The 72,089-nt window shown below is 30.3% G+C and overlaps 1 protein-coding gene and 1 long non-coding RNA gene across 2 annotated transcripts; both read left to right on the top strand.

Annotated features, from left to right (window-relative positions):
• Positions 1-36,341: 36,341 nt before the first annotated feature.
• On the top strand, positions 36,342-37,987 carry LOC124909706 (protein EXPRESSION OF TERPENOIDS 1-like). The gene is made up of 2 exons (XM_047450360.1): positions 36,342-36,903; positions 37,584-37,987. The coding sequence occupies exons 1-2, from the start codon at positions 36,342-36,344 to the stop codon at positions 37,985-37,987; spliced, it is 966 nt and encodes a 321-aa protein (XP_047306316.1).
• Positions 37,988-47,328: 9,341 nt separating this feature from the next.
• Positions 47,329-49,391, top strand: LOC124912676. Its single transcript, XR_007096709.1, has 2 exons — positions 47,329-48,831; positions 49,002-49,391. It is a non-coding gene; the product is annotated as an uncharacterized LOC124912676 (long non-coding RNA).
• Positions 49,392-72,089: the final 22,698 nt, after the last annotated feature.

The following is a 72,089-nucleotide window of genomic DNA, read 5'->3' as shown; positions in this document are numbered from 1 at the left end:
TTCGTAAACATATCAGCACCATTCTCACTTGTATGAATCTTCTCCAAGTTCAGCTCTTTTTCCTCAAGCACATCACGTATCCAATGATATCTCACGTCGATGTGTTTGGATCTCGAATGAAAAGTTGAATTCTTTGAGAGATGAATGGCACTTTGACTGTCGCAAAACAAAGTAAACTTCTCTTGCTTTTGGCCCAACTCTTGTAGGAACTTCTTCATCCATAACACCTCTTTACATGCCTCAGTAGCTGCAATATACTCAGCTTCTGTAGTAGACAAAGCAACACACTTTTGTAACCTTGACTGCCACGAAACAGCACCGCCTGCAAAGGTAACCAAAAAACCTGATACAGATTTTCTTGAATCAACATCACCCGCCATATCAGAATCTGTAAAGCCTTCCAAAATAGGAGTATCACTTCCGAAGCATAAACGTGCTTTCGAAGAGCCTCGAAGATATCTGAGAATCCACTTAAAAGCCAATCAATGTTCTTCTCCAGGGTTGGAGAGATACCGACTAACAACACCAACTGCGTTTGCTATGTCCGGTCTTGTACATACCATGGCATACATAAGACTACCAACTGCAGAGGCATAAGGTACATTCTTCATTTCATCTTTCTCTTTCTCACTTGTAGGACATTGTTTAGAACTTAACTTGAAATGACCTGCAAGTGGAACTGAAACCGGTTTTGCATTTTTCATTGCAAACCTCTCAAGTACCTTCTCAATGTACTTCTCCTGTGATAGCCAACGTGTTCTGTTCTTTCTGTCTCTTGTGATTTCCATGCCTAAGATCTGCTTCACTGAACCCAAATCCTTCATCGCAAAAGACTTGTTCAACTCCCTTTTGAGCTTCTCAATTTTCGCAATATCTTGCCCAACAATCAGCATATCATCAACATAGAGCAGAAGAATAATATAATCATCAACACCGTATCTCTTGATGAAAACACAATGATCAGAAGTAGTCTTACTGTACCCATTTGCTTCCATGAAAGAGTCAAATTTCCTGTACCATTGTCTAGGCGCTTGCTTGAGCCCATACAAGCTTTTCCTCAACCTGCAGACAAGATCTTCTTTACCTTTAACTTTAAAACCCTCAGGTTGTTCCATATAGATCTCTTCCTCCAAGTCACCATGGAGAAATGCAGTCTTCACATCCAGTTGTTCAATTTCCAAATCTTGACTATCAGCCAATGCTAACACAACTCTGATGGATGACCTCTTCACAACCGGTGAGAAGATCTCTTCAAAATCAATTCCCTTTTTCTGTCCAAAGCCCTTCACAACCAGTCTTGCTTTGTATCGAGGTTGTGAGCTATTCTCTTGGTGCTTCAACTTGAATACCCACTTGTTCTTCAAAGTCTTCTTTCCTTTTGGAAGTTTCACCAAGTCATAAGTCTCGTTCTCTTGCAAGGAATTTATCTCTTCTTGCATTGCCACCGACCACTTGTTCTTGTTTTCATGAGACAATACTTCTTGATAGGTTTCTGGTTCTCCCCCGTCAGTCAACATCACATACTCATTAGGAGGATACCTACTAGAAGGTTGTCTCTGCCTACTAGATCTTCTAATATGCTGATCATTAGGTGGCTCTAGAGAACTATCATCATCTTGTTCAGCTTCCTCTGTTGGCTCAGCATCAACTAGAGGAGTCTCATCAACCTCAACTTGGGCATTTTCCACATCATTGGGCTGTGATTGTGGTGTACGAATCCTACCATTGTCAATCAATTCATTCTCTGTAGACTTCGGCTTTTCTTTTTTCTCAAAGTCTTCAATGGTTTGATCTTCAAAGAATACCACATCTCTGCTTCTAATGAGTTTCTTGTTAACCGGATCCCAACATCGGTACCCAAATTCTCCGTGACCATACCCAATAAAGATACACTGTCTCGTCTTGCTATCAAGCTTAGCTCTCTCATCTCGAGGAACATGAACAAACACTTTACAACCAAAAACTCTCAAGTGATCATAAGAGACGTCTTTACCTCTCCAAACTCTTTCTGGAACGTCGCCATCTAAAGGACTTGAGGGTGAAAGGTTTATCAGATCAACCGCTGTCTTCATTGCCTCTCCCCAAAAGGATTTTGGCAACTTAGCATGAGACAACATACACAAAATCCTCTCATTGATAGACCTGTTCATCCTCTCTGCAACTCCATTTTGTTGAGGTGTTTTTGGCAGTCTTCAAAAGCTTGATCCCATGACTTTTACAGTATTCCACAAATGGTCCTCTGTATTCGCCACCATTATCCGAACGAACACATTTCAACTTCTTCCCAGTTTCTCTCTCCACTTCAGCATGAAACAACTTGAAGTAATCCAATGCTTGATCCTTAGTCTTCAAGCAATATGCCCACACCTTCCTTGAGCAATCATCGATAAAAGTGATGTAATAATGAGCACCACCTAAAGTCAAGGAATCCATAAAACATATGTCTGTGTGAACCATATCTAGGATATTGGGCTTCCTAGATGGAGAGAAACTTTTGAAGGAAACCCTATGTTGCTTACCAACTAAGCAATCTGTGCATGTCTTCAAATCTGTGGACTTTAAGCCCTGGAGATCGATTGTCTTGGAGAGAACTTGCATGCCATTCTGACTTAAGTGATCAAGTCTCTTATGCCAAAGTTGTGCTGAACAATCATTAACTGCATTTTCTTCTCCCCCGTAAGACTTAGTTTCTGTCACATAAAGAGAACCGACCTTCTTTCCTTTAGCTATCACCAAAGACCCCTTAGTGAGTTTCCATTTTCCTTCACCAAAGTAACTATGATAGCCCTCATCATCAAGAATACCAGTAGAGATCAAATTCATCCGAATATCAGGAACATGTCGAACATTCTTCAAAAGTAGTTTGCATGAAGTGTTAGTATCCAAACAGACATCTCCTTTTCCAACAATCTTACACGTAACATGGTTTCCCAACGTCACTGAACCAAACTGTCCACTAGTGTAAGAAGCAAATATATCACAACGATTGGTGACATGATAAGAAGCACCTGAGTCTACCACCCATTGTGTATCTTGAGAAACAAGGTTAATACTATCATTGTCGTAAACAATATCGATGTCGTTACCACCCACATCTGCAACCTTACTACTTCCATCTTGCTTATTCTCCTTTTGTTCCCGCTTCAAAGATCTGCACTGATACTTCTTGTGTCCTGGCTTGCCACAATGATAACATGTAATCTCTTTTCTCGAGCTAGATGTTCCCCGTGACCTGTCTGAACTGCCACTACGATTCTTTGGAGTTTTACTTTTACTTCTACCCCTTTTCTCAGTCACGAACACCTGACTTGGAGTCGAGAAGCCCTGTTCTTTTCTTCTAGCCTCTTCATTCAGCACGCTTTCTTTCATCATTTTCAAAGTGAGCTTACCTTGTGGAACAGAATTGGTAATTGAAACCACAAGTGTTTCCCAACTATCAGGCAGAGAATTAATCAAACACATAGCATGAAGCTCATCATCAAATTTCATTCCTATCGCAGCCAACTCATTTAGAATCCCCTGAAAAGCATTTAGATGCTCAGACATAGAAGACCCATCTTGATATTTCAACGAGCAAAGCTTCCTAAATAGAAATGCTCTGTTTTGAGTGTTATTATTCTTCTCATACAGTTCACTCAAAATAGTCCACACCTTATAAGCATTAACTTCAGTAGCCACATGCTGATACACACTGTTGTCAACCCATTGCCTGATTTTACCAACTGCCTTTCTGTTCAGCTTCTTCCAATCTCCATCTGCCATAGCCTCTGGTTTTCCTTTATCACCCAAAATAGTGTCTTCATAATCATAATTACACAATAAGTCCTCCATCTGTGACTTCCAGATTGTGTAATTGGTAGCTGTGAGTTTGATCATCGTTCCATTACTGCTCAATGATTCTTCCATTTGAATTATACAAGAATCACCACCAAACGAACTCAGCTCTGATACCACTTGTTGGAGAAATCGAATAATAGCACTTGTTTAGCAATTCAGAAATAAACAAGCTACAACAAGGCCTAACAATTCTTTTTCCCTTTTGTGTAATCAAATAGGCAGCCAAAACAATTGAGCATCAAACAATCAAAAACAGAGAGCAGGACACCAAGATTTTACGTGGAAAACCCAAATTAGGTAAAAATCACGGGACACTTCGGCCACTTAAATCATCCACTATATCAAATGGGTATACAATGTAGTTCAATACAAGCCTAGAGGTAATCTAACAAAAGTTATCAATTGACCTCATCCTAACTTGTCATTCACATACATTACCATCATCATTAAAGATGGCTAACCAAATAGAGAAGATAAAGGAAATCAGAAGAAGAACCTGCTACTGCAATGGAGGAATTACTGCTTCAATGGAGGAAGAACTGCTGGAAGAGAGAGAGAGAAAAACCAATCTAAAACTGCTGTGTGTTTTTTTTTCTTAATTAAATATGCCCTAATGGGCTTTATTAATTTGTTAGGCCCATCTGCCAAATGAGCTGACCCAACAAGATTTGATGTGACGAATGAATTTGTCACTATATATTTGGCAGGGTTTATTATCCATTGATCTATTATATAATTATTCTAGCTACCAAGTTGGTTTACTCACTGGATTTGTATATTTTATGTTGAATAAATGCAAGGTTTATTAATATATTCAAGTTATTTTAATTCACATAAAAATAAATTAGCTTGTTTTTTACGTTGAATTCTTTTAGTTTAGATAAGGTTTTTTTTTTTTATCATTTTTCATGATCCACAACATTTTAAAGATCCCCTAAATCTATGACTTTTTTGAAAAGAAAATATTTTTACAACATAAGGATGAACATGAGACATACCGGACTCATAAATAAATCTTTTTTTTTAATTTATAAATTGTCATAATTATAATGATAACAAAGTAAAACTATAATTTATTTTATTTAAATTTAATGTATAATATGAATAAAATTAGATAAAATATTTTTTTGGTAAAAATAGATAAAATAAAAATTTTACATTATGTTAAAAAAATACTTTTAGATAAAAAAATTTACCTGATAAGTTTATTTTATGATTTTTGTAAAATGAAAATTTTGATGAACCGCATCCTGTCCATAATGGTCACGCTCTTCCTTTATTTAATTTATTTATTTCAGTTTTTTTTTTAATTTTTTTTTTAAGATTATACTATAATTTTTATCCGATCCATATTAAGTTTAAATTAAATTTATCTATTAATTCAAACTATTATATTAATTAATAGAGATTGAACTTTGATTGGATTGAGTATTGTTTAAATAATTCAATTTAATATATTTTTATTTCATTAATTAATATGTTTTTTTTTTAATTATTTTTTAATATATTCACTTCAGTCTTTTTTTTTTTTTTTAATTTCCTTTATAACATAAATCACTTAATTTAAACAAAAATATGTATGTTCAATTTAAATTTCTTAAATATTTTTTTTATAATTAATTTTTTTATCTATAATAATTATAACATGATTTAGTCAATAAGTTTATTCTTTTATTTGTCCAGCTGTAATTCTAAATTTATTTTATTTATTATTATTAAAAATAACTATTCTAATCTGTTAATACAATTAATTAGTATCTTTTTAATTCAAACAGAAGAGTGTCTCTTTAATTGACTAAGTTTGAAATAATGAATTAATGGTCAAAAAACTCTATTGGGCCTAGCTAAGAAAATAACAAACACAAATCTATATATTTTGATGAATTAGTAGAATTTTATTTTTAGAAAATATAATTTTATTTGGTTACTTGGACTAATTTAATTGAAATTATTCTTTTAAAAGTTCGACCCTAAACAAAGTTTACTAGCTCACTTCTTAATAAAAAAAATATTTTAGGTTGAATTGTGGACATAATTTCCATGTTATTTTCCAAAATAAATTAAAAAATATATAATTTTTATAATTAATTACAATAAAAATATAAGTAATTAAAAAAATTAATGATATAAATAGTCTTTAAAATTAAATTTTATTATTGAAAAACAAATATATACTTAATATTCTGACATATATTATTCTAATATATATATATAATAATGTTATTCTTTCAAACAAATATATAATAGTGTTATTAACCTTTTATATTATAAAAAATAATAAAATTAAATGAACATAAAATAAAGAGTCCAGAAGAGAGATTCTTATTGGGCCTAGTCCATGGACTTTTGATATAAAAATTAAGTTTAAATATAATCCAAAACCCAATTGCATTTCCAGTTCATTACATGTAAACACAATTATATAGTTTATATTCTTACTAATGTTTTATTTTGGAAAAATAATAATATAGTTTTTTTAATAGGAATGAATAATAATTTTTCTCTATAGTATATTTGTATTTATGAAATTTGAAATAAAATAAATATAAATATATCTTATATTCTTATTTGGATTAATTGAAGATGGCTAGCTAAAATATTGTTCTTCCACTTAAAATCACTTGGGTTTGTTTCATATTGGGTATTTTTGTTTTTTTTTTATTTTGTTCAAAAACTTTATTTGATAAAAAAAAATTATAAATTATTTGGGTTTTTAATTTGTTAAATTATTATGATGTACTTTTGTTTTTAAATTTTAAACTCTTTACTCTATAAAATTAGTGATTTAATGGTTAAAATGATAATAATGTGATAGAGAAATAATTTATAAAAATATCAAATAAAATCTAAAAAAAAATTACATCAGCTCCATGGGTATTTTTTATCACTTAATTGTTATTATTTTGATTTTAATGTTTTTATTTTAATTTTTGCGTAAGACATTTATAGATTATTTTTCTCACCAACTATTCATAGTTATGACATTACACAAAGAATATGGTCATTTAAAGTATAGACTAATAGTTTATATTTTGAATGATCTTCACAATAGGTACTTGTTTATGCTTTATTTTGTTTCGCTTTTGATATTATTGTTGTTACTTTTGTTTGTTCTTTGATAATTCGATCAAATTTATGACATACTTCAACTTAAGATGTTTAATTGATTATCGAGTCGTGATATTTAATCTCTTATTAATTACTCTTATCACTTAAACTATTTTTGTGGATTATTTTTTTTTTAAATTGTAAAATTTAAATAAATTGAATTTTTTTTGTAAAAATATTTCCTTAAAAAGGGGAATAATATAACATCGAGTCCTAGTCACTACCCTAAAATCCTTCTATGAATTATAGACTATAAGTTAGGGTTGGGTGGAAGAAATTAAAGAGAAAGTTGGTGATAGGCACGTGACAAATGTCTAGCCTTTCTTCTTTCCCATGTGCTATCAAAATTATTCTTAAAAGCACTCATCCAAACACGCCTCTAATTATTGGTTTCAAAAAGGCTAAATTAATCAACTTGTCTATCGGGTCATAATTAATTTCCCATTAGGAAATTATGTTATCTTAGATTATGCAGTAAATAATTATATAATGAATTATTTATGACTATCTAAAGTTCATCTATATAATTTTGTTTTTTAGTGTACTTAAATATATTTGTGTATAGATTTTTAAAGTAAATAGTTTATTATTTGATATACACCCATCCTAATTTGGTCCTAATTTGGTTTGAATTGGGTTTGAAATATATATATTTAAATTTATTTATAAATATTTTATTTGTAAGTATAAAAACATTTTAAGATATATTTTAGTTATATATATTAACAAATTTAATAACATACTACATTTTTTGAAAGGACAATAAAAGGATATTATAAATTGCATAGCCGTTTTATACGAAAAAATAACATTCCTTGTGTAGTGAAAATAATTACAAAAATATACGAAAAAATAACATTCCTTGTGTAGTGAAAATAATTACAAAAATATTAAAAATTAATAGATCACCGACCGAATCTATTGGTTTTCCATATCGGAACTCATGTATTATCAAAATGATAGAATTGTGAAAGATCTGCGACGTTCATTTAAGATTGTTGAAAGTTTTATAATTTTTTTCCAACCAAATGATCGACCAAAAAATAGTAGTCATATAGTCTGATTATTTCAGACCCGCAAATCTAGTCGTCTCAATCCACCTTTCTCAACGCACACCAATGGTTCCAGCCTAGGACAAAAAGTTACGGTGGATTTGAAAAAATTTATGGTGGAATTGAATTATTTTAAAAAAAAAATATGAATAAAATTGGTAGATTAATGTGTTTTTACCCATTTTGAGAATTAGAAAAATAAATAATGAATTAAATTTAAAAAATTATAAAATTATAAAATTATGGGATTATGTGATTAAATCTGTAGCGAAAAAGATAAATAAAAAATTTCGAGATGGACTAATCCTCCTTTAGTTTCAGCATAAGTGACTTAATCAGTTTCATTTTAACGGTTTATTGGTTAACCGGTTCTAGCGGTTCTAGTTAATCGGTTTTTTACCGGTTAAACGGTTCGGTTTTCGGTTTCCTTATTTTTCTAATGGTTTAACCGGTAAACCGGTAATATTTTAATTATATATTTTTATATTTTATAATTTGTATTAGTTATTTTATAAATAATTTTTATAGAATAATTTTTAAAAAGTATTATAATATATATAAAATTTTACAAAAATAAATTAAAAATAAATTGAAATAATTTCATTAAAATATGTAAAATTGTTTTTAGGAATTATAAATTAACAAAATCAAAATAGTTAAGAAAATTAAAATTTGATGTCTTCAAAGTTAAACCTTCACTTTATATTTTAACTTTCTCTCCAACACGTCCAATACGAAAACACCTAAAATCAAAGTTATAAATTATAATTTACCGATTTTACTTTCCGTTCTATCGGTTGAGAAGGGATTCTATCATATTCGCTTATACTTGGTTGGTCAAAGACTAATCGACGTAATGAATCTGAATTTTCTCAATGAACATATAAAACTTAATAAAACCTAACAGAATAGCTATAAAATATATTATATTGTTACAATAAAATTATATATTATAACATATTTCTAAATATATCAATAAAATATATTATTATAATATAATATATTTATATTATATTATAATAATAAAATAATATATTATAATAGAGACAAAAAAAAAAAAGATAGAGAATAGTATAATAGGAAAGTGCAAACAATAATTTAAAAAAATATATTTTATAAATTTATTACTTAATTTAAAACAATTGAATTATCGATTCCTGGTTAAACCTGGTTAACCGGCCAGAACTGACCAAAACCGGTAGAACGAGAACCGGTAAAACTGATACCATTAACGGCCGGTTAACCGATTTGTAAAATAAAAGCCAAAACCGGTATTAACCGGAACCGTTTAACTGGTTAACCGGTTAACCGACCGGTTAAACACCCCTAAGCATAACCCACTAAATATTATTGTTGTTTCAAAAATATTAATAACACCCTTACAAAATAAAAGAGAAGACAATAACATTTTTACATTATACTCTACTATAATTTAAATTTTATAGAAATCAAATATTTTGAATTATTGTTTTTTAATTTATCCCTGGATTATAGAGATATTAATATTTTCCCCACAAACACTAATATATTTATTTTTGAATTTTTCACCATTTTTATATATTATTTATTATGAAAGTTTTTTTAAAATAATAAATTTAACAACTATAAAGTTTTTTATTTGTTTTTTTTATAATAAAACTAATATTTAATTTATAAAACTATTTATTTATAATGTTTATATAAATAATTATGAAAGTTCCAATTTAAAATTTAGTCATAAAATTTATGTTAGAAACAAACAAGAAAACCTCCTATTTTTTAATATTTAATAGTATTATATTATTAATTTATTTTTTTATTTTTTTATTTTTTTTTATCTTTCTCATCTTATATATATAAAAAAAATTATCTTTTTTTTTAATTTTTTAATATTTTTTTTTTCGGATTATAATATGAGTAATGATAAAGAAGTAAATATGGACAATAAAGTGTAGAGAATGATGTGTTATATTATAAATGAATTAAAAATCTAAAAATTCTCTTTCCTATTAAATTTTTAATCAATTCACAAAAACATCATACCTTACCCATCATTTCTCTTATAATATATTAATAATTTATATCTCATTTTATATTATTATCCTTTAAAAAAAATATATTATTTACCTTGTCCCTAATTCTTACTTGTCCCTAATCTTTAGAGTCGGCACTACAAACCAGAGTAGTAATATTATATTTATAAATGTATATTTTATGCTTATACAATATAAATTATGATCGGGAATATGTTTCTTACTTTTCTCACTCTATGAGTAAATTTTATAAATATATATATTAAACTCATTTTAAAAATACATTATAATTGAAAAATGAATTGGGTCGTTGACTAATTATAATAGAATTTGGGCATGGAGTTAATATTGTTTTTTAATTCCGGAGGCGGGTCCCACCTACTAATATGTCTATTTCTCTTTATTTTTATTTGTTCACTTCCGTACTAAGAAATGGAGTCATAATAAAATTTAGATTATTAAAATGGAGTCAGCTTATTCATTTAATGCTAATCAAATAATTGTTTTAATATTTTATATTGTTAAGTTTATTTTATTTTAGATTATTTTTTTATTAAAATACATACCGTAGATTAATTATTAGTAAAAACTAATCTAATTAGTTTATTACGCAATTATTCGTGTTTATAAGGCAAGTAAAACTAACCCTATATTGAAAACAAATTAAGTTGAAAAAAGAAATATTGCAAAATTGTTTTAAAAGGTTTTAAAAATCAGTTTTAAATTTATATGCATATAAAATGCAAAAGTAAAAAAGAAAGTTGGCAATAAGATGTGAATGTAGCATGTAAGACTACATTATTACTACATTTATTGACAAAAAAATGGTTTTTAGAAATTGAATCTTATTTATTTAATTTTTAAATAAATTTTTAATCACTTAAACTATTATTGAAATAAAAATTTAGAAGAATTCAAACTCTAAATTTTATAATTTTTAATCAATTAAACTATTGTTGAAATAAAGATATCAAGGACTCTTGGGTAAATATCAAATAATTTGTATCTAGCATGATCTACACTCATAAATATTATTTGCCCAATTGTTAATTGAGTTTTAACTTGGATTGGTTTTATCATATTAGGCTCGAAATTTAAATTGTATCATATGAAATCCAATTATAACAATTTTAATCATTTAAATTTTTTTCACAAACTAATAAATGCTAATCTTCTTACTTTAATGTATATTTTTTTTTTTGTGAATTAATTTATCACATTTGTATGGAAAAATAACAATTCTTTAATTTTTTTTCAAATATTATATATCTAACGTGACAAATTATTAATTGAAAAAACGAAAATAAAATGTTATAATAAAATAACGAATGTTTTGTCAATTTGAAAAAAAATCTCAAATGACTAAAAGTTTGATAACTCGAACCTGTATGATACAATTCAAAATTCAAGTCTCGTTTGAAACTTGTTTGATGTTGTTATTTTTTGGATAAAAAAACAATTTGATATGATTTAAAAAAATGATTTTTTAAGTATATATATATATATATTACCTAAATATCCTAATTTTGTTTAATAATAAAAATATTAAATAAGGGATAATTTAATATTTTGTTGAATGAATATAATAATTTAATTATGAAAAAATGATAAATATAACATAAAATTTCAAAATAACTTATAATAATCAATATAGAACAAGCTCATGCCGAAAAGGACAAAAGTTCGAGTCCCATCTTCTAATACTGAAATAGGAATTGAGCCAAATATTTTTTTGGATTTATAATTTTTTAATGTTAATCTTTATTTATCATTCCCTCTATTTTCACTAATAATTATGTTAAAATATACTATATTTTATAAATAATATTAATTAAGTTAATTGGAAACAAAATTCTATCCAAATTAATTATAAGATTAAATTCATAAACTGTATTTAATTTATAAAATTAAAATAGTCCTTCCAACTCGCACTTAATTATTCATTTTTTTAAATCATCCTACTATTTGGTTATTATGATCTTTGTCCATATACAAATATTTTTTTTTTACAATTTGAGATTCAATTCTATATTTTTTTTAGATCAAATGTTGACAATACTATATAGATTGAGACATAACACAATTAAAAAAAATATAAACTCTTGACGCGTGGCTCAAGACAGGAACAAAGTCAATCAAATTTTAGACTTTTTGTTTGCACAAAAATAATAATTATTATTATTATATACATTTGAAAAAAAAGACAGAAAAACTCATTTTGTCCAGATTTTGTTAAAGTGCTCAATTTATCTACTACCTCTTCTATTTTTTAATAATTATTTTAAAAATATTTATTTTTAATAAAAAAAATAAATGATGAATCCAAATTAATGACACTCACTACCACTTAAGTCGTTTTAAGTTTACAATCTTTCATCTTTTAAGAATCGCAAAGTATGTTTTAGAAATAAATAAATTAAGATATAAGAATGAAAGAGTTGTTTGTCAACAATCTTGTTAAAATGTTTAAATTTATTGACAAACAAGCGAAAATCTCAACAAAATTTAAGAAATAATCATGATAAATAAAATGTAAAATGTAAAATGCTATGTATCGTATATAGTTTTCATTGATGGTCGTGATTTTTAAATGAGGGGATAAAAATTATGTGTCACACATACATACAAGTAAAATGAAATTTGCATAAATTTGTTTATTTTGAGTTTTAATTAATAATGTACTTTTTTTACTCCCTTTTAAATTACGAGAACTCTTGTCCTAATTTGTATTAAAATAGTTTTGTCTAATTAGTTTTATGATAATTTGATGACCTTCACAACAAAACATTTGTAACACCCCCTCCTATGTCATGAAATTGTTATTTTAGTATGAAATATGATCTAACTTATTTTAATTTGTTTAAAAATTAACAACAAAAACAAGGTAACTATTTTTATGTTAGGTTATTGAACATTTTTTTTATTAAAAATATTCTAATTACATTTATTTCCATTCAATCACTTAATTCATCAAATAATTAAAATATTTTTACTTTATTTTTATAAAATTTAAATACAATCCCACGTTAAAATAATTCAATAAATTAAAACCTTAATTAATCTTATTTTAGATCACTTAAAAAACAGAATGAAAATCTCAAATATCACTATAAAAAGCTCGAAACAGTGAAAAATCCTAGAAGGTTGATATATATATATATATATATATATATATATATATATATATACGAATTCAAGTCCCAAGGTAATAAAATGATATTTAATCTGAATGAATTCTGAATTTTTGGACACAAGAAAGAGAAAATCATGAAATATTTGTAATTGGAAGTGCAGAAGGAGGAAAGATAAAAAGTTTCATCTCGGGCCCCCAAAAAAAGAAGTTTTTTTCTTCATCTTTAATTCACATTATTATTATTATTATTATTATTATTATTATTATTATTATTATTATTATTTATTTTTGGTTGAGTTACTACAATTTTATTTTGGGTTTTTGATTTAAATTTTTTTGGTTTGTTAAAATTTTTAATTAATTAAATTATAATATAATGATAATATGTATAATGTTTTCGGTACATTTACAAAAAAAAGTTTAAATATTTTTATATACATTTGTCTTCTTGTTATTGTTATTAATCACTTAGTATTGTTATTAAACAACTTAAGATTAATTTGAACGAATAAATGTTATTAAATTTATTAATATATTTATATTTAAAATATATTTCATCTAAATCCACCCTAATAAGATAATTTTTTTTTCATCCAAATCCAGCTCTAGCTCTGAGTTGGGCGATTCCAAACCAGGTAAACTTTTTAAATTAATGTACATTTATTTTTGTTTAAATTTCTTTTTTAAACATCTAAAATGTTATAATATCATTAATTTTTTTGGTTGAAAATATTCAAAAACTCATTATATACATGATATATCCATTTGTTTTATTTTCTAATTGTGGACAAAACTCTCACATTCGTCATCACATTATTTTTTGAGCTTCATTCTTATACGACGACATAGTTGTTCCAATATATTTATAGACAACGATGTTGCAGATTAAGACGAAGTTGAGATTGTTGTTAATTCGTCACCTCAATATTATATGATTACTTAGAAATGATTTTGAGAACGCAACACAAACAAACAAGTATCTAAATATAATTGAGATTAATGAACAACAATGTCGTCGTCATTGGGCTAGATATGAAAGATTTATCCGCAGTGAATTTTAAAAAAATATAAAAATGCCACGTACATGATAAATCTATGCATATTTTAATCCCTCCTAGTTTAGCGACAACAAGAGGGGAATATTCTCACGCTAAGGTTTTGAGTTCGAACCCGTTAGACGACAAATTATGCGCCTAGTTAAGTGTGTTTGCGGGTTACATGTTTAATCTGTTATCCTATTTTTTATGCATATTTTAAACTAACTAATATTAACGGTGTTATAATTAATATTTTAGATATTTTTGGTGAATTCAAACAAAAACAAATATATATAAGGAGTAATTTAAAACAAAATTATATATCAAAAACTCAGTCAAATGTACCTGAAGTATTATATTTATTATTATATATATTATATTTAAATATTATAAAAATAATTAATAATATAATTAATTAGATAATTAATAAAACAAGATATTATAATATATAGGTTTTTATTTATAAAAACCCTCATTAAGTCATGTTTGACTGTATTACATATATGGTTTTTTCAAATACATTATTGTTTATAATATACTCACTTGAATGAAATGAAGTAAATTTATTCGACAAAGTAAAATCTAACTAACTACTCCTCCAAAATATTTCTTCACAAATAAAGAGGATTAGAGTTGTCATCGAACTATTATTACTATGAGAAATCAAATTATATATATATTTTAATGTATATGCAGTTTCGAATTCACAAAATTGTGTTCAATATTATTTACTCAGCTAATGTATTAAGCATATGTAATTGTTATCTCAATTAGACATTGTTTTCTCATAAATTTTTTAGAAAAATTGGACTTTTTATGAGATTTAGTAATGTTTACTTGTGCTATGGTGCTCATAGGATTTGTATGTTAACAACTATAAGCTTTGGGGGTATAAATATGAATGTAATATTATTGATACAAGATTTAAAAAACAAATCAAAAACCATATAAAAATAATATTAAAGAGGAATGAACAATATTCTAATGAAAGACCCTAGGAGATAAACTCATTGTCAAGGAGTTAATAACCATAGAGTTGGTTTTCAGTGAGAATTCAGGTAGCAAATTCTCTCATCACGAATAACACGATCGGCACGAACGACACGATCAGCACAATCGGCACGAACGACACAATCGGCACGAACGGCACAATCAACACTGTTAGTGTATATAGGAGAGAAGGAGGGATGTTAGAATATAAGATAATATATATGTAAGATATTATCACAATATTATAAATTGTGATAATATCTTACATATATATTATCTTATATTCTAACAAACATGATTTGCAAGGTATCAAGGTCGCGGTTCGTTAATTGTGATTACGTTGTTAGTGTTGGAAAAAACCCTGAAAGAAACACAAAAGAAGAAAACAAACTGAAAGAACACTAACAGAATTTGATAACGGAGTTCGACCAAAATGTTGCATATGTGTCCGAGCACTAAGGCTATCAATTAATAAGGAAGAAGAGATACAAATTTGGGTGCAATAAACCAAAGAGGGGAGAGTTTCTTTTATACACCAAGAAACTTCCCCAACTCCCATCAGCTTCCGATGTGGGATTTATTCTAATTGTGAATATAGTTTTTTTATATACTAAGAAACTTCTTTCACTCCCATCATCTTCCGATGTGGGATTCTAATTGTGCCAAAAACAACAAATCTCCACCTTGGCACAATATCCAAATACTAATCTTCAATATTAAAAATAAACCTTCAGTGCTTCCAATTGGCGCTCTTTAGCGCCGACTCAAACGCAGAAGATGTTTACCAAATCTAAACAATTAAATTTGGTTTTCCCCATGTCTTTCATCTCGAACTCTTTACCCAATTGAGCCTTCAATTTATCAACTTCATATTGGCTCTTTAATGCTATCAACATATCATCAACGTACAAGAGTAGATAGATGTAAGACTCATCTTGCAATTTGCGCAAATACACACATGAACTGAATCTGCTTCTTGTGTACTTGTGCTCCATCATAAACTTGTCAAGTCGTTTGTACCATTGTCTCGACGATTGCTTCAACCTGTACAATGATCTGTTCAACTTGTAAACCCAATTTTCTTTATCAGTAACCTTGAATCCATCTTGTTGATAAATATAGATTTCCTCGTTCAAATGACCGTGTATGTCTGCGGTCTTCACATCTAGTTGAGCTAGCTCCAAATTCATCTGCGCTACCAAGGCCAACAAAATTCCAATGGAAGAGTGTTTAACAATAGGAGAAAGTACCTCATTATAATCACCTCCTTCCTTCTGAGCGTAGTCTTTAGCTACCAATTTTGCCTTGTAGCGAACATCAAACTTTTCAGGAAATCCTTCTTTCTTAGCAAGGATCCATTTACAACCAATAGCTTTCTTCCCTTTTCGTAGATGCGTCAACTTGCATGTCTCATTCTTCTGAAGAGATTGCATCTCATCTTCCATAACACCTCTCCTTTTTCCATTTTCAGTACTTCGACTGACATCTGAAAAGGTGGATGGAACATCATCTACGTTCATACGTTCCGATACTCCATTCTGCTGTGGTGTTTTTCTAACTGTGAAGTGTCGAACTATGCCACACTTTTGGCATAACTTCTGGAATGGATCATTCTTGTATTTTCCACCGTTATCAGTCCGAAGAATTTTGATCTTTCTTCCTGTCTCTTCTTCAACTTGAGTTTTCCATTTAAGAAAAATCCCAAACACTTCACCTTTATTCTTCATAGTAAACACCCATACTCTTATGAAAAAATCATCAATAAAAGTAACAAAATAATGTCTACCTCCAAGAGAAGGAGTCTTGGCAGGTCCCCAGACATTTGAGTGCACATAGTCCAAAATACCCTTGGTATTATGGATAACAGTGCCAAATTTTACTCGCCTTTGTTTTCCCAGAATACAATGTTCACAAAAATCTAACTTACAAACTTTTGTACCTTTCAATAATCCTTGCTTTACAAAAGTTTGCATAGATTTCTCACCAGCATGCCCCAATCGCATATGCCATAGCTTTGTTGCATTTAATTTCTTACTACTCCCGGAAGTTGATACACATGATGTCCCATTAACTGTACTACCTTGATAGTAATACAAATTATTACTCTTCTTGATAGCTTTCAACATCACTAGCGCTCCAAATATTACCCTAAGAACTCCATTTTCCAATTTCACTTGTAGGCCTTTCGACTCCAAGGCCCCCAAAGAAATGAGATTCTTTTTCATATTCGGTATGTACCGAACATCTCTAATAATTCTGGTGGATCCGTCATCATTCCTCAGCTTGATTGAACCTATCCCCTTTATTTTACATGTATTAACATCTCCCATGTAAACAACTCCACCATCTAGCTCCTTAAAGTCAAAAAACCACTTTCGAACTGGTGTCATATGATAAGTGCAGGCTGAGTCCAATATCCACACATCAGGATGTGATGTTGTGTGTGACATCGATAAAGAGTATTTTGAATCTGCATCACCTTTGTTTTCTACAACATTCGCATCTTCAGAATCTTTCTCTTTCTTCTTCAACTTTGGGCAGTTAATCTTCTAATGTCCTTTCTCACGACAGAAAGCACATTCATCTTTGACAACTCTACTTTCAGATCTTCTTCCTTTCCCTTTTGATTTGCTCTACTGACGGCCCCTGACCATCAATGTTTCATCTGATGTACCTACTTTATTTTTCCTTTTATACTGCTTTCTCAATTCATGACTATATAAACCATTACTTACATAATCAAGAGAAACATTTCCCTTCCCATGAAGTAACGTTGTTTCTAAGTGTTCAAATTCATCAGGAAGGGACGATAGCAACATCAACGTAAGATTTTCATCCTCAAACTTAACGTCAAGGTTTAACAGATCTACTACTAATTCATTAAACTTAGTAATATGCTCATTCATAATAGTACCTGATTGGTAATCAAACCGGAACAGTCGCTTCTTCATAAGGAGCTTATTTTGACCACTATTCTTCAGAAATTTGTCCTCCAATGTTTGCCACATTTTCAGTGCAGAAGTTTCATTTTTCATAGTATACTTTTGCTCTCTAGACAGGCACGATCGAATTGTTCCGCACGCCAACCGATTCATGATAATCCACTCTTTTCTTCTATACCATCTGACTTTTTGACCCTAATAGCAACATCTAGACCCTGCTGAAAAAGACAATCTAGAACCTCACATTGCCACATGCCGAAATGCCTAGTTCCATCAAAGATCTCCACCGCAAACTTCAAATTTGACATCGGTGTCCTCGTCCAGGATGACGAAGGAGTTGACGCCCCTTTTGAAGATTCCACCATGCCAAGGACGAACCTTCGGCTCTGATACCACTTGTTGGGAAAAACCCTGACAGAAATACAAAAGAAGAAAACAAACTGAAAGAACACTAACAGAATTTGATAACGGAGTTCGGCCAAAATGTTGCATACGTCTCCGAGCACTAAGGCTATCAATTAATAAGGAAGAAGAGATACAAATTTGGGTGAAATAAACCAAAGAGGGGAGAGTTTCTTTTATACACTAAGAAACTTCCCCAACTCCCATCGTCTTCTGATGTGGGATTTATTCTAATTGTGAATATAGTTTCTTTTATATACTAAGAAACTTCTTTCACTTCATCATCTTCCGATGTGGGATTCTAATTGTGCCAAAAGTAATAGTTAGTTGCTTAGTGTCGCTTGTCAAATGTGCGCACGATCGGCACAATCAGCACAATCAACACGAACGAAACAGTATCGACTCTAATTGCTAGGTATGTCATTCATCTACAAGCTTGGTTGGAAGGTTAGGTTTCTGGTTTACCCTGTTTTGTATAGCTAGGGTTTCTAGTGTACCCTATTCTGTAATTGTTCTTCTTTGTTTCTTTGTTACTTTGTTCTGTTTTTCATTAAAATGGGAAAAAAAAGCAATAAGTATAAGGAAGTCAAAGAATTTGTGATGGAAGGTTTAAGGGAGGTAGCTGAAAAGAAAATTGATATAATTGCTGAAGAAATAATTCAGGAAAAACGGGAATGCAGCAAAGGTAAGGAACCAATTGCTATTACAAATTCTGAAGAAATGCTGCAGGAAAACAGGGAAAGAAAGAAGTATTTCGGAATGTTGGTTATAATGAAAGAGCCAACTTGTTTGGTCTTAAAAACCAGATTACCAAACTCCTAATGCATGCTAAAAAGGGTGAAATAATAATCAGTAAAGAGAAAGCTCAGTAAATAACAGTCCAACTCAATATTCATTATCTCCAGAATTGGAATTTACTGAAAAAAATAGAATATGAGGAAATAGTTAAATAGTTAGTTGATGCAACGAAGAAGCTGATGAAAGCTCCCAAAACCAAGACCTACACTATTAGGAGTAATTCAACATGGAAAGTCTACGAGGTATGGATGAATAAAGCAGGAAAGAAATCTGAAGATCATGCCTACAAAGGAAAAATCTACTTGGGGGATATCCAATCAAAGGTAGAGGTACTCAACTCTCCTTTTGAATTCAAACTGCATTCTAAAGTAGAGGAGAAATGTATTGAAGACTGAGAGTTTGTAGTGGTTGGAAACTTTATTGGGAAAAACATAGTATCATTCCCAATTACCAAAGAGACTCTAATTAAACAGTGGGGAGAAAAGGGTCTTGAAAAAGTTTCTGTAAATATACATGATCTATATTTCCTGCAGTTCAAAAAGGGCTCAAATCTGAAAGAAATTTTGGAGAAATGGCATACTTACATAAGATCAAATTGCATGAAGCTGGAAAAGTGGTCAGAAGAGATGAATCTACAAAGCAAACCAAAAGAAACAGACCAAATTTGGTTCAAGCTTTGGAACATTCCAGACCACAACAATGCTTAAGCAATTAGTCATTTTACAGGTACAATTGAGAAACCATTATATATGGACCCAAAACTGAAGGAGGAGAGCACTTGTCCTTTGCTAGAATTAGCATTGAAGTGCATCCTAAGAGTGTCCTTCCAATGAAAATGACAGTTGTTGACAGAAAAGGAAAGCACAATTTCATGGAGATCTCTTATGAATGGAAACCAAAAAGGTGTGCTTTTTGTAACACTTTTCTGCACAATAAATGTGATAAAGCTAAAGAAGAAGAGCATAAAAACCATGAAATAGAAAAGAAAAAGAAGGAACCAGAGGAGGCTAAACTCAAAGGTCAAACATTTGTAGAAGAAAGAAAGAAGGATTATGATAAAATGGAAAGCAACGAAAGAGAGAAAGTAAAGGGAATCAAGGTGAAGAGGAAAAGAAAATTTTCTGTAATGCAAAGGATTAAGCCTAAAATGGAAGATGAACCTCAAGTTGTTGTTGAGTAAATTCAAGATGAAAATACTCAAAATTTCAAAGTTGAAACAGAGAATTCTAAAGTCGATAAAGAAGATTCCAAAACCGACGTGGAGTCTGAAGCTGAAGATAAGGAAAACAAGAATACAGAAATTCAAGTTAAAGATAACAAAGGTAAAAGTCCTGAAAATCTTAGAAACAATTCTCTCTATCAAATCAGAATGGGCTCATACAAAGAGAGAATTCAAAATGAGAAACAACAATACTCATCATCCTTTTCAATACAATCTTCTTTTATCGTTAGAGGAAGAGGAAGAGGTAGAAGAAGAGGAAGGAGAAGAAGGCCTCTCAATGAAGATAGATGGCATGCGAAAATCCCAGGCTGAGATGATTAGGTTTGAACGTAGTCTTTTCTATTTGTAATCTCTGTTTTTTAGAATGTATGAATGCTACTAATCAGTTTTTTAGGGTCTTTTGATTGTCAACCTTAATCATAGCTAGGGTTTGTCTAGCTTTGATTTCTGACCCTCCCACTTTTTAGATTTTAATGAAATGGTTTTAACTATTTCCCCAAAAAAATAATATTAAAGAGGAATAACTTGTTAGGTAATAACACGAAATTTCAATTATCGTAGTCGTCTGATGCGTATAATTCGTAAAGCTATTATTATGACAGTTTTGAATATTTATTTTAGAAAGTCCGTAGAGTCATTCGAAAAATTATTCGTTCTTTTTGAAGATATAAGAACTCGATAACTTATTCAGTAATGTGTTTGTATTCTTTTCTTATTTTATTTTTTTAATTATTTTATTTTTATGTTATGTTTTATCGTTGTGTGTTTAAACAAATTTTAATATATTAATTAATTAAAAAAAACACGATAATTTAATCATATAATCGCAAACAATGACATTTTTTTCCAAAATTTCTAAACCTTATTAAATGTCTGTAAACATCTATCTATCTTGAAGTTCAAAAAAAATGTTCAAACAAACTATTAAAAACACCACCAAAATATTAAACAAATTACATCAATCATATAGTGATGAGAAAATTACATTCATGACTGAAATTTATTTTAAAGCTATATTAATTAGTAACTTATGTTTGACAATCTATGTGCTTTATAGCTCTAATGTTAAAATTGTTTTGTAGTTTGTTATTTATTTCATATGGTAACATGATTGTGGTCTTTTCATTCAATTTCATAACCTTGATAAATAATATGATTAGGGTCAAACAAACAAAGGAAGATGATTCACATGTGTTCTTTCATATTTTACTTCAAGTATCTAAATTTTCTTTTCAATTAGGTGTTCATCACATCATATCTCACACACACATATATATATATATTGTTAGAGGCGTCCTAAATTTATTTTTAAGGTAGAAATGTGACATAACCCACTAATTTTTTAATTTTTTTCAATTTAATTAATTATTTGTTTTTTTTAAGTTATTAAAATATGGGAAAAACCTACATTTATTCACTCATTTTATCCACAATTTTTCTGTTATTTTTTTAAAAGAAATTATATGTAGTGGGAATTTGGAAAAGAGAATTTATTATTAAAATATGATAAATTGTGATAATATTAATATTATATTATTATATTATATTAGTTTTCTTACAAGTCTAATCTAATATCTATATATTAGACATAACCTATGTAGCTCTAAATATAACTATTTAATACAATTCTTTTCTCTTTATTCTATCATGGTATCAAAGTCAAAGTTTTATTCTTGAGCTACAAAATCTAGTCTTTCGTTGCTTCTATCAATGGTTAATTTAGTCATTAATGAAGGGCTCTAATAAAGTTTTATTAATTATTATTATATTTTTTTAATAACATTATTTCCTTACAAATAATTCCGTTGATGTTCTTATTTTCTCCGACAATCATATTCTCTGAGTTTTGTTTTCAGTTATTGTTTTATCTCAATAGTCAATGCCCAAATTTATATTGGTCTTAATCCAATCATATATGTTTTTTACTAGTTATTTAGTAAAAATAGTGTCATCCTTTTGTTAGAATGCGTTTCTTTTCAGGTGTTATTTCACCCATCATTCTATGCTCATGAGATTCTACCTTCTTCGTTGGTTTCTTATACAACACATTGTCATATCATCGTTGGATGGATCTCGATACTCACGAGTAATTTCAGAGTTCATTCGGTTGTTGTTTTACCCCAGCATTCAATGCCCATGAGATTTTATATTTTCGTTAATTTATTAATCAACACACAGTCATCATGTAAATAAGTGGAACTCACGAGTTTCTAAAGTTTGAAAAATACATCATCAACATTTTTAACATCTCGTCTTCAGCCTCAAATTGTTCAAATCCTTTTCATCTTGAGTTTGAGGAGGGATGTTATTGTTGAGTTATGGAGATTAAACTTATAATAAACTCTACAATAGTTAATTAAAATTTATTGGGTTTGTATTTGGTTTGGGCTTTGGCCTGACCAAGAGTTATTTAAGTTTTATTACCTGAATGTTTGCCCTATAAATATGTTATTATTAAAAGTTTACATTGATAAGACATAACTCTAGAGAGATAAAGCGTGAGACAAAAATTATGTATTCATTCTTCTTCTTCATAGTGAAATTTGGTGGCGGCTGAAGTGGACGTAGCTCACTTGAGTGAACTACTATAAATATGTGTCTTCTTCTGTCATTCTTTATTTCATTTTTACAGATCGTTTCTAGTAGGTCAGATTTGGGGGATCAAAATCCTAACAATTGGTATCAGAGTTGCTAAGCTAGATCGTAGCATTAGAAACGATGGCAAGTGAGAACAGTACATGACACAGGATTGGAAGATTTGATAGAACATATTATGCCTTCTAGAAGATGCAGATTGATGATTACCTCTATGAAAAGAAGCTTCATGTTTCTTTGAGTGAAAAAATAGAGAAAATGGATGAAGCTGAATGAAAACTCCTTAATAGACATGTTTTAGGAGTTGTTCGTTTGGTGCTAGTCAAGACGGTTGCTCAACATATAGCAAATGAGAAGACCACCATGAATCTGATGAAAGCTCTATCGGATATGTATGAGAAACTATCTGCTAAAAACAATGTACATTTAATGAAGATATTTTTTACTTAAGAATTATTGATGGTACTTCTGTCACTACTCATTTGAACGAATTCAATACAATTGTAAATCAATTTTTATCTCTTGAGATTGATTTTGGGGACAAAGTTAGTGCCCTAATTTTGTTAGCATCTCTACCAAATAGCTAGGAACCTATGAGGGCAATAATTATTAACTCTGTTGGAACTTTTAAATTGAATTTTATTGAAGTTAGAGATCGAATTCTTACTGAAGAGATTCGTAAAATTGATTCTAGTGAAATGTTTAATAATTCTACTCAGAATGTTGAAAATATGGGCAATGATAATGATATAAATTTCAACCGAGGTAAGAACAAATTTATTTTGGGGAATATGAGAAGTTAGTTCAAGTCTAGGCGAATATTTGATTGTTGGAATTGTGGTAAGCATGGTCACTTGAAGAGTAACTGCAAAACACCGAAGAGAAACTATGATGCTAAAAATGATGTAGTCAACATAGTTACATAAATAATTATGTATTACTTCTATCTATTGATAGCCTGATAGATTCATGGGTTTTGGATTCAGGAGCGTGTTTTCACACCACTGCCCACAAAGAATTAATATAGAATTATGTTGCAAACTGTGAGAAATTTTATCTCGAAGATGGTGAGCCAGTGAATATTGCTGGTATGGGGATATCAAATTGAAGATGACAAACAGTTCTGTTTGAATATTAATAAGGTGAGACACATTCTAGGTTTAATGTGCAATATGATTTCTGTTACACAACTTGATAAAGAATGTCACAGTTTCAGTTGTGGAAATGGTGTGTGGAAGGAGACTAAATGAGCAATAGTTGTTGCTCAAGGTCACAAAACTGGAACGTTATACACGACTTCAACTTCTATAGAAACAATTGCTGATGTAGTTGATGACTCGAAGAACAGTAAACTATGACATTGCAGATTGGGCCATATGAGTTAAAATGGATGAAAATTCTTTTGAAGATTAGTCAGATTTCAGAACTGAAGTCTATTGAACATTAATTATGCAAAAACTGCATTCTTGGAAAATTGAAACGGGTGATTTTCTTAAAGATTGGGAAGGAACTCAAGAAAGAAATGTTAGAGTTGGTAAACACTGATGTGTGAGGACCTACACATATTTCTTCTATTGGTGGATCATACTACTACATGACTTTTATAGATGATTCGACAAGAAAAGTATGAGTTTACTTTATGAACAGAAGTCTGAAGTATTTGTTATTTTCAAAAGTGGAAGATTTTGGTTAAAAATGAAACAAACCAGAAGGTTAAGTGTTTGAGATTCGACAACAAAGGTGAATACATCAATTTAGATTTCAGAGAATATTGTGTTGTAAATGGGGTCAGTATGATGAAGACTATTCCACAAACGTTTCAAGAGAATAGAGAGCTGAATGGATGAATTCAACATTGAACGAACGTGCTAGAAGCATGATATTGTATGTTGAGCTGCCTAAAACCTTTTGGGAAAAAACTATCAACACCACTGCATATTTAATAAACAGATGACTCTCCGTTCCTCTTTAATTCAGAATTTCTGAAGAAGCCTGAAACAATAAAAAAGTAAATCTTTCTTATTTAAAAAGTGTTTAGTTATTTATCATATGTTCATATTAATGAATGTGATAGTACTAAGTTTAATCCAAAGTCTAATAAATATTTTATATTTGTTATGGTGATATCGAATTTAGTTATCGTTTCTAGGATAATTAAAATCAGAAATTATTCATAGAAAAAATGTTATCTTCAAAGAATAGGTTCTCTACAAAAATTGTGTTGGGAAGACATTTGATGGTGATTCCAAGTTAGAAAAGATTGGTACGGTCAATTTAAGAGATTTTTCAGCGGAATATATGCCGACTTAGAAGAAGACCAATGTGTTGTTGAAGATAAAATCATTGAAAACGTGGCCCTAGAGGCAAATCAGCAAACACCGGTTATACAGTTGAGAAGATCATTAAGAAATCAAAAACCAATCGAGAGGAGGTCCCCGTCTCTGAACTATATCTTGTTTACAAATAGAGGCGAACCTGAATGATACGAGGAAACAATACAATCTGATGATTCAGTTAAGTGAGAGTCTGTAATGAAAGATGAGATGGACTCTTTGACGTCGAATCAGACTTAGGAGCTCACTAAGCTACCAAAGAGAAAGAAATAAATTCACAACAAATGAATCTTCAAGATTAAAGAAGAAAATGATAAAACCATGAGGTACAAGGCAATATTGTATGTGAAAGGATTACAATAGAAAGAAGATATTGACTATAATGAGATCTTCTCTCCCGTAGTCAATTAAATTGATGACAATCATAACTATTTTTAGTTTGGTTGTGAAGAAGACCTTCATCTTCAATAAACGGATGTCAAAACTATTTTTCTTCATGGTGATTTGGATAAAGAGATTTGTATGCGACAACCAAAATGTTTTGAAATCAAAGGAAAATATAAGCTTGTGTGTAAGCTTCAGAAGAATCTGTATGATTTGATATAAGCTCTAAGGCAATGGTACATGAAGTTCAATAGCTTCATGAAAAGTAACAAATTTTGAGGCGTGAAGCTGATCATGCTGCTATATGAAGAGGTTTGATAAATCGTATATTATTCTGCTCCTTTGCGTTAATGACATGTTGATTACTGGAGAAAGCTTGTTTGAGATTAATAAACTAAAGAAATAGTTGTATAAAAATTTGCAATGAAGGATTTGGGTGCTTCAAAACAAATCATTGGGATGAAAATTTTTAGGGATAAAGAAGTTCTCAAACTTTCACAAGAAGAATATGTGAAGAAATTTCTTAGAAAATTCAACTGTATGATGTAAAACCAGTTACTACCCCTTAGCTAGTCACTTCAAACTATCTAAAGATTAATCGCCATCAGTAGAGAATGAGAAAAATAACATGGACACTAATCTGAATGTCTCTACCATTGGTTGTATTATGTATGAGATGTTTGCACACGACGAGACATAGCACATGTAGTGGGAGTTGTTAACAGATTCATGAGTAACCCGGGTAGACATCCTTTGGAAGTAGTAAAGTGGATACTACGATACTTAAGAGTAAGTATGAATCTCGCTTTGTGTTTTCGAAATTCTAATATGAGTTTGGAAGAATATGTTTTTGCTGACAATGGTGGTAATATTGATAGTAGAAAGAGGGCAACATGGTACATCTATAATTTGAGAGGTACTGCAATTAGTTGGGTTTCAAAACTACAAAAGATTATTGTTCTTTCTAGTTGTGAAGTAGAGTATATTGTTGTGACAGAGACGGCTAAAGAGATGTTGTGATTGCAACCATTTTGCGAGAATTTGGTCAAGACTACGAGGGAAATGTGTTGTGATGCAATAGTCACAATGTCATTAATTTGGAAAAGAATCTTGTTTATCATGGCCAACGAAGCATATACAAGTTTGTTGTCATTTCATCTAATTAGCTTTAGAAGATGGAGTGTTAGCTCTTGAGAAGATTCCCGAGAGTGAGAATCAACTAATATGCTGAAGAAAGTTGTGACAAACGAGAAACTGAAGTTGTGTACAAATTCATTTAGTCTTCTTCGGTAAGACATCATATGAAGAGTCACTACCGACTGAGAGATGATGAAGTTAGTCTCCAAGTGAGAGTTTGTTGAGTTATGGAGCCTACACTTATAATAAACTCTACAATAGTTAATTAAAGTTTATTGAGTTTGTTTTTGGGTTTGGGCTTGGGCCTGACTAAGATCTATTTATATTTTATTACCTGAATGTTTAATATATAAATATGTTATTATTAAGTGTTTACATTGAGTAAATAAAATTATAAAGATAAAGTGTGAGACAAAACTCTGTATTCCTTCTTCTTCTTTACAGTGAAATATGGTAGCAGCTAAAGTGGACGTAGCTCATTTGAGTAAACTACTATAAATCTGTGTCTTCTTGTGTTCTTCTTTCTTACATTTTTATAGATCATTCAAGTAGGTCAGATTTAGAAGATTCAAATCCTAACACCTCCTATAATTGCGGATCCAAATTTACCTCGATATCCTACACGCACTCGTCGATCCAAGTAGGTATCTGATTTTGATTATTCTTGATATACACCATATTTTGCTTGTTTTCTAGTTTCTATCAATTCTCTTTTTGAGTCCACCTCTTACTCTAAGGCTTCTCGTGATCCTCTTTTGCAAGAGACTATGAATGAGGAGTTCCCTGCTTTGGACAGAACTGGTACTTGAGATATTGTTTCTCTATCAGTTGGTAAGAAAATTATTGGTTCTCGATGGGTATATAAGATTAAATCCAAGTCCGATGGCTCTATTGAGCGATATAAATCTCGTTTGGTTGCAAAAGTCTATACTCAAGAGTATGGTATGGATTATGAGGAGACTTTTACACCTGTTGCAAAATTGACATTTTTCCGGGTTCTTATTGAAGTAGCTTATGTCCGTCATTGGTGTATTTCACAAATGGACGTTAAAAATTCCTTTTGAATGGGGATCTTTAGGAGTAAATCTAGATGGTTCCTCCAATGGTGTTTCTCATCGGCCAGGACAAGTGTGTAGGCTTAAGAAGGCCTTGTATGGTCTTAAACATGCCTTGAGAGGTTGTTTCGACAAGTTCTCCTTTGTAGTATCTTCACTTGGTTTTACTTCTAGCTCTCATGATTTAACATTATTTTTTAAATCGTCTCATACAAGTCATATTATGCTCTTGTTGTATGTTGATGATATGATTATTACAGAAGATGATGTTAACGGTATCTCAGACCTAAAAGCTATTTTATCTCATCGTTTTGAGATGGAAGATTTAGGTAATCTACGTTACTTTCTAGGTATTAAGGTAGATTATTCTGAAAGGGGATATATTCTCTCTAAATCTAAGTACACTTAATATATTCTTGAGCGATCTCGTCTCACTCGTCTCACAGATACTCATATTGTTGACTCTCCTTTAAGGTCAATGTTCGTTACAACCCTATTGATGGGGATCATCTTACTGATCCAAACTTTATATCGATCAATCATGGGTAGTCTAGTGCACCTCACTATTACTCGGCCTGATATTGCATATGTCGTTCACATTGTCAGTCAGTTCGTTTGCTCACCTACATATGTTCAATGGGCTGCAATTATACATATTTTGTGTTATCTTCGGGGAATGCTATATCAGAGTCTCTTGTTTTTATTGACCTCACATTTGGAGCTTCAGGTTTTTCTAATGTCGATTGGGCAACTAACCCAACTGATTGAATCGACTACTGGTTATTGTGTATTTTTAGTTGATTCACGTATTTCATAAAAAAAGTAAGAAACGAGATGTTGTTTCTTGCTCTTCAACTGAGGTAGATTATCGTGTTATGGAATCTACTACATGTGAGATTATATGGTTATACTGGTTATTGATTGATATGGACGTCTCTCTTATTGGTCTGACGCCGATGTACTATGATAATAAGAGTGTCATTCAAACTGTGCATAACACAATCTTTCATGAATGTACCAAGCATATTGAGATCGATTGTCACCTTACTCAGCACCATTTTGAGCGAGGCACCATATCCTTACCTTTTATCTCATCTTCGATGCAACTTGCGAATTTCCTCACAAAGCACATACCGTCAAGCGTCACTTGTTATTTCTTGACAAACTCTCAATGTTTCTCACTACTCCATCTTGAGTTTCACAAGGAATTTTAACATATATTTATATTGCATTTGCATTTTGTCCCGTAAAATTATTCTTAGCCCTCCATAAAGGGAAGTAATAGCTAATTTTTTTCAAACCCATTATATATATATATATATATATATATATATATATATATATATATATATATATATATATATAATATACTTCTTACTTTTTGATATTATTTATAAAAATTCATTATTTGTAAGAATTCTAACAAACATAACAAACAGTAAAGCTCTTTACTCTTGTGTTGAGTCTAGTATACACATTTACTTTAATTATTGTTTAAATTATAACTTGTAAAATAATAATTGAACAATTTATCTGCATAGTCTATAAAACACACAAGTTAATATAAAATTAAAGTATAATTATAAATAAATACTTGTCTTAATAGCGAGTCTCCGATTCTACCTTCTTATTACACATATAACAACGACTTATCATAATGCAATTTTTATATAATACCACGAGAAACTCACTAGAAGCTTCTATAGAATTAAAATTCTCGACAATTACATAAATTCTTTACAATTCACTAATTAATCTTTCGAATTTTAGTCTCATTAAAACAATATTAGAAAATGAAACATTAAAAATATATTTTTTTACAATATTTTTTAGTTTAAGAAAATTAGCACAATTTCAACTTTCTCTTTAAAATGTTATTTATTTATTTATTGAGAATCGTATTCATAATCTATTGTGTCTTATACAAATTTATTTACAATTGAAATTGTGAGGGATTAATTTATGTCAGATATACATATATATAAATATTATTCATTGTACTTTATATAATAAACACTACAAACAATACCAAATGCAAATGATATAATTTTATGATATTGCTCACTATCATCTGGTCACTAGTTGACATGACCAAAATAGATAAGGGATACTTTAATAATTGTAACAAATTTTTTGGTGTTTTTTTATATATATATTCAAATTGAAATGACCTGCAGATTAACAAGAATGTGGTCTCTTCTGGTCTTGGGGACAACGATCGCCTCTTATGTAGCTATCAAAAGGGTGTTGACTTTCAAATATATAATTTCTCATCAATTAATGCTCCTTGCAGTAGTCAAAATCAACAATAATTATCTAGATGAATGAAATGAAGAAAAATAACACTAGATAGAGTATATAATTCAATTTTCTTCACCTCATATTTATTTAAGACATAAGTCACTATCATCATCTTCTTATTAATAAATTATTTCAATGAGAATTGAGATGATACTACAAAACTTATGAAATAAACATGTCCTTAATATTTATTGTAACGTCTAAATATCGAAATTTAAAAAAATGAAGGTGGTGTTTAACAAAACTTAGGATACCTCATACTCTTTTAGTTGGAAATTTATACAAAATATACATGTCTTTTATTGTTATTATATATGATTGATTTTCCTTAATCTTTTTTTCCACTTTGTAAGAATCCTAATCTATTGTCGTTGCCCAAGAAGCAACCTAGATGAAAGGTGGTTATAATTAACTCATCATTGACTTACCTCATACCATACAATATACTACCAAATACTTGAATATGTTCATTGTCACACATTAAACCTACCCCGTTTTCGTCAATTTGCATTCGTGCAATTTCATGTCATTTTAGATCTTAATCTACTTATCGACCCAAGCTTTGAACTTTATTTATGATCCAAGTTTTGAATTTTATTTCTCTCGTATAGCTTCTTCATATATATCTCCGTCTCTATGTATTATAGGACGAGTACTAGATCCCAAATTCAATAATCCCATAGTAGCTATTATTAATAACATATTTTCAGTATATATATATATGAATTGAATTAGCTCGTTTGGATTATGAAAAATACTTAATTATCCTTGAAAAGGAGATTTATCAATAATTCATCCTCAACTTAATCATCCAATTTTTACTCTTATTGTTTCATCCTTGCGAAAGATAATAAAACAACACAATTGATAGATTTGAATAGATGAAAACGACTAATTAATATACGCTATATATAGATACTATAATTTATGGAGAATTTTTTCTAATTATTGCCACAAAATATATAAAAACAAATAATTAGGTAGACGATTTTTTTTCATAAGTATAAATTAAGTTAATTTAGGATTTAAACTTAAGAGTAAAGCATCATATTGGATTTGGATGGGATATAGGTTGTAATGTGTGGGAGACTATTTTTGTTATTTTGCTATTTTGGGATTTGTGATTGTGAATATAAACATTTAATAATATGTAACTAGGCCAACAAATTAAGGCAATACCCTAGCAAACCACTAGTTCATCACAAACCAAGTTTCTTAAAAAAAACATTAGGCCAAGCTCAAAAATACTAGCTAATTAACATATCCATACTATAAGTCAATCTCTCGGCCTAATCACACGATGTCCACGTCACATTTTCATTTACAGTCATAATTTTATCCGAATAAGTCTTTTAAAATGATTCACATTTCACTTAACGTCCCAAATTCGAGTTTTGTTGCTCATAAAAAAATATATTATAAATATCTGCCACAATATTTCAAATTCAAAATGTATAAATGAATGTATCTATAATTTATTTGTCTTACTCGAATTCGTATTTATTGTGATTTTTCGATAAAAATATGACAACTTATTTATCCAACCTCACAATACCAGCCAAATTGTCAGAATTTTGGTTTGTGAGATTAAATATATGTATAATCAAACTTTTGGAACAAGGATGGATATGAAAAGGCTGTTATATGCCACATAGAAACCTACATTACCCTTAGATCGGAAACCAAATCGACCCATATGGTTAAAAGACTCTAAGCGGTTTTATTTCAAAAATATGCATATTTGTTTTTGTTTTTTTTTTAAATTGAGATATATAGAGTTAAAATTTATTAAAATATAATAATGTGCAATTGGTTAACTGATTTGTCAAAGAGCCTTATAACCTATGTTTAAACTATGTAAGTATTTATATTTTTAAAACAATTCTGAAAGGGTGAGATTGTTTAAAGGTGTAAGCGTTCGGTTTCGTCAAAAAAACAAATAATCGAAAACTTCATTTCAATCGTTAGCATTCTTTTAAAATTTGTATTCGGATAATGTTTGATGGTCAATTCGATGACCTAGAGCAATCACAACCCAAAACTTGTTCTCAAACAACTCTATCGACTGTATTTATGATTTCCCGACCCAATATTTGTGACACAAGTGAACAATTTCTAAACAAACGTACCATACGTGCCAATTATGTCGATCGTGCTGAATGTGTCGATGATCGTGACTCCGACCACGTTTCTCGTAACCTACGCCCAAATCAAACAACCGAATTTTGCGCGACCGTTCTAATTGTGCCGAACGTGCCAAACGTGTCGACCGTGCTGATCGTGCCGAACGTGCTAGATTTAATAAAAAAACTTCATTTTAACTATTAGTATCAATTTTTTAAAATCTGTATTCGGATAATGTTTGTTGGTGAATTCGATTTGGTTGGTTATAACCTGTAAATTATAAGATTGATTAAATATATTTAAATATTAAAAAAGAAATACATGCATGTACAAGAGTCAATTAAAACATGAAATCTAATGAAGAATCTTTTAAATAAAATTCTAATAAATTGTTTCACTTTATTTATAAATTATTAAAAGAGTAATGGTAAATATCGAATTTGTGTAAGTAAGTCCCTATATTTTTTTTACGTATAAAGTTAGTATTATCCCACCTACGTTACTTTCACTTTCATTGAAGACATTTTAAATGAAAATTGAATCCGCAATTTTTGATATCTTAAAAACTACTATTATTATTTGAGTTAAAAAATAAGTTAAATTCTTAATAAATCGAAATAATGTTTTTTTATTCAAAAGGTATAATCCTTAAAAAATAATAATATATACTGATAAATAAATAAATATTCAAAATAAGACAAAATGTAATTTTTTTTTATTAAATTAGCTAGCTCAAATAATTAAAATCTAATATTTGAAGAAAGTGAGAAAAGATACACTTCTTCCTTTACCGAAGATTCGTGATGAGCCGAATGTAAAATAATGATTGGATTGAATTGAAAAAAAAAAGGTTTTAGGTAGCTCAATTATATATTGTTTGTAAAATCTCAATTGTTTGTTTGTAATAGTGTCTAATATTTATCTTATTAGTCTATTTATTGTTTGATAAAGACCGATTTTGATTGTCATTTAATTATTGTTGTGTTTTTAAAACTTGTCTAATATTGATATATAATTTTTGTATCAATACTTATCTTTGTTAATTTTATATATATAAACTATACATATTCACATTATCACTTATAAATTAGTTATTTAGTAAATTAATAATTTGTAATATGTTTTTTTTGGGATTTGAGATTGATACAGAATATAATTTTGAATGGCAAATATATATATATATATATATATCACTTGCTAGAGGTGTTTGATTTTGATTTCTTATTTTAAATTGAAGTTTGAAATTAATAAATCATAAATTTTGATTAAAACATTGAAAAAGGTTATCATAGCTTAATTAAATTATTATTTATGCTTAGGAGATAATGTTAAAATATAATTATATTGATAATTAAATAAAAATGCAACAATTTAATTACCAATAAAGAAGCATATAATCAAAACATGTAATTAGGCAAAGTAGGTGGGTTGTGAGAATAACAAATTTGGATTCGAAAGTAACGAAAATGATATTGGCTACATCCAAGAATGTTAAGTATTATGATTGGTATGTTGTAGTTGTATGTAATAACTGTTTTTTTTATTGTTTATAATCGAATACTCTAGGGTCGTTTGATTATTTTAATCAAATTTAGAGTTTGCCTAGCTATGATAATCGACCCTTTCTCCCACTTTTGTGTTCTTAAAAAAATGACAATAAACTATTTTTCAAAAACATGTATAATTATATTATATTTACGAGATAGTGTTAGTTTTTAATATTCGACCACTATAATATTAATCAACTAAGCATAATACGGGATTTCGTATACGTTTTAATCGATTTTTTATTTTTATTTAAAGTAAGTTTTCATTATATTTAAATATTTTTAAGATCTCTCCAACTTATTAAAAAAAAAAAAAAAGTTAGAGTTGAGATCTTATTAATGAATTTTTTTTATCTTTTATTTTACCAGGAATAAGAGATCAACCATACTTCATAATCACCAATAAAATCACTTCTTTTTAAATTATCAGTATAAATATAAAAATAATTTTATTTGTATTTAATATAAAATATGTATTTAAATTAAATGATTTTTGTAATGAAAAATGAAAAAAAATGTAATTTTTAAATAAAATTTAAAATTATGATATAATATTTGTTTGATAAACTATTTTGGCCTATTTCATTTTTAATTACTTATCACATTGAAAGTGTACCAAAAAAATGTAATTATTTATTGCAATTAATACTATTATTTAAGGCGGTAAATGAGTTAAGTTGCTCGTGAGGCATTCGTGAACCGTTTGATCAAAATTCGACTTGAGTTTGACTTTGACCAAGTTTGAGTCGAGTTCGAGCCGACTTTTTTAATATTCAAGTCGAAGTCGAGCTCATATAATATTTGTTTGATGATTTGTCGAGTTTTTTCGAGCTTGATAATAAATAATATATTTTATTTATTTATTTATTTTAATATTAAAATCTAAAATTAAAGTAAATAATTTTTCTTCACAAATATTTAGAAATTTAATTTTAGTTCAAGTTTTTCGAGTAGGCCGAACTTGTAGGTAAATAATCGAGTCGAGATCGAGCTCAATTTTATAAACTCGTTTGAGCTCGAGTTCGAGTCAAGCTAATAAATACTTAATCGAGTCGAGCTTAAATTGTATATGAGCTCGACTTAATTCGTTTACAGCCAACTATTACCCTTGAATATGAATTCTTACCAGAAATTTCAACTCAATCATATAATAATTGTTAAGCAAAAAAAAAAGTTTTTATAATGGACTATATATAGTCCTCACCATTTAATAAATTGAACCTAAAAACTTACAAATCAAAGGTACAATACTAGAAGTTATAATAGCTCCAAATCCAAATTCTCAAAAAACTAAAATCTTAATAAAGTGCCACGTCTCCATCTCCGGACTTTCCTCCTTTCAATTTGTTACTCTAGTATACAATTTTTATTTTTTTAAAGAAAATAACACCCCAAAATTATCTTTTAAATAAATCATTTTCACATGACCAACAGAATTACACTAAAGGATTTTCTTTTTTTGTGAAGAAAATAACTGTAGAAAATAAATAAATAGTTTATTTTGAAAAGAAGCTAATTTTTGGAATGAACAGTTTGATTTATTATTTAATTATTTTTAATTAAAAAAAAGGTAATTAAGAATATAATCTTTATTTCAATCTAAGACATTTTTAAATTAAATCAAACTCCAAACTATAATTTATGATGTTTTTAGAGAGAATTGAACCGTTATAATGACCTTGTTCATTTTAATTTTTTAAATAATTTCAGTATAATCAAACATGATTTTTTTTTAATAATTACATAATTTAATTTATTAACCAAAATATTAAAATACTTTCTATTTAACTTTAAATCATTTTCCTAAAAAAAACAAATAAATTTCATAATAATGAAACCAATCAAACATATTATTAAAAAAACTCACTGCCAAACCCTAGTATCATAGTTCTCTTGGCATAACTCTTATTATTTGAATTGTCTTTCATGAGTTAAATAATGTTTAGATTAAGAACATTATAAATATCAACCTTTAACCTCTTAACAATAAAATAAAAAAAAAGTTTAAACATTTTAAATTGTCTTTATCCATAACAAACAAATGGTCTATGCATTAATAAAACAAACTCATAGTCTCCATGAATAGAATAGAATTATAGATAGGGAGAGATAGAAAGAGAGTTTGTATGTGTACGAACAAAACCCAGCTAGCAACAACAGTTAACACATGGGAGACTTTCCCTTCCTTTTTTTTCAATACAATCCCAACACAAACCCCAAAAAAACCATCTAGATCTCTCTTTAATTCTCCACCTTTCTCTCTCTCCTCATCTTGGTTTATCCAAATTGTTATGGATTTGATGATCACTACCCTATCATCATCATCATCACCATGTCTGGTTTCTTCTCACTAACCAACACAAAATCCTCAAACCAACAAATAACAGAACTTGAACAACAACCACCATCCAACACCACCAATACCACAACCGGCGCCGCCAGCAGCTTCCTCCTCTTTCGAAACGAAGAGATCTATTCAAACCGAGGTTTTGAACTATGGCATCAACAACAATACTTTCACAGAAACAACACCAACCCTTCATCATCATCCGCCGGAGTTGATCATCCACCGCCGCCGTACAGATCGACGGCGGTTACCATGAGGAGTAGCACCGGTGGTGCGGTGAATTGTCAGGATTGCGGTAATCAAGCTAAGAAAGATTGCCCTCATCTTCGTTGCAGGACTTGTTGTAAGAGTAGAGGTCTTCATTGTCAAACACACGTGAAGAGCACTTGGGTACCGGCGGCGAAGCGACGGGAACGTTTACAACAACTCACGGCATTACAGAATCAAAATCAGCAACAGCAACAACAACAACAATTGACTTTTATGAGGAGTAATGCTGAAGATCATTATCAGGTTCATCCGAAAAGACCAAGAGATCATAATACTGGTGATGATCATTAAATCTCCCTATTCTTTCTTCATTTTTTGTTTTGTTTAAAAGGGTACAAAAAAAAAACCTAATTAATCAACAAATCATAACAGAAATTAAAAAGATGAGGGTCTTGAGATATGCAAAATGCAATCATTTTGTGATTTGATGCTTTTTGTTATTTATTAATTAGTTAAATTTTCTTGGGAACCTAGAATAGAAATTAGTTTGATAGAGAGAGAGAGTGTGTTTTGATCATGAATTCCATATCGTTTGCGTGCATTATGGAAGAAGCCATTTGATCGGCCATGCCTATTGCCAACAACTCTCACTAGTCACTTCTTCTCTCTTTGGATTCAAAGTACAATTAACAAAAAGATTTTGATTTTGGTAATTATTTAATTAGTTGACTTATGTTCTTCATTATCAAATGTTTAAAACACCAAGACAACTCAAAGAATAACAATTCGGGTTGGATCTGGGAAGTTTACAGATTAGGGCAGGATCATTACCCTTTTGAAATATCTTCGCACATATTATTTTCATTATATTTGTTTGATTTTCTATCCATAATTGTTATGTTTTTGTTCGTTAACATCATTACATTGCATGTATTATTTTCAAAATTTGGTTAATTATATTTATTAGGGTTTCTTGACTATTTTTAAGCAATGTTTTCTCTTGGATTTATAAATTAGGTTTAGAATTGGGACACTTTCCGGCTGAGGTGAGTTCATCTGCGGTTTTCCGATGTGTTAGAGTTAGCAGTGTGGATTCAACTGAAGAACAAATTGCATATCAAACGGCTGTAAACATCGGAGGTCACATGTTCAAAGGAATTGTCTACGATCAAGGTCTCGAGAATCGATATGGGGGTGAGAGTTCATCTGGCGGAGGCAGCGGAGGAAGAGCTACAGAAGGTGTTAATCATCATCAACAACAACAACCACTAAACCTCATAACCGCTAGCGGCGCCACCAGCAGTTCCGGCGGAGGAGGAGGAGGAGGAGGTGGCATAACAATGATTGATCATTCTATTTATCCAACTCCACTTAATGCTTTTATGACCGGCACTCAATTCTTCCCTCCACCAAGACCCTAGTTAATCAGAATTTGATATTTTAATTTTCACTAAAAAATATATATTTCATATTAGGTCTAATTAATTATTGGTCATATGGGTTTCATTATGGCCTATCTATACTCACTGATCAATTGATCGATCTTAAAACTTTTATATGTACTACTAGCTTAGATTTTTGGATCGAAAGTTTATTGTTATCAGTGTTTGATTAATTAAGGTTTGTACTAGGGTAGCTTTTTCCTATGAATGAGTTCAAATTTGTTTTCTTAAAAAGTATTGCTAATACTTTCTTTCTTTCTTTCTGGATTTGGTTTTGGATTTTAAAGCTGCTTTTTTCCAGTTTACCCGTTTGGTTGCCGGATGAATTATAATGGGGAGTACAGAAACCTAGGTTTATGGTTTGCTTGGGGCTACGTTTTAAAATCATTCTTTCCTAGGTTTTGTAAAGAAACTTTTTCTTTTTCTACACAAAACTGAGACAATTTGACTGTTTTCTAGAAAGTAGACCACAAAAAGGAGAGAGAGATATACAGGCGCCGTTTAAGCATTCGGCGGCCCTCCTCTAGGTTTTCCCTTACCCTTGTCATTCCAGTACAAACTCAGCCTACTCAATCTCTCTCTTTCTCTTTTTCCCTTAATTTATTGGAAAAAACTAGTTAGAAAAGAAGATAAATCTTTTCACTAAAAGGACTCTTGATATCGATTTTAGTTTATGACATGGTTTGATTTGTTTATGTATTTTATTTAATGGTGAAAACTAGTGTTTCATGTGTTTGTAGAATTATTTTGCTAAACTTGTGATAAGTGATTGTGTCACAAGTTAATTGATATTAATCTATGGTATTGTGATCTTCAAGCAAAAAAAAATATTAATAAATAGTTTTCTAAATCTTTTGTTAATTTTTAGGTGGCAAAGATGAACAACTAAGTAAATTTCTTTGAAGTTTGTGGAGATCATTTGAGGAAGGAGAATTAGATTAAGTGAAAGATGGAAAAGGTTGATGAGAATCATTAAAGATGATATGGATTGCTTATAAACTAGATAAGGATGAACATCAAAGGATGTTAAGGGAAGGACATGTTGTAGAAAAAGGATTTCGAGTTGGGTCACCATATGTTGAGTGATTAGGATTCAGGACTACATCGAACTTTTATGAATGAAATACTTTAATTAAGGTTAATGTAGCATTGAAGTTGGAGTTAGTTGACAAAAGTGGTTGTGCCACAATCAATATCATGAGTTTTTGTGTTTTTAACCACGGTTGTAATTCTTGCTACTGTTAAGTCTTTTTTTTCTCTCGATTTCTTTTAAATATATGATGACTTTACTTGACCTGATTGAGTTATAATTTTGACGATTTTTTATTCCCGCAAAAAATTTCAAAACAGAACTAAACAGTAATAGTAGTAAAAAAAATCTCAAATATTACGAACACAAAGGATAAGTCTACTCCCTTCCCTCATCAACCCATTATCATCCCTACTCATCTACTCATGATGAAACTATTTCTGAAGTTGTTTTCTCTTTTTCCTTTTAGAAAAGATATGATATGAACTTTGATTTGAGCAAGGAAAAAAAAACATTATGCCCAGACAATATAAGATATGAATGTAATCCAATAAAAAATAGGTCATCTGTTTTAAGATTGTGTAGAATTTCATTTTACAATTTGATTACATATTCACTAACCAAAATTGAGTAAAGATATAGAGTTTAACTTACAAGTTTGAATATAATATTTTTTCTATTTTAAAAAAAAAAAAGTAGGGTTTATATTTTCTTAAGAAAGTTAAGCCAACAATCAATTCCCAACAAAGTATTTTAAGTTAACCTAGATATATAGTTACTATAATCTCATTTATACACCAAAATATACTTTATTTAATATTTTTTTCTTTCTCATCTATTAATTAGAGGGTAGAATGGTCACTTCAAGACAATGTTACAAGAAGAACATTATGAATATTTCTTATTGGCAATGCTAGCTATGTCCTATTGGTTAAGAATTCTTTGTTAATATTTGTAACTCTAATTAGATTTTTTTTCTTTCAAATCTTAATCTTTGGAGGAAAAAACAAATCATAGCTTTAGTAAATGTTGTTTCCCTTGTGTGATATATAAGCCTTAATTTAGTCTTTTATTATTTTTATTTGGAAAGATAACACGGTATATAATTAACTCTTTCTCGGGGACAAATCGGGATTCAGAGATGGGTGGGCTTGAAAAAAATTATGATGGACTTAAATAAATAACGATAAAATTTTGGATAAAAGAGAGTGAATAAATGTAAGTTTTACTATTTTTTAATAACTAGTTAATAAAACAATGAATTGTATTGATTTTTTAAAGAAAAAATAAGTGGTATTGTCACATTTTTACCTTAATTTTTTTCTTTTTAGGGTGGGTTTCAGCCCACTCAGCCCCGGTATAAATCCGTCTATGCTCTTACTTGAATTTAAAAATATTTTTAGTGGAATAATCACTTGAACAAAAACTCTTTATAATTTAGTCATTCTTCCTATGTTAATTAAAAAGTGATTGTTCTTAACTAGTTAATGATATCTTTGTCAATTTAAGAATTTAAAGAAAATTTAAATGATTGTCTGTGCGGTGCCATTACAAAGATATAGTATTTTATTACAAGTATTATTATAATTATTTAAGTGAAACATTTTTTCACTTATACGGATATCTGTAATAGTTATAGATCTAATGGGTCAAAATATCATCATTATTGTAAGTTTAATGTAAGAAAATTACAAGAAAAATAGTTCCAACATGAGAAATAATACAGTTTATTTCTAAGATCTGTATCCATTTTTTTTTTGTGAATATCATACATTACATTGTTGTTAAGTTTATTTTTCTTGTTTAGATCGATTTATTAATCTTCAACTTCACTTTTCGTCGTTTTTCTCATATTGGTCGATATTTCTTTAATTTTGTTGAACATTGTATCATTTTAGTAGTTATCGAGTTGATTTAGAATTCTCTAAACGATGTATAAATATACAGTTCTTTTAATAATAATAATAAAGACGTTATAATATTGATTTCCTTTTTTGTTTCCAAAGACAAATAATATAAGATCTCCTGTTTTCTCAATGCTCAGACAACACTAATTTTATTGTGTTCTTGTTCTTGTTTTTTCTTGTAATCTGTTTTACTTTTTTGTTGGTTTTATAATAAATGACATTCTCTATAAAAAAATTTATCTAACTATAATTAAAAAATTATTTAACCCAATAAGTAGCTCATATGACAAGATATCAGATTAGTTTTCAAAAAAAAAATTGTTTGATTTTGATAGATTCTAACAAACTCAAAATTGTAATTGTTATATTCTAATTATTAACACATGAGTCCGAACAATTTCAAAATTTTAATTCTGAATATTAAATTCAAATTTTAATTAAAATGATTAATCTTTTAAAAAAAAGTATGAAATTTACTGATACTATATTACTGTTCAAAAGGTGCTTAGTTGAGAAAACTAGGTTATATTTGATTTAGGCGGCCTTAGAATTAGAATAGAAGGAATTCCAAATCTTTTAATTGTTTAGTGAATTAAAATAAATAATTTTAACTACAATTATTCGTTCAAAATAATTTAAAAAAAAAAATTTTTATTTGAAAGTGAGATTTAATTTCGATTCTCACTTTTTATTAAAAATGGGGTTAGGATGAAATTTTGATTTTCTATTAGCCTAATCTAAAAAAATAAATGATCAGTTCTAAAAGAGAAATTAAGAATGAAATAATTTAATTTTTATAATTCCATTGAAATGAATATATATGATTTTATATTTCAACCATAATGTCCGATTAAGAAACTGTATTTTAAAAAAAAAAAAAACAATTCTCTGAAAATCAAAAGAAATTTCATTCAAGACTCTTACAATTCTCAATTATTGAAAATCCTATTAATTGTTTAACGGTCATATATTTTATTTATTCCATTGTTACTAAATTATTATTATTTTATTAATATATTTTTTGAATGACAATTTATTTTTCATTTTTCTTTTGAATTTAAGAATTTCCTTGATCATGATTCTAAATGCAATTTAAAGTGTTAATAAAAATCGAACTAACTCTTTTAAGACAACTCTTGACATTTGAAGTACTCTACTATTTAATATTAGTATTATTATTATTTTTTTTTAAATATGAAATTTTTCATTAACTAATTGGCAAAGGGTTCTCAATTTTTACGTTAATATTCTCTTTTATCTTTTTCGTGTCAAGTCTACATCTTTGTTGGGCGGACAATCAATGCGGGTAATCAATCATTTTTCTTGTTGGCGGGAATACAAATAAATTTAGTAAAATAATATGAAAATTTGGGCAATGGTATAAGAAATCAAAAGAAGAATTAAGACTATGAATGAGGTAACAAATAATACAAGACACCAAGAAAGACACCTTATTTAGCTTCATAGAGGATACCAGATTTGGTCAACTGAAAGAAACTTGCAAGATTGTGAAAGTTTTCCATATTCACTCATCTGTCCCTTTCTCTAAAATATTGAGTAAATTGAGGTATTTTAATATTTATTTGTTTATGTAAGATTAAAATTACTTTAAAATAATTAAAAATAAAGTAAGAATATTTGTATAGATGAGATACATTTATAAGAGAAAGAAAATGATTACGTTATTAACCTAATAAGATAGTTAATTACTTGGGACGGAGGTTTCTAATACACCAAATATCACATATTCGATTTTCACTTAAAACATAATGAAAATCATGATGGTGGAGGGTGCAAAGGCGGATCTATGTAGGGCTTGGGTGAACTTCAGTCCACCCGTAAAAAAAATAATGGTAAAAATGTGACATTACTTCATAATTTCTTAAAAAATTTCAATATACACTAATTTTGTTTATTTAGTTATTAAAAAAATAGTAAAACATACATTTATCCACTCTTTTATCCAAAAAAAAATCTTTATTATTTTAAATCAATCCTAAATCTTTTTTACGCTGAACTTTGAATTCAGAATCTATCCCAGGTGGGGATGTCATTCTAGTTTTTTAATGTAAAAAGTAAAATAATTAATTAATTACATTATTTGTTCTAATTAAAATCTGAGACCAAATAAAAAAAAGTTATAACTTTAATTAAGTCTATATTATGTTAAAGTTGTGAATTACATTTTTTCTAATAACAGAGGAATCTATAGGGTTAGAAGCTAGCATAGAGTTGGGCGATTAGGAAATAATTAATATTGGGAATTCATAATTTGGTGAAAAATAATAACGCCGCAAATGTCAATTTTCACTGCAAAACAGCCGCAAATCATTATTTTTTTTCGTCCTTGAAGATTCACGTGTGATTCATTCATTATCTTTAAATGATTTTCTATTAAATAAAACATTTTATAAATAAAATAATACTTATTTAAAACTATTAATGATTTTGTAATTCCATGACATGGTGATTTAAGGAGTATATAAAGCCATCTCATTCCATGTAAAGTTAATATCATAAAAGTTGACAATATTTTCTCTTTAATGTACTTTGCATAAAATACCCAATTTTTTTTTTTCAAGTTTTTTTAGTTATTTGAATATATTATAGTAGTTAAAAAAGACACAGTTTTATTTAACAGAATAGTTTAAGTGAATAATTTTATCTCACATTTAATTTTCACTAAAAATGTAAATTTTAAGTTAAAATAGAGATAATAATTGTAAAAATTTGTTAACTTTCAAAATTAAAACAAATTACTTGGTTATTTTACGTCATTTTTAATTATTTTTCGTCTTGTGAAATCATATTTAAGGATAAATGATTTAGGTTTCGATCTTAGTTTTTTAGAAGTCAAGACAATATAATTAGAAAATTAATATAACTTTAAGAGGCCACCCATTTAGGGAAATTTGAAAAAAAAATCATTAAATTTAATTGCGCAAATGACAACTTCAAAATATTCTGACGAAATTATCCCGTCGCGTAACGCGAAAGGCAGGATCGTCTCGCGAAGAAAAAATCTAGAATGATCGTGCCCTTCGCGTTACGCGACGGGGTAATTTTACAGGATTTCCCTTCGCGTGACGATCTTGCCCTTCGCATTACGCGACGGGGGTAATTTTCTCAGAATATTTTGAAATGGTCATTTGCACAACTAAATTTATGCATTGGTCGCCAGCGCATTTAAGATGCTTTTTAGGATCATTTCGTCAAATTTCCCCCATTTATGTCAAAATTACAATTTTAGTCCTTGATAAACTTATATGTAGAACTAAGCCCTTCAGATTTTAATACATCTAACTAATTTATATTCTTACGTCTCCTCCTCAATACAAAAATCTTTTAGATGTATCTTATCTCGAAGGTTATAAAAAAGTCCACAATCCAAAAGTTTTTGTAAAAATGTCAATCCGTTGTGATTAATAAACGTGTTGTGTATTGTAGAATAAATCTTTGTTTAAAGTTATCGCAAATAAGGTGATAGTCAATATCCAAATGCTTTGTTCTTTCGTGAAAGACATGATTTTTGACAATATGTATTGCAACTTTATTGTCATATCATAAAGTAATGGGTAACTGAACATAAATATGAAAGTCTTTAAGTAAATATGTTAGTCATTTGAATTCACAAACTGTAGTAGTTATGCTTCGATATTTAGCTTCGACAGAAGATCTAGACACATTATTTTGTTTATTTGTTTTCTAGGAAATCAAAGCATCTCCATATGTAACACAATATCATGTAACAAAACGTCAACTATCGAAGCAGGTTGCCCAATCGTCATCTAAAACACTCAAGTAAACAATTAGAAACACAAGAGTAAAATAACTTTAATGAATAATACCCTTCAAGTAACGAACAACAAGTGTAACCATCCCCTCTTCTAGTCTAGCGGCAACAAGAGGTGGATATCCCCAGGCCTCATGCTCCATGAGGTATTGGGTTCAAGCCCGTCAGACGGCAAATTCTACGTCTGGTTAAATAATTAAGTATGTTTGCGAGTTTTGTACTTAACCCGCGGGGATTAGTCGCACTCTATATGAGCAGTGGAACCCAGCGTTCTCAAAATATAAAAAAACAAGTGTAACCTCCCAATGTACCAAAAGGGGTTTCTGCATGCATTGACTTAGATGTTGTATTCTAAAATCAATTTTGAGGAGAAAATTTTTAATATATTAGTCGTCACACCAATCTTTTGAATTTTTCTAGTTTGACATATCATTATGGCCGGACCTATTTAGAGGCTAGAGAGGTCATTGCCTCAAGACCCCACCTATAATCTGCCGGTTGACGCCCCAATCTTCATCCTCAAAGGTATCAAACAATTTCAATCCTTCTCAATTTGATCATATGCTTCAAATTTTGTTTGATTCTTCAATTTATTGATCTTACAGGCTGAATAAAGAAGTATATTCTATTATAGACTTGTGTGGTTTTGATGAAATATCTGAAATATGTAGAAATTTAGCGCTTTACTTGCATTAATATATGTTTTATTTTTTATGTTATCAATGAATTTTTGGAATTTGTAAGCAAAAACTTAAAATCAAAACCATAGCAATTAATTATAACAGATGTTCTAATATATTGAAACGATAAAATCCTAGTTCTATACTTCTATTGCTCCATGGTATGAATGAATGTGTTGTTAAGTTAGGTTGTGCTGATTAAATTAACTTTGTTTGAAAAGAGCTAGATGAATTCAATCTTTATTTGATGAGCTCTTGCTTGGAATGGTAATATGGTATAACTTGTTACACGCAATAAATGTTGTGAGTAAGTTTATCCAATTTGAAGATATGAATATTGATATTGCAATCAACCTCTTACAAGGACTTGATAAATTTCTTGAGGAGTTTAGAAAATAGAAATTTGATAGTGCCGTGAATGAAGCTATACAAATGGCAAGTGAAATGGGGATTGAACCTAAATTTCGAGAAAAATGTATCATTCGAAGAAAAAAACAATTTGATGAAAGTGGCAATGATGATGTGATACAATCTTGTGAAGAGTCTTTTATAGTTGAATATTTTTTTGTTTATAATTGATCAAGCTCGATCTTCGCTTCAAGTTCGGTTTGAACAATTTTTTTTTTGAACAATTTAAACAATATCAAGAAATATTTGGATTTTTATTGAATTTGGAGAAGTTAAAACGTGAACCTAACTAGTTTGATGAAGTCGAGCTTCAACAACTTTTGAGTCATGATGGACGTTCAGACATTAATGGTGATGAATTGTATTCAGAGTTATTGGTCGTGAGATGCTATTTAACAAATAAAAAAAGAACAATTGATATGCTACAATGTCTGACAAAACTGAATGATTTATTCCCAAATACTTACCTTACCTATAAGTCCTTTTGACATAAGAACATATGCGATTTACAACCATTTAAATTTGTATCAGTCAAAACATTGAGAACATATTTGCGTTAATTTACATATAAACTATCGCAAGTATGTTTTAATTCAAAACCTAAGAAATATTTGGTAGTTCTTAAATCTTCAATTGAAAACTTTTAATCAAGAAAAAATTAACATTTTTAATATTTTATATTATCTATTACAATTAATATGCTATCTACATCAACTAATAATGTAGTAAAACTGTTTTATGTTTTTAGTATGAAAATACAATTATCGTTAACCGACTGTATAAAGCCATATTAAAAAATGATTAGAAATGTGAAGATTTCATTGTATTGAAGCTTGTTTTAAATCATAAAAAATTTTGGTGAGACGACATACCTGATCAGTTGTTCTTGCGGTGTATCCCTCAAAATGATGCATATATACATCCTCCTCAAGATTACAATGTAGAAATGAGTTGTTTACGCTGAACGACTATAAAAACCAATTTTCATGAAAATCAATTCCATTCTTTTGATTGTAACCCATGAGCCCCTCTCTCTATTTTGCCATTGTTCTATTCAGATTCAACTTTGTTTTATATACTCTTCTTTTATTTTATTTTAATTTTAGACGTTTTTATATGATCATGTTAGTATAAATATTTCCTATAAATTCTAGATATTCATAGTTTGCATAATTTGATACACATACAAACGTTTTTGTTTTATGTCTTAAATAATATGTCACTACAATTGTTTATGACATTATTTGTGTTCAAGATGTAATCGTTCAACCAGGTATGAGTCCTAATTTCTTTCATTTGTTCAGTTTGTGAATTAAATTTTGATTATAGTTAAATAAAAACATATGATAAGTAATATTTCATAAATAGTTAGAATAAAGTGTTTTAAACATTTAAAATAAATAAAATTTTAGTTATAAAGCAATGTAATATGTCTTAAAAATAAAAATGTTGCTTAATAAATAAAACTCTTGGAAGTTCTCTACTGGACCGGACCGGAGGGAGGGGTCAAAGGCTCAAAGCAGGCTTCTTTTCCTTTCCTAGTTCCGAACCTTAAAACAACTGAAATCAATTTCAGTCTTATTCACACAAACAGTCCTTTAAAGGCGCCGGATCGGGTGCTATGGAGGAGGTCATCGTCTCCATCGATCCCATTTCTCGCCAGGTACGGCAAATTTGGTGTTTGTTGGTTGAATTAATAAATGGGTTCTAGTTGAAATACAGTAATGGACTTTCATTCTTGCATAAGTTTGATATATGATTTGGGTTTTCTTAGGGTAATTTAGTTGGTAATTTTGCTCTGTGTGGGCTAAATAAGTTGGAATAGACTAAATCAAGAAAGGGTTGAAGAAATTTGTATAAATTGATGCTCGAATTATTGTCTAGATAATTGTTGGTCTTATTTGATTTCTTCCTAGTAGCCTTTAGCATAATCATTATGTGTTATCTCCTTTATTTTACATTCAAATGTATTGCTTTGAAGGTGGTTATGTGATAATTGGATTGGAATGTAATAAAAATAATGTGGCATTGGATGATGATCAAGAGACATAAATAGAATGTGAATGTAATGTTCTAACAATATTCTTATCCCTTCAAAGCAACCAATCTAATTATCTTTCTACTAATGGGATTATTGAGTTGACACATCTTTGATTATTCATTAACTTCCAACAAAACACAAGTTATAATCTTTTGATCTAATTTAGCTCAAGCATTATCTCCCACATGCTCATGAGTTATGGAGGCTGTTATGTTTTTCCTTAATTCTAGTTGATTAGTTGTTGAAGATCAACAAGAAGTTCATATTCTCAATGCCTATGTTCGATGGACAATTTTTTTGCTTTCAAACATGATTGTGAATGGAGTTCCAAAGCAATGTCAGAAAGATGAGAAGCATCTGACTGGCCAAAATCAAAGAGTTATCTTATCTAATCCCTAGACTGATCCAATCTTGATACGATTTTCAAGGACACGTCCTAGGATCAACACAGGTTAAGCAATCACACATACACGGGTTTAGGAATGAGGGGGTTATGAATTATGACACCAAACAAATATTAGAGCCTGAAGACTAAATAGAAGATAATTGTGTTTAGGGGAAGAATCTCAAATTCCCATTGAACATGGCCAAAAGGTTAATAAATAGTCTTTGAACTTGCAATGGGTTCAAGGAGCCTTTATTTGCATTCTGTCAAATTAAAACTAACACTGTTCAAAAGGTTCTAATGGTGTTTTCCTTTTGGTTTCTGATGCTTGTATTGTGGTGTAAACCCGCAGCATTTGCGACCTTACTTCAGTTTTAATAAAAGTAGGAAGTTTAGAAAAGTAAAAAACAAACAAAAGTTCTAATGATGTTAAATTTTGACATTTTGTGTGACGGATGTGTTGAGGAATGTTGGCTCCTGCGGTGGTATGCTTAATCTGGACCAAACGTCATGCAGTCCGATAGAGTATATGTTAAGAGGCAATACAATTTAGCTGCACCATACTATTATGTTTTGGAGGTACAATGTTTATATATTAGTTTATTCTACTGAGTTTGGATTCAACTAGTGGTTCAAGATACACAAGTGAAAAGTGAGAAGAAACAAGACAGGGATAGAAGCACAAATTTTTAGTGAAAAATATATCATCACATTTAACCCTGTTAATATTGTGTTTTGAATGGTGTTAGCTTGAAATCGACGGGATGAGTGATATGGGTTTACAATTCAAGTTCGATGGGCACAAAGAGCTCATGGAAAGTTCAGTGGCATTTTTTAGTCTTTCGTCTTAGTTCAATGGCTTTTTTGAACTATTTCCCTTATGTTTATTTTGAGTAGATAGTTATATTCAAGAAATATTTTTCAGCTGATACTTACTGTTTTTCTTTGCCAACTGTAAGTAGTGGAGAAACAATAATTTTTTTGTAAATGGTGAAACTCGCTAAATAGGAATCAAATCTTGGATCTCCTCTTAAGACATTCTATTGCTAGCTTTTGACCCTTTCAATTATGTTGTAGATGAATAAATATGATTAACTAAATTTTTTGTTTTGTTAGTGAACCGAGATTTAATTAGAGTATTGTTATCTTTTTTGTTGTTGTTGTAACTAGAGTTTATTCCTTGGAAGGGGTTAACAGGAAACTCCTTCATTACCATCCGACTCCGCCATGATTCTCACTTGAATCACAACATTTTTAGTAAAAACCGAACCTCATACCTTTGGTATTTTAGGTAAAACTCAGAGTATTCTTATCTTATACAATGATCAAAAGCTTTTGTAAACTTAAGAGTTTTATCATGGCATGCTATGTGCAGGAATGTTTATTTTCTAGAAAAAATGTAATTCTTTATTATTAAAATTAGTAGAATCAACTGCTTCTAAAACACTTGAAAATGAAACTATTAGTTCTAGTTACATCCATAATGACTTTGTATTTAACATTTTTTTCTTCATTATTTTCTTTTGAATCATCATCATTCTTTAAGGATCAATATCCTAAGCATAATAACTCTATTTGAAATGAGTTTGCTACTTTGCTCCAGATTGCACTCTGAAGAGTAGCACATTTTTAGACCTCTTTCCATATTTTTACAAGTTTCCTGCACACATTTCTATATTTGAAAACCATGGACCAATCAATGTTTTTACGATCATTGGATGTACCTATATTACCTCTTTTTATAAAATTGGAATCAATCTATCTGATTTAAAGGGAATCCTGTTTCTTTGTGATTACCGACATATACTTGATAAGCATAATTTTATTCCATTTCATGCGGCTTCTGATACACATTGCTCTTTTTTCCTTTGGTTTGCAAATATTTTCCTATTTCACTTTGTTTTCTTACCATTCTAATCCCAAATGAAGTTTCTGATCAATTGACCTTGTAGCTTCATCACTTTCTTTAGTAGCTGGAACTATTAATACCAATAATTCTGAATGTATTTCAATAGTGTGCTAACTGTCTATTGAAATCTTCCTGTATATGAGAAAAAACTTTGTAGTCCCACCCTCAAATTTTGTTCTTGACTTTCTCAACCATTGGACTACAGTGTGAGAAATACACCTGTCCTAAGATGAGTGGGACTCCAAAGAATCACTAGTCTTAGTTAATCTTACCAACACAAGTTACTAACATGAAAAACTAGACTTGAAAAACTCTACAAACTCTCCAAATTCAAGGCTATTTTCTAGCTAAAATAATCGGGAGTTCTAAGGCATTAGCGGTAGAATTACTCAAAAAGGTTTGTTTTGAAGAGCTCTCTACGAACTGTCCAAATTTCTAGGTAATCAGACGATTGCACCTCCGACAGGAGACATTCAAGTGTGGCGTGTTTTTCGCATGTATATTCCAGTCAGCCACACCATTATATCAAATGTATTTGGATTTGTCTCCCAAATTTCATCTCATCCTAATCTAGATACAACCTGTTTTCAAATGAAGCGAATATTGGTCTCCACTATTTCATCATTGAATTCAATTATGCAACTCAGATGAGTATTTTTATTCATGTATTATACTTTTTTTCTTGATTTGTGTTTTACAAGTCTCCAAGTAGGAATTTACAGGCATTAGTCTTAACAAGTTTTCATAGTAAACCTTGGATGTGACTTGTGAGTAGTCGATCAGTCACTCAGTTGAGCTGCTTTATAAGGTAAGGCATATTCTAATTGAGTCATCAAATTGACTAACTGAGTGGAAGGCATGACTAGAAAGTATGAAAAGCACCCATTAATCTCCCCCACTAACCTCTCTTTTAACTATGAAAAATTGTCATACCTTGATTGAACTTAATTTTACCTTGGAAGGCTGCAAACTGGGGTCCATGTTTCCAATTGTTTGATGGTAAAGGGAACAATGATGTAAACTTTATCACTCCCATGAGCAATAATGGTGGAAGTTAAAAGTGGAGAAAGGGGGGACCGGTAAGATCAATTAAAGGAGATGGACTCTGTTCACATTTATGTTGTTGATGTTTTATTATGATCCCTTAATGTTATTGATTTGTTCACAAACCACTTGATTTCCTCCTAACCATGTTCCCTTAAACATGTTTAATTGCTTTTTCCTTTGTTCCCCCACTTTATGTGAAAGAGTACACCCACTTCCTTTTCGACCCAAAAACCATTATTTGAAGACATTATAGTTGTTATGTATTGCTTATTGTGAAAGTAATTAGGGGATTTGTTTTGTAAAGCATGGCTAGATATCTATATGTGTAGGCTAGCTTGGCTGCAAGTTTATAATGAAGAGGAGGAGAATATCTTTTGTGTAGTATGAAGTTAGAAAGGTGACTACAAATGAACAAGTCTGTTTTTTCATGTGACCTTCTTGTGCCTTACAGACATGGGATTTCTATATCGAACATGATTGAGGAATCGACGGGACATTATTGGGATGATCCTAGTGATTGGTTTAGCCATTTGATGTTGTTGGTTGAATTGAATAATCAAACTAGTGTCTTCCATGTTTTGCATGACACCCCACTGTCATGATTTCCGTTTCAACTCAAAACGTTTCTAGTTGAATCGCCTTCTATGTTGGTTGAATTGAACAAATGAGAGATATTTAGATGAGCTTTGAAATCAAATTTTGGAGCATGTATATGAAATTAAAATGGGCTTAGGTCTTGGAAGATCTTAGTGGGGGCCGAAATGGAAGATTTTCCCGTGGGAAACCAAATCTAGTAAAACTACTCAGTCTTTTAGCTGACACAACTCACAAACAAAGCAAAGCAAAACCCTAAAGAAAGGCTAGGGCCTGCTTGATTGCACTAATGCTCCAACAAACTGTCAAGTCAAATCATCTATCGCAACAACAACGATTCATCCTTAAATAAAATTAGCAAAAATCACTGCTGAAATCAAACTCACCTAAAGAAGTTATCTGAGAGGTTCTTATTTAGGTTTTTTATTGGGTTTTATGTAGTTTAATTTTGCTATGGTGTTATATATAGTTTTTATAAGCTGAGTACTATGATTAAATCAGTTTTGTTTATATAAAACTTAAACATATTTGGTGTTTAAATTAAGTTTTATCTATACAACAATTTTTTTTCATCATTTTTTACACATAAAACTATTTATGTAAGTACTGTCACCATAAAAATTAAACTTCACAATTTTTCTCTATTCATTCTATTATTATTAAATAATTATATATAATATTTAAAAATTATTAATATATTAATATGTTTTCTAAATTATATATATATATATATATATATATATTAATTTTACAAAATATATTTTATATTTTTTAATATATATAAAGAAAGTGAAAAAAAAATATTAATTTATTAATTATTATTAAGTAAATTTATTGTAACATAAAGATCCTCGTGCGATCCACACATAAAAATATATTATTACAACGTCCCGCGGTCATCAAATTTGGTGTTGAATTAAAAATATAAAGTGTTATTAGACTAATTAGTTAAAGAGTTGTACTTATTTTGTTAGGTTATGAGTTCAAAACATACTTATAGAATTTTTAATTTTATTTTTAGCCGTTTTAAATTTATGAGCGAGTCAACCCAGAATCCGACCCAAGTATCCATTTACTCTCACATATATATCCAAATTAACCACAGCTCTCGACCTTGCAATCCGGACACTTTCAAAATTAAACATCATTATATATATATATATATATATAGATTAGTTATATTGTTACAACATCCCACGTTCATCAAATTTGGTATTGAATTAAAAATATAAAGTGTTATTAGCCTAGTTGGTTAAAGAGTTGTACTTGTTTTGTTAGGTTGCAGAAACATACCTATAGCATTTTTAATTTTATTTTTAATCATTTAAAGTTTATGGGCGGGTCAACTCAGAATCCGACCCAAGTATATAATATTTAAAAATTATTAATATATTAATATGTTTCTAACAACTCAGAATCCGATCCAAGTATATAATATTTAAAAATTATTAATATATTAATATGTTTCTAAATTATATATATATATTAATTTTAAAAAATATATTATATATTTTTTAATATATATAAAGAAAGCGAAAAAAAATTAAAAATTAAATATTTAATTATTTATTAAGTAAATTTATTATAAATAGAAAGATCCCAGTGCGATTCACACAGATAAAAATATTTTGTTACAACGTCCCAAGTTTAACAAATTTGGTGTTGTATAAAAAATATAAAGTGTTATTAGCCTAGTTGGTTAAAGAGTTATACTTATTTTGTTAGGTTATGAGTTCGAAACATACTTATAGAATTTTTAATTTTATTTTTAACCTTTTTAAGTTTATGAGCGAGTCAACCCAAAATTCGACCCAAGTATCCATTTACTCTCACATATATATCCAAATTAACCGCAACTCTCGATCTGGCAATCCGGACACTTTTAAAATTAAGCATCATTATATATATATAGATTAGTTAGTTAAAAAGTTGAATTTATATTGTTACAACGTCCCGCGTTCATCAAATTTATTGTTAAATTAAAAATATAAAGTGTTATTAACCTAGTTGGTTAAAGAGTTGTAGTTATTTTTGTTAAGTTGCGAGTTCGAAATATACCTATAACATTTTTTATTTTATTTTTATCCATTTTAAGATTATGGGCGGGTCAACTTAGAATCCCACCCAAGTATATAATATTTACAAATTATTATTATGTTTTCTAAATTATATATATATATATATATTTTTATTAATTTTAAAAAATATATTTTATATTTTTTAATAAATATAAAGAAAGTGAAAATATGTTTTCTAAATTATATATATATATATATATATATATTTTTAATTTTAAAAAATATATTTTATATTTTTTAATATATATAAAGAAAGTGAAAAAAAATTAAATATTAATTATTTAATTATTTATTAAGTAAATTTATTATAACTAGGAAAATCCCCGTGCGATGCACACGGATAAAAATATATTGTTACAACGTCATGCGTTAATCAAATTTTGTGTTGAATTAAAAATATAAAGTGTTATTAGCCTAGTTGGTTAAAGAGTTGTACTTATTTTGTTAGGTTGTAAGTTTGAAACATACTTAGAGAATATTTAATTTTATTTTTAGCTGTTTTAAGTTTATGAGCGAGTCAACCCAGAATTCGACCCAAGTATCCATTTACTCTCACATATATATATCTAAATTAACCGCAACTCTCGACATGACAATCCGAACACTTTCAAAATTAAGTATCATTATATATATATATAGATTAGTTAGTTAAAAAATTGAACTTATATTGTTATAACGTCCCGCGTTCATCAAATTTGGTGTTGAATTATATATAAAAAGTGTTATTAGCTTAGTTGGTTAAAAAGTTGTACTTGTTTTGTTAGGTTGCGAGTTCGAAACATACTTATAACATTTTTAATTTTATTTTTAACCATTTTAAATTTATGGGCGAGTATCCATTTACTCTCACATATATATCCAAATTAACCACAGCTCTCGACCCGGCAAGGCTCAACTATATCCGTAGTTGGAAGCAAATTCCTCACACCGGAATTCCAACTACAATGTCTTTTGGTGCTAACCACTGGTGTTTTCATCTGTGGTCTAAATGCGATCCTTGGATGGTTGGGATTTCCACCTCTAATTATCCCACTCATTTTATCTGAATGCAGTGGCAGTGATGGAACTGGGCTCACTGGACGAAGCTGGACCGAGCAACAATCGCATTGCAAAGAAAGATTGGAATCCTTTTAAGAGGATATTCCACTGTTTCCGCCCGCAGGCGCCGGAGGAGACATCCACTAATGTGGACCCGCAGAACCCCGAACACCTTCAAAATTAAGCACCATTATATATATATATATATTATTAAATATAATATATATTTTTAAAAACATATATATTAATTTGATTTATTCATTCTTAATATTATTATTCTAAAATACATAAATTAATTCATTAAATATAAATAATATATATTTAAAAATTAATAAATAAATAGAAAATAAAAACTAATTGATAAGAGAAGAAGTGAACAAGAGAGATAAATAGGTCTTTCCAATTTTATGCTTAAATAACTAATAATAATCAACTATTCTTACTAAATATTTTATTTTTTTCATTTCTTATATCATTATTCTTAATTTAAACACACAAATTAAAAAATATATACATCTATATACCTTATTTATATTTTTTATTTAAAATAATACATATTATATTAATTTTATTATTTAACTATAATAAAAAAATATTAACAAAATAAATAAAGTAAAAGTAATAATATATTTAGTGTTATACTAGCTTCATATCTTTATATATATATATATATTTATATAAACTTCTATTTACACCGAATTATTTATGGTTAAAGACTCTTTTTCTAGTTGTTTTTGAAAGACTCACTAAAAGATGGTAATATGATATATCTGATGTCCAAGTTGACCAACATTTATGTTGGAAAATAGGAAGTTAAGATGATTCATCGCAATATTTTGCTTTTCTATTAATTTATAATTCTGACCTTCCTTCCCAATATGATATTATGGTGTAGACTGCAATTTCGAAGTCATGTGGGTAGCAATACCAAACCAAATACGACTAGAATGGGAAACGAAACGAAATGTACCGAATTTACGGATTTACAGAACTTGTCGTCTGTCGAACTCTATGACCTCCCAAAGGTTTGGGCATGAATAATCCACATAGGTTAATTTTTAAAAATTATAGTACTAAATAAATAAATAAATATATATATATATATATTTAATTATAATAAAAAATTAAATCATACAGAAAATTAGACAATAAAAAATAATATACCAACGTAATTTTTTTATTTAATTATTTTAATTAAAATTTAAAATATATTTATAAAAACTTATAAAAACTAATATATTAATATAATATATTTTAAAATAAATTATTTTATTAATTTAAGTAATTTATTAATATTTAAAACTAAGTTAATAAAAAATTTAAAATTATTTTAAATAAAAATATTAAATTTATAAATATATAATTAAATAGTAAATTATATATTATTAATAATTTATAAAAAATTATTGAAAAATTTAATTGATATATATATATATATATATATATATATATATATATATATATATATATATATATATATATAATTAAATAAGTCTACGCATAATTAAATATACTCAACTTTAACGATTAAAATAAGTTCAACATACTTGGTAGACTTAATAAGTTGGAATGTATAAGTTAAATCAAAACTAGTCTATATAAAATTTAATTTTTATAAAAGTAAAATATTAATATTTTAGTATTTTAATTAATGAATTAAATAATTTTATAATTAAAAGCACATAAAATAAAATGTTAAAAATAATTGAGTAGTTGATGTTTTTATTGATTTTTTTTGTAAAAAAAATTGTTCGATGAAAATGTAGTTTATTTTAATTTGTTGAATTATTTTTATATTTTTATATTTAAAATTTATAAAAGTAAAAAAATATTTTGAATAATTATTTGAATTATTTAAATGGTTTAAAACAGTATAATTGGATATATGAATTTTGAGAGAATATTTCAAACAAGTTTGTCATAGAGTTTTAATTTAAAATGTATTAATCACTTAAAACATTTGAAAACACCTTTCACTTTGTTGAGAAATTGATAAATAAATTTTAATATGGTAATCATCATTGGTATTACCAATATAACTAGATGAGATATATGTACTTTTAAAAATAAATATATTTAATTTAAATATATATACTCTACTTTTTAGATTAAACTTTTTAAGTATTATATGCTATTATTATTTAAAATATTCCTAACAAAAGGATAGTTTATACAAAATATTTGTTTAATTAACCTATAACACTCGTTTTTAACCTCAATTTATAATTATAAAATAACATTGAGCCAAAAACATATATATTAAAAAATTTATACGAACCCATTGCACAAGATTAAAATAAATAATTGAATTAAAAATAATGTTGTATTTGTCAGTTTCCAATTTATTTGAATTCTTAATAATTTTAAATAAATCCTAAAGAATATAAATAAATAAATATAATAGATGGCCGTAACCGAAAATCCCTCGTCCCAAAAATGTTTGAAGTTTAGTGAATTTCAACCTCGGTATTTGGTGTTGAAAATCTTTTAATAAAACATTGGTTAAGAATTTGTAAAAAAATATATTTTGATATTTAAAATTAATTATAATAATTAATTTTCATGTCAATTAAAAATAATTAATTTAAAAAATTATTTGTTTGATAAAAAGAGTTGTCAATTAATTTTGAATTTAAAATCAATAAAAGATCTGAATAGGTGTATAAACATAATTTTATCAAAAATCTTATTAAGTTCGATGTTTGGTGATATTCGAAAAAGGGCTTTCGCGCTATATCTTTCGTACTTGTTAAAAATAAGTCTCTACATTATAAAATTTTGGCTTCGAGTTTGAAAATTTGGTTTCTTACGTTTTGACTAACAAATTATTTTAAGTCCTAAACATATATAAATTTTTCTTGTATTTAAAATTGTAGAACAATATTTAAATGCTATTATATGCGATTGATGTCTATGATTATTGATGAAAGTGCCTTGAAAATATCATATTAAGACATTAGGATCTAAAAATAAATTCAAACTGGTCTTTTCAAAATATTTTTTTATGAAAGTATTTTAAAAATATTTTGAAATCGTTATCTATTTTTTCGGATTTTTAAAAAATAGTTAGGGGCTTTTAATTGTTAAAAAATAATTTAAAATTAAAATCCAAAACAAACAGGCCCTTAAGTAGGTGTCCTGGTCGCATTAGGTTGGATACACGGGTCTGGAGCGGGTTTGGCCCGAAGTCAACGGTTGGACACCCGAACAATGCAGAGACTAGATTCCTCGGTCGCGCGCTCTAGTCTTCGATCGGATTAGGGGATTCTCGGTCGAAAACCATGTCGGGCTTATTTTCTCGGTCGAAGATTAAACCCATGCAAAATATCGATCAGACGCCAATAAAAACAAGTACAGGTTTTAAAATTTCGATTGGAACCTTCATTCTTCGATCTAAAGGAACGGGGAGCTTCGTTTAACCTCAAAACTCATTTATAACATCATCCTGACGTATCAATCGATCAGAATGATGTTCCATTCGATTTGGACAGTTCTTGAACCAAAATCGGGATTTCAATTTTTAAGGTCTAATTGGGTATGAGGAGTTTATCAATAACTTCTTTATACACATTAAGATCAGGTAGAACCAAAACATGAACACGGTCAGTTAATTTTGACCAATTCAAGAACTGAAATTTTTATTTTTATAAAAAAAATTAGTTTTTGAGTAAACATGATCGGAATTGCTTGAAATTGATTTTAACATACTCCTAACACCTCTATAAATATGTTAGGAATGCCTTGGGTCATTGTTCTTAAGTTATAACTAGATGAAATAATCACTAAATTAGGGTGATCATTTCAGCTTTTGAATCAAAGAATATGGTGGACTAACATTAGATTACCATCTTTGAAAAATTAAAGAATTTGGTTATTCATCATGTCATTCTTCGCGAGGAAGAAGACAAACTAGGGTCGAAAACGACGTCATTTGCTTCTTCCGTGTTTAAGCGCCGATGGACTCTTGAAACGACATAATTTTTTGCCAAAGCGCGGACGCCTAGGCGTTCCATTCATGTTACATCAGCGATGAGCGCTCCGCGTGTGTTTTGACTAACAACGTTGATGCGCACATTAGTTGATTTGTTGTTGTGCGGAGGCACTTTCCTTACGTTGCAGCGGGCGACGCGGTAGGATGTGGTGTGTTGGATGAGACACGGGCGCTCATTCGAGGGTTGTGTGGTCTGCTATAGTCATTTATCTTGTATTCGACTACACTAGATTACAACCCTTTTCCAGCCTTTGAACTTGTTTGAAATTGATTTTTTTTCAACTCCTTTTGACTTTATTTTCAACCTACAAAATACCTAAAATATTTTTAATAGACATATCTTATTTTTTCTATTTTTTTATTTTATTTTTTCATATTTTGAGACTTTATTGATAATTAATTTGGGATAAAATGGATACAACATTTATCTCATATTATTTATTTTAATTTTTTTACCCTTTTAAAATTAATTTGGGATAAAATGAATACAACATTTATCTCAAATTATTTTATTTTATTTTTTTGGGCCTTTATTCTAACTAATTGTTATTTAATGAATACAATAATTATTTCAATTAATTATTTAATCATGATTTGGCTTGATTTTAGTTAACTTGAATTTATTTATTTAAAATAATTATTTGAAAATTTATAAATTGGGTAGGTAAAATTTTAGTACTTATAATGTTATGAGAATAAATAAAAAATAATGATAATAAAATACATTTTGTATTAACTTCGTGTTTAAAATCTTGCAAAAAAGAATGGGCATAGGAATAACAAGAAAACAAACCATGCAAAAAAAGTGTTAGGATCCGTTGTGGACGTGAGAAGGAAAGGAGAGTTGATGGCCTTCAGATTGGAATGATAGAGCGGACCGAAATAGAGAGGATCATGTGTGGGAGAAGATGTATTGTAAATTTAAAATCTACTTGATCAAATTCTCGCTGGCTCATTCGACTGATTTGGCACGACAATGAGAGTGCAAACAATGCCAAATGGAATATAAGTGTGCCTAGACAGAATCACTAACGGACGTCAAACATTAATGGAATGCCCAAAATTGATGTGACACGCCTTAGAACACGCCTTAGTGGTTGTATTCTCCAACGACGTCTTCTTCCGTGTGACGTGAATCAGTCGAAGAACACCAAAAATTCAAATTTTCAACTTTCGTCACAAACAATCATTTTCCGATTGTAAAGTTGTTGTGTTCTCTCGAAGAGTTGGAGATGATTTCCCAATCTTCCAAAAACTACAGAACGGGGGAGGAGACTCTTATTTGAAAAGTGAAAATAGGCAGAAATGGAGAAATTTCAAATTTGGGATTCTAACATATAAATTGAAGCCTTAGGCTATTGTATAAAATGTTAGACACTACCTATGAAGAGTTTAACAAGTTTTAGACTACAAGAATCCTTACAAAAGAGTCATCCATTGGAACCCAATCTTCAAGCTTCAGATTTTTCGAATTTCTTTAGGGATGGCTCTAAACTCATTTCTAATCTAAATGAAATTTCCTAAAGGTACTAGAGAATCATCATAGGTTTCCTAAGTTCTCATTCATTGTATAATATGACTTCTTGATTCTATCGTGACTCACTCGTTTACGATCCGAGAAAAACATAACGTAACCTAAACATAATTTTAATGTAAGATAGTGTTAGGATCGGGATCGCCGAAGGAGACTAGAGTTTCTCTAGGGTGAATTCTTATACACACGCCGATTGATAATAACTCTGTTAGAGGTTAATATCGGTCTCTATACTTCGCAAATTATCATAAACTCTTGAACCGAGTTCAAGTGCGGAACTATTCGTTTCAACTTGAAGTAACACAAGCACGGTTTAGACAGCAACAAGAGAACACAAAGTAAAAGAGAAACACAACACCGGATTTATGGATGTTCGGAGATAAAAATCATATGTCACCCCTTCTTTTCAAATGTTGAGAAGTATATTCACTCAGAATATTCAAACGGTGTACAATACGTATGTCGAACACCCGATGCTTATTTACTGCTCGTTTTCGACTTCTTACTACGTTCACTCTGTTGAACAGAAACATATTTTGTCAACTTACAACACTCACTACTTACACAGAATAGATGAACTTGTAATACACGTGAAATTCTAACCCACACTGATTTGAACACTTAAGCAATATGTGAGCAAGGATGTTTTGAAAGTTCTTGCAAAGTTCTTAGTTCAACAGGTTTCAGGGTTGTAAGATTCAAGCAGATTGTTAAAAGATTGTAGACCGGTTGTTAAAAGGTTGTAGCGTGTTTTATCTGGTTAAGCTGAGTTCTATTAAATAGGAATATGACAATGGGCATATTCTTCTTCTTCAACGAATACATTTCCTTGATAGTACATTGTTTCTTAGATTTAATTGGTTAAAGATCGTTATAGTACATTCTTGGGATATTTTCTGATCTTGTTTGATAAGAAATCAGCATGGATATTAATTGTGTTAGTGATTTCCGAGGAGCAGATCATCATTCAGATTTGTCTTATAATGATTTGGCTATCTGGAATAGTGTGACAAATATCTACTCCAAGTAGACTATTTTGGACTTATACCAAAATGATAGTCTGATCTTCTTTTAGCAAGATTTTGCTTCCCAAAAGATTTCATCAGGCTTGTATTAGAATGGTAATGAGACTGTCTGATCATGTGAAGGCTCCATTCTGTTATTACCGAAAACGTTCTGTGTTGCACTAAAAGGGAAACTGGCGTCTGCTCTCAATATAAAACTTTCTTAGCATAAAACCGGTTTCGCCTCTTGGATCTGACCAATTAAACTACCGATCATTTTACTGATTTACCCTTTTTGTAAATAACCGGTCAAGTTACCGTTGCATGGATTTTATCGATTCTGCTTCCTAGGGTAGATACCGGTCAAATAACCGATTCCGTGTCTTGTATAAGAACTGGAGATTTTACCGAATAATATACCGGACAAATTACTGGTTCTGCTTTTGAGAATAACCGATCAGTTTTACCGATCTAACTGAGCGGTAAAAATGAATTCTTCTACCGAACCGATCATATAACCGTTTGAAAAACCGATTGCGCAGCCTTTATGAAACCTAAAATATTACCGGTTAAACCGTTAGTCGGTTTACTGATTCCGTTTTATAGCATATAACCGATAATTTTACCGGTCAGTTGATTGAGTGGTAAAACCGATTTCTCATTACCGAACCGATCACTACTGGTTTCGTTTCTTGTATAAATAGCCGAATGAAAAGCCAATTAGATAAGACCAATTTGCGTCGTCTTTATAATATCGGTCAATCGGGCTGAGCGATAAAACCAAATTCTATTACCGAACTGAACAAATAACCGGTTGCTCCTCTTTGATAGATATCCGAACATAATTCGGTTTGCGCCGTCTTTTATAAAACTGAAGGGATAAAACTGTCGGTTTCGGTTTTACCGATTCCTGCATTTCTGGTTTTAGTAAAGAACCGAACTTCTTGGCTTTCCAGTTTCTTTTTATCCTGCACAATTGATGGATTTGGTTAAGTTCTTTAGATAATTAATTACTACTAATTATTTATCTAATTTTTCTAACAGATATGCAGGGAAGAAAAATGCAAAGAAATAAACAAATTTGGTGAAAAAGAATAAGGGATAGAAAAAAATTAAGAACTAAAGTTCAAGATGTTTGTATTTAGAAGAAAATAGTGAGTATTACATTCAAAAACATATCTCTAAAAGTTATAATGCCTTAATATTTATACTAGGATGAATAATCCTATTCTAGTAATTTTAATGGTTTATATTAATAAATTATCGTTATTACTTATATTAATTAATAAATAATGACAAGTGGCATATAATGGATAACCTTTAGTTTGGAGCACTTCATTTGAGATTATATGTTATTAGGGTTCACGACATTCATCATTCCTTAAAAGCCTCATTGTAGAACGGGGTTTGGTTGAAGGAAATTGTTCGCATAAGGAAATTAGGATCGGAAGAACGTCTAGTCTTCCCAAGTTAAATCTTATATCGTTGTATGAGTCCACTAAATCAAAGCTTAGGCCACGAGGTTGCTGTTTTTTTGGAACAATTAGAATCTCACATCGGATGATGATGGAAGTGAGGGAAGTTTCTTAGTATATATAAAGAAACTCTCCTCACAAAGAATCCCACATCGAAAGATGATGGGAGCGGGTGAAGTTTCTTAGTTTATAAAAAAAACTATCATTCTTTTGATTTAATGTACTCAATATTTGTATCTCTTATTGCTTATTAATTGATAGCCTTAGTGCTCGAAGACGTAGGCAACATCTGGCCGAACGCCGTTATCAAATTCGTTAGTGTGTTTTTTTTTGTTTGTTTATTCTTTTATCTGTCAGTTTTCCACAACAGAGGTGACTCAATCTTTTAATTAGTATTCTTTCTAATACTCCTTTCGATTGTAATTGTATCTCTTCAGCCTCGAAGGTAATGTTGTTTGTACTCCTTAAAGTACTCCCAACTTGGCCCTTAGAAGAGATACATGACAAACATGATGTATCTTAGAGTTCTCATATAATTTTGGTTTATAAGCAACTTGACTTAATTTTTCCAAAATGACGAATGAGCCAAAATATTTTGTTAATAGTTTAATGTTCTTTCTTGCTACAACTATAGTATGTCGATAAGGTTGCAGTTTTAGAAATACCTAGTCTCCCAAATGTTATATCTTTTCTATTATGGTTCGCATACTAGTTCATTCTGTTTTGTGCCACAACTTGATTATATTTCATTACTTGACCCATTTAAACTATTTCTTTCAGAAAATCCTCCACTGTTCTTATTGATGTATTCATCATATTTCTCATTAGCAAATGTATTTGAGCAACTCCATATAGAGATTGATAGGGAGTGAGTTTCAAGGATGAATGAAAATATGTATTATACCACAACTCAACCAATGCTAATATTCTGCTCCAGAATTTTGGTTTATGTCCTATCATGTTCACCTTCTATATTTGTTTCTGTATTCTGCTCCAGAAATATGTAAACTTCTAAACATTGTTTCACTTTCTATATTTGTTCATCTGTTTCTGATGATGTATAGTACTTAACAATTTTTTTACTCCAAAAGTGACTGATGAATATAAGATCTCGATCTGTAATAATTGAGTGAGGCAACCCATGTAGTCTATAATGTGATGTTGTATAAAGATGCCTGAGTTTAATTAAATGATTATATTTAGTAAATCAATCCACCACCACCAAGATTGTTGTATATCCATCTGAAATAGGGAGTCCATCAATAGAATCCATTGATAATATGTAACCAAGGTGAATCGAGAATATGGAGAGGTTATAGTAATCCTAGTTTTATAGATATTTCATTTTTGAATCTTTAACAAATATCACATATTTTGATCATCTTTTGCACCTCTTTCTCCATTTTAGGCCAATAAAAATTTGTCATAATTTGTTAATAAGTAGCATGTGTTCCCGGATATCCTCCAATACTAGATTCGTCCAACAATGATAATATTCTCGTCTTCAAATTTCCTTGGGTGCCTATATAAATTTAATTCTTTTATTTGATCACCATTCCTTCATATTTGTAGAGTGGACACTTGTCTGGTTATGTTGTAAGTAGGATAATAAGCTTTTTATTTTCTTATCTTCTTTGTAGGAGTCTTTAACTTCTCCTTGCCATACTGAAGTGACTATGGAAATTAGGGATGGCAATGGGGAGAATTAGGGCGTGAGAATGTGTTTACCATCTTTGTCCCATTCTACTTCGGGAATTTATTTTTACTACTATCCCCGTCGTGAGGCACCGTTATATCATATTCTTTAAAACATATAAAAATATTATTTATAAAAGAATTTTTTAATATTAAATATATTATAATATATTAAATATTTATATTATTATAACTAAATAGACTTATTTTTTTTTTATAAAATATGAAGAATAAATAAATATATTGGTGATGTTATATATTTAATTGTGTTTATAGTGTCCAGGCATAGTCATTGTGACACTGAGACAGAGTTGGGGCGGAGGAAAAAAATTCATCTACATCCCATCCCTGGTCAACTACCGGTCAAACCGGGAAAAAAACGCCCCTAATGGGGCAATTTGGGTCGTACACCGTGGGGGAAATTTCATTCTTAGTGGAAATCATGGTCAATTTTGTACTTTCTCTTCTAGATAATGCATCAACATCTAGGTTTGTTTTGCCTCTTTTATAGATAATTGTAATGGTTAAATCCGAAAATCTTGGAACACCACCTCTATTATAATATTATCGTAATTTTTGTTCCATTAGAAACTTAAGACTTTGATGATCTATCCGAATAATGACATGTCTCCCATACAAATAGTGTTTCCATTTGGTGACTGCCATAAGAACATCTAACAATTCTTTCTCATATGTGAAAAATTTCAAATGTGTTTTAGCAATGACTTTACTTAGATAAGCAATGAGTCTTCCTTTTTGCATTAGTACTACCACAATCCCATAATAGTTTGCATTTGTTTCAACTTTAAGATCTATAAAAAAATATAATAATACTAATACCGGAGTAGTCATCAAAGCTATTCTAAGTGCATTGAAAGAATTATCTGCTTCATCACTCCATTTGAACATTTTTTTAAGCAACCCATGTAATGGTTTTCTAATAACACCAAAATTGCATACAAATCTCTGATAATTTTCCTTTAATCCAAGAAACCCTCTTAAAGCTTTTATGTTTTTTGAAACTGGTCAGTCTTGAATACATGATATTTTATGTGGATCAACATCTACTCAGTTTCTGTTGGGTCAAATTATTTTGACTAAGTGTTGAAATAGTTTGACTATTGAGATTTTGATAATGAAATAATTTATGCGTCTAATTATTTTTGATGTAGGTGTATTAAAGAACAATCTGATTAGACTTGGTTCTAATGAGGCTCATTAGACCGATTTGGCATTAAATGCACGGAGTTAGACGTCCAGTCTAACTAGCAAAGTTAAACGTGTAGTCTAACTAAGCGGTGTTAGACGTGCAGTCTAACTAGAGGAATTAGACGTGCAATCTAACTCGTGGAGTTAGACGTGCAGTCTAATAGACTTCGTAATTAGACGTGCAGTCTAACTTAGTGGAGTTAGACGTGCAATCTAATATATTCGGAATTAGACGTGCAGTCTAACTCAACGGAGTTAGACGTGCAGTCTAATATATTTGGAATTAGACGTGTAGTCTAACTCAACGGAGTTAGACGTGTAGTCTAATATATTCGGAATTAGACGTGCAGTCTAACTTAGCGGAGTTAGACGTGCAGTCTAATATATTCGGAATTAGACATGCAGTCTAACTCAGCGGAGTTAGACGTGCAGTCTAATATATTTGGAATTAGACGTGCAGTCTAACTCAGTGGAGTTAGACGTGTAGTCTAATGGAAAAAGAAAGTTAGATGTGCAGTCTAACTCCTTCAGACAAGTCTGAAGTAGAACCGTAATTAGACGTGTAGTCTGGAGTTAGACGTGCAGTCTAATAGAACCTGAAAGTTAGACGTGTAGTCTATCTCCTTCAGACAAGTCTGAAGTAGAACTGAAATTAGACGTGCAGTCTAACTCGTGGAGTTAGACGTGCAGTCTAATGGTTGTGAAAGATTAGACGTGAAGTCTAATTGGTGAAAGTTAGACGTGTAGTCTAACTCCTTCAGATTAGTCTGAAGTGATTGTAATTAGACGTAAGTCTAATCCCATTAGACCAGGTGGTCTAATGGATTCTACTTTTAGACGGGGACGTTTGATTTTATTAGACAAGGTCGTCTAACTGAAATACGTCTAATGCTATGCTTAAGCAGTATGCTTGAAGCTAGAACCCGCCTACCCACGTGCTATAGTTGTACTCTACTCCTGCTCCACTTTCTAGTGAAGATTAGTACGATAGCTATATGCAACCAACCAACGAATGCCACGTAAGAGAATTTCCCTCATAATACTTGTTTTACAGGTACATCTCTAATGGAATATTCGGCGCACTACCAGTTGGTGTACGGCCACGATTCTTGTGCTCAGAACCTGCTGTGTACTATGGAGGCTTTCAAATGGAAGAGTGCCACGTATCATTCTAAAGATTCGACCGTTAGTCTTTGCCCAGTATTTATCAAATCTCAAGGACAACGGACAATCTGTTGGACTAACAATATCTCGATCATCTTGCTGAAATTACTGAGTAATCAATTCTTTGTATATTCAAGCCGTAAGCTGCTTTCCTGATTGTATTGTGTGTGAATCAAGAGAGAGCTAGAATCAAAAACACCATTAGCTGAGTGATATTCTTCATCTTGTAAATTGAACAGAGTGTGTTCTGTTCAATAGTGAGTTAATTGTGTGCAAACTGTATTTGATTCGAATCATATTATAGTGAATCCTTCCGGTAGTTGGAAGAAGGGGTGACGTAGGAGAGTTTGTTCTGAACATCCATAAACAAACTGCTGTGTCTTTTCATTTCTGTCATCTTCACATTCTTCATCTTGAGCTTCAAACCTAAGTAAACAATTCCGCATTGATTCTGTTTCAAGTGTTTACAAGGGTTTGCGTAGAATAAAAAGCGAATTAAATCCCTTATAAGATTTCTTTTAAACCGTTTTTCATAAGTCTTCATCAATAGCCAGACCCCCGTTTCTATCAATAAAGCCGATCTTATCAGTTTCCACTAATCAAATAGCCCAAATAATCTAATTTCTTTAGTCCGAAAGAGAATTTTGATCGTTTAACTAGTAGGTTATTTCTGTAAGAAACTTAAAACTTTTTCAATGTGTTCTAAATGTAACTCCATATTAGTACTATAAATAAGTATGTCATAAAAAATAATAGTATGTTTTCCCGTAACTTTTCTCTAAAGATTTAATTTATTAATGCCTGGAATATTTCAGGTGCGTTAGGAAGACCAAATGTCATAATTCTGAATTCATATAGCCCCGAGTGAGTCATAAAAGTTGTCTTATGTATTCTTCTTCTCGTACACTTATATGATAATATCTCGCTCTCAGGTCTAGCTTTATGAACATCATGGCTCTATTAAGTTTATCAAGTAATTCATCAATTTCAGGTATGGATATTTGTCCTTAATATTAATTTTATCTAGTTGTCTATAATCCATACAAAGCGTCAAGTTCCATGTTTTTTTACTAAGATTACTGATGAAGCAAAAGAACTGGTATTGCTTCTAATAAAGCCTGATTTTTTCATTTTTGTCACTAGAGTTTCATTCTCTCCCTTTTGAATGAATGGATAGTGATACGACATTAGTGTCACGGCCCACTTGTCTTCCTAACCCAAGAGGCTTAATCTTTCATAAAGGCCCAACCCAAAGAACATTCTAGAAAGCTAGAATGCCTTGTGAGTCATTTAATGTAGTGGTGGTTATTAGGGTGGTAGTTGGATAGTAACTCATTATTGTGGTGGTTAGCTAGTACACCATTAATGAGGTAGTTGAGTAATTAATGTAGTAGTTGAGATTAACACTATAAATACCTTTGAGGTATTCCTTTGTAAAGTACCAAGTATTCAAGTGAGATAATATTAATATTCTTTGTAAGAGTTTACTCTCTCTCTAGAATTCTTGTGTCAATTCTATTAAACGTCGAGTGTTGCGTCGAGAAAGGCTGACTAGTTACTCGTTCTTGCGAAGATCATAACTAGTGCCGCACGGATCGTCAGTGGAAAGACTGAGCCCGTGACAATTGGTATCAGAGCTGAAATGACGAAGAGATAGGATGAAAGTTCAAAGGTCGTGGATGAAGTAGAGAATCTTCCCCACGGGACCGGAGAAGATGGTAGGATCTCGCGTAAAGTTCAAATGGGAGGATCCAAAGCTACCAAAGAAAGAGAGAGATCAAAGGATGATATCGTTGACATTATCGCCAGGTTGGAGAAGGTAGAACTCACTATGGCGTACGGACAAGATAATGCCGAGGACCTAGAGAAACGCATTGCCGAGCTCGAGAAAGAGAGAGATGAGCTCCGAGAAGGAATGCAAGGTGCCTTGAACGAGGTTTTGTCCAAATGTCAAGAGCAAACTCAGATCATGGAGCAGACCCTACTTGGCGAAATCAGTACCTTGACCGAGAAACTCGAGGTAATGTCATCTAAATTACAAGTCACTAAAGAGAATGTGGCGTTACTCAAGAAGGCGGTTGCGCAAGAGTGCGGACGTGCTCCTGTAGGAATCCCAAATCCGTCAAGGATAGATGTTCCAAGGCCTAAAGCGTATTTAGGCGAGAGGAATGCGAAGGAGATTGATAACTTCTTATGGGGTCTGGATTAGTACTTCAAAGCACTCGGCCTGGTAGAAGAGGCGAGGAAGATAGATACTGCCACGACATACTTAGAAAACACCGCAATGTTGTGGTGGAGGCGAAGGAGTAGCGACATAGAAAGAGGTACGTGTTCTATTAACACTTGGACCGAATTCAAGGAAGAACTCAAGAAGCAGTTTTATCCTGAAAATGCTATTCGAGAGGCAAGAGCCAAGTTGCGGCGACTCTCACAAAGGGGGAGTATCAAGGAGTATGTCAAGGAGTTCATCGCTACTCTCCTTGAGATCCCTAACTACTCAGACGACGAAGCCTTGTTTGCTTTCACAGATGGTCTACAAATGTGGGCAAAGCTTGAGTTGGAACGGCGTGGTGTCCAAGATCTAAACACCGCGATCGCTGTTGCTGAATCTCTTGTCGAAATGAGAAGACAAGAGAAACCAAAGTCGACTTATGAGAGGAATGACGAGGGGGAAAATGGTGGAGACCATTTTTACAGCAATGAAGACCCAACTAAGAGGACGAAGCCCAATGGTAGAGGAGATCGGGACGAGAAACTTGGAGAGAGACCCCGGATAAAATGTTTCTTTTGTGAAGGGCCACATAAAGCAAGAGAGTGCCCTATGAAGAACAAACTATCCGCTTTAATGGAGGAGCAAGAAGGCCTTCACGATGAAGCTCGATTGGGGTCGCTAAATCTCCTTAGTGCCGTTAAAGCAAAGTTTGAAGGGCCAAAGACCGCGAAGAAAGGACGATTATTCGTGGAAACAAAAGTAAAAAGCCATATGGTTAAAGCTTTGTTGGATACGGGAGCCAACAACAACTTTCTAGAGGTAAAAGAGGCGGAAAGACTAGGGATTAGGTACACCAAAGAAAAGGGGTGGCTTAAAGCAGTCAACTCGGCACCAAGTGCAACTTATGGAGTTGCTCGTAATGTAAAAGTCAACTTGGGGGAGTGGACTGGCCTTCTTGATTTCTCCATTATTAACATGGACGACTACAAAATGGTTCTTGGAATAGAGTTCCTAGACAAGGTAAATGCATTTATACTCCCTTCTGCTAATGCTATGTACATTCTAGAGCAAGGCAATACTTGCACAATACATTTAACACGAGAAAGCAAGAGAGAAACTAGGCACCTCTCTGCCATGAAACTCTCAAAAGGTGTAAAGGAGGACTATTCATCATCTTTTATTACTTTGAAAGAAGATGAGAAAATTGTGGTCCAAGAGAAGACACCTCCGAAAATTACAACTGTCCTAGAGAAAGTTAAGGATGTAATGCCCGCCGATTTTCCAAAGAAACTCCACCATGAGAGAGAGGTGGACCATAGAGAAGAGTTAGTCAATGGTACTAAACCATCGGCGACAATCATTTATCGCATTGAATCTCCCAAATTGGAGGGATTGAAGAGACAATCGGAGGAGTTGCTCTTCAAGAAAGGGAAGTGCGAAATTGACAAGACCGCCAAGAGAATGAAGAAATGGAAAAACAAGAAGAGAAGACACTTGGAGTTCGGAGGAAACCGAGTGGTAGTAAAACTTCTCCTCTATCAAGAGAGACGATTTTCCAAAGTTCATAAGGGGTCTGTGAGGCGATACGAAGGCCCTTTCTTAGAGAAGAAACGGGTTGGAAAGCTAACATATCGCTCAAAACTTTTGTCGCATTTGGAGACATCATTGAGACCTACAAAGAGGATGCGACGAGGACGTCGCCGGAATGAGTGGGGGAGAATGTCACGGCCCACTTGTCTTCCTAACCCAAGAGGCTTAATCTTTCATAAAGGCCCAACCCAAAGAACATTCTAGAAAGCTAGAATGCCTTGTGAGTCATTTAATGTAGTGGTGGTTATTAGGGTGGTAGTTGGATAGTAACTCATTATTGTGGTGGTTAGCTAGTACACCATTAATGAGGTAGTTGAGTAATTAATGTAGTAGTTGAGATTAACACTATAAATACCTTTGAGGTATTCCTTTGTAAAGTACCAAGTATTCAAGTGAGATAATATTAATATTCTTTGTAAGAGTTTACTCTCTCTCTAGAATTCTTGTGTCAATTCTATTAAACGTCGAGTGTTGCGTCGAGAAAGGCTGACTAGTTACTCGTTCTTGCGAAGATCATAACTAGTGCCGCACGGATCGTCAGTGGAAAGACTGAGCCCGTGACATTAGGTTTGGAGGAACAACATCAACTTTGAGGTTAATTGCATGATTTGTAGCTCGAACGGGAGGCAGTTAGATGGGTTCTTCAAATAAGGATTGATATTGTTGGATTAAGCAAGGTATTATTTCATCTACTTTTTCCTATTTCGCAGATTAATCAGTTTCATTGAGTTATTTATTTTCATGTGATATAATTGTCCTATAAAATAATCCAATCATTTCTTGATATTTTACTCACTGTCTCGCCGCTCGTAAGCCTAAAATACTCCTTTTTCTTTGTGTTGTATAGTCAAATTTTCAGCCCGTTTAGTTTTTCTTTCATACATATCTTATTATAGTCTAGGAGGACAGATCCACATTTCTTCATCTAATTAACACCTAACACCATGTCACAATACCCCAACTTGAGTGTTCTAATAGTGAGTGAAATTTCATAATCCTACATCTTCCAAGTTAAGTTAGGAATGCTATGTCAACTATGTAGAATTTCAACATCTACAATAGTGACGGTTAATGGATTCGTCTCTTTGAGATCACAACCCAATTGTTTATACATGCCTTCATCAATAAATGAGTGTGTACTGCCAATGTCGATTAGAATTGAGATCTTCTTATTGAATTCTCCCATAATCTTGAGTGTAGAGTTGTTAGTTGTACCGTTTAGGATTTGTACTAATAGCGCTCTCTCTTCTGCAACCACTTCTTCATCTGAAACTTCCTCCTTCCTCAATTTTTCTCT

The sequence above is a fragment of the Impatiens glandulifera genome, chromosome 1 (genome assembly GCF_907164915.1).
Source record: "Impatiens glandulifera chromosome 1, dImpGla2.1, whole genome shotgun sequence".
Lineage (NCBI taxonomy): Eukaryota > Viridiplantae > Streptophyta > Magnoliopsida > Ericales > Balsaminaceae > Impatiens > Impatiens glandulifera.
The sequence above is the reverse complement of the archived record's forward strand: the minus strand, read 5'-3'. Positions and strand labels throughout refer to the sequence as shown.

Coding starts and splice junctions, on each gene's coding strand:
- LOC124909706 (XM_047450360.1), top strand. CDS start 36,342: ATGTCTGGTTTCTTCTCACTAACCAACACAAAATCCTCAAACCAACAA. Junction 36,904..37,583: donor ACCAAGAGATCATAATACTG/GTGATGATCATT, acceptor TTTATAAATTAG/GTTTAGAATTGGGACACTTT.